This window comes from Leucopleurus acutus, assembly GCF_964270905.1.
Source record: "Leucopleurus acutus genome assembly, chromosome: 5".
Taxonomy (NCBI): domain Eukaryota; kingdom Metazoa; phylum Chordata; class Mammalia; order Artiodactyla; family Delphinidae; genus Leucopleurus; species Leucopleurus acutus.
In genome coordinates, this window is record NC_139147.1 from 36127828 (window position 1) to 36199916 (window position 72089).

Consider the following 72089-nt stretch of genomic DNA (forward strand, 5'->3'; position numbering starts at 1 on the left):
ATGAGAAGAAACAGCCATTAGAACTAAGAGATTCAAGTGGCTATTATAACTGTATTCAGTTAATTAAAGCAATATATATTTTTAATGCATGAGGTCTCAGTTAAAAAAAAAAAGAAGAAGAAACTTTCAACAAAGATAGAAACAATAAAAAGAATTGAACAGATTCTAGAGCTGGAAATTGAAATTTTTGAAAAGTATATTCCCTGGATCTACTTAGTGAAATGGACATGACAAAGGAAAATATAAACTGACCATATATCAATAGACGTAATCCAATGTCTATGTCAGGATTAATAATTAGACCTGGTAGATGACTCTCTCTCAATTACACTTACTTCTGATCCCAGTAGCTGAATTGTATGTTTGCCAAGAGTTATTTGTTTTTATTTCCAAATCTATTTATTCCTGATGCAATTGTTATTATTATATAGTTCTATTAAATATTATACAAATAAATAAAATATGTGACCATATTTATAGAAATCACACAGAATGCTTTGGAATGATAGAAATCATATAGATTTTCTAGAAATCACAGAGTGCATTAAAATGTGAAAAATAGTTTTTAAGAAGCTATTGTTAGGAATAAGATATGAAAAAAACTTTAAGTGATTTTTGAATATTAAAAGTGTAAAATATAATTGCATTCAAAAGGCTCACAAATTTCTTTTTTTATCTACATGAAGTAGACATGTCTCTATGTTGATAATGGTCTAGGCAACAACAACAAAGTCAATATATAAATAGGACATCCACATTTTTTAAAAAGTATCTTTTCACTAACATTGGAAAAGTCACTAATAAATGCAAATTTTAATGTAAAATTAGGTATTTAAAGTATGAATATGCCATTTGTCACAGTTATTTACTCTGATTCATTGCAAATCATGTCAGATTAGGACTTCTAAAATATTTAGTTTGGACAATTGATTAAAACATGAAGTATCATTAGGTACAATCACTACTAACTACAACAAAGAGCTTTAATATAATGTCAACAAACCACAAGATACTTAAAATTTAGAGTTTTGGAGGTTTACCATTTATTAATTGTGTTCCTTGAGAAGAGTATGGTAAAAGTTACTTTGCAGAGGCAGTGGGTTTAGAAAAGATTATTTGGAAATAGGGTGTTTACAAAATGTATTTTCATAATCTATTTAACTATGTGTCTTGTGAAGGTAGTTAATGGTTTTCTGGACCTAAATTAATACAATTTTATGAGTTATTTTTATATATAATTTTTTTCATAGTAAATATTTGTTTCAAGGAATAAAATTTTCATAAAGGTGTTTAAGACTGCTTTTAAATCCCTCAAAAATACATAAGTTTCTCAGGAATTAGATGCTATTTTTGTCAAAAGTCAGTAAACATATTGAGAATGCGTAGGCTTTCTGCAACATTTGTATTACACACAGTTTTCTAAATTACTGCAGCCACAGAATTACAGAGCTTCAAAGGAGAAAAAAAAATACCAAACAAAACAAAATAAAGTTCTATTAATAAAAAGTATATATTTTTTATTTCCCCCATCTATTTAAATGCAAAGAGAATTATTTTTCAAAGATATCTGAGTTATGTCAGTGGATATTGAAATAATAGTAGGATCATCTTTACTAGTTCAAATAATTTTCAGTGAGCTCTATACAAGCATGTCTCATGGCTCTATATTTTTCATGTGTTGTAAAAGAATTTTCTTTTTACTTATTCAGATGGTATTATGAGAGTGAATCTATATTTGGGTAACAGTCCTCATTTCTGAAATTATAGGGAATAAATCTTGGTTTAGTTTTGTAATTTCTAGTATAGGATAGCATATTTGGTAAAAATAAGTGACAGATAAATCAATCTTAGAACTTATTTTTCATTAACACAGAGATATATAGACCTAGACCTTTAAAATGAATTAATATATCTAATCACCATAACATATATCTAAAAGGTAAATTTACCTCTAGTTTAAAGATGGGGAAACTGAATCACAAAAAAAGGCTAAGTTACGTGTCTAAAGCCACACAAGGAAGATAAGATGAAATCAGATTCCAAATTTGGTCAGTTTGATTACAATGCCTACATTTTTTTTTTTTTTTTACGGTACCGCGGGCCTCTCATTGTTGTGGCCTCTCCCGTTGCGGATCACAGGCTCCGGACCTGCAGGCTCAGTGGCCATGGCTCACGGGCCTAGCCGCTCCATGGCACGTGGAATCTTCCCAGACGGGACACAAACCCATGTCCCCTGCATCAGCAGGCAGACTCTCAACCACTGCACCACCAGGGAAGCCCCAATGCCTATATTTTTTAAACGACATTGAAGTGGTTGTCATTAAATCTGAGTAGAAAATTAATGGCAAGCTCACTTCATTTAAAAGTTTAAAAATATATATTGTTGTTAAGCACGAGTAATGTGCTGAGAAGTAAAGTATCTAGTCATGCTGTCTAGTCACCATCAGTAATCTGTTTAGGATGTTATTTCACTGGGCATAGATTTTCCTCCTGACAGGATAGATGAGGCTTCTTTCAACAGTATCCTTAAACACCACAGAAATAAATAGGAAATCCAAACTCATTGTCTAAAATAATATTGCCAGGCAAAGTATGTGTTGAAAATAATTAGTTCAGCATTGCAAATTGCTGAAGTTAGATAAAAATAAGAGCACTACAGGTCATTTGGGGAAGACTGTAAACATCCTTAACTAAAAATCATTTGTAAAGACTATATAAGATTTTCATCAAGCTTCCCTGCATAAGCTCCACAGCCCGTGGCAAATTATACTAAAGAGATGACCATGTGGTGTAGTCCTTCACCATATTTGAAGTATTATAAATATCCCTAGAAATAAATTAGAGCTGCAGTCTAATTTTCACATAAGCAACCTTCCTCTAAGTTAAACTTGCTTGGTCAAATGGTATAATTACAAGAAGTGGCAGTGCTAGCTTCTCATAAACAGCATACTTTAGACATTTTACCAAGGTCAACAGGGTTAAGATAGATTTAATTCCTTAGGGGTAAAAAGTCTTACTAACCAAATTCAAGTTACACATAAATAAATAGCAAGCATGAGGCATATTTATCAGTAATAGCATCTTTAATTTTTATCTTCAGTGTAGAATTAAAACTACTCAGAATATAAAGATATTTATTTCAGGCAGCTGAATAAGTTCATTTGTTTGTATTCCAGAGCAGGTAAAAATAAAGTACTATCTAAGCCAAGATGCTGAACAGCATGGGATGCTAAGCATATGAAGAGTGATTGCAGAAATATTCAGAAACACAGCCTCATCACAGCTATTTCTTCTAACCGCTTACTGGGTTTGCTTAATGCATTTTTTTCCTCTGAGCAACATTTACTAAAAACACATTTTGCATTTACAAGGAATTACTATGTGCGTAACAGGAATATTGACACATGCTGTTCCACATACTAAGCAGAAAGTAACTCTTCTCTGAGAGGCATGCACCAATGGCAATAAAAATTGTATTTGAGAATGAATGTATTTAATGTTTTCCTTTTTATGATTTAGTATGTAATCATTTTAATAATACCATAATTTTAATGCGTAACATACTTAAGTAAAAGCAATAAAAAAGATGAAGGCTATTTTCTGAAAAGATTTAATCTCCAAAATATCACCATGCAGATGTAAACATTTTAAAATCATGGAAACATCATTGCGTTGAGTTGATTTCCCAGTGCTATGCAGCAGTTTCTCGCTAGCCATCCATTTTACATTTGCTATATGGCTGACAGGGTCTTGGTGCTCTGGCTGGGTGTCAGGCCTGAGCCTCTGAGGTGAGAGAGCCAAGTTCAGGACATTGGACCACCAGAGACCTCCCAGCTCAATGTAATATCAATTGGCAAAAGCTCTCCCAGAGATCTCTGTTTCAATGCTAAGACCCAGCTCCGCTCAATGACCAGCAAGCTCCAGTGCTGGCCACCCCATGCCAAACAACTAGCAAGACAGGAACACAACCCCACCCAGTAGCAAAGAGGCTGCCTATAGTAAGTTCAGAGACACACCAAAACACACCCCTGGATGAGATCCTTCCCCACAGAAAGACAAGATCCAGCCTCATCCACCAGAACACCAGTCCCCTCCAGCAGGAAGCCTACATGAGCCACTGAAGCAACCTTATCTATTGGGGGCAGACACCAAAAACAATGGGAACTACAAACATGTGGCCTGTAAAAAGGAGACCCCAAACACAGTAAATTAAGGAAAATGAGAAGACAGAGAAATACAAAGCAGATGAAGGAACAAGGTAAAAACCCACCAGCCCAAACAAATGAAGAAGAAATAGGAGTCTACTTGAAAAAGAATTCAGAGTGATGATAGCAAAGATGATCCAAAATCTTGGAAATAGAATGGAGAAAACACAAGAGAGGTTTAATAAGGACCTAGAAGAACTAAAGAGCAAATGAACAGTGACAAATAAATGAAATTAAAAATTCTCTAGAAGGAATCAATAGCAGAAAAACTGAGGCAGAAGAACGGATAAGTGACCTGGAAGATAAAATAGTAGAAATAACTACCGCAGAACAGAATAAAGAAAAAAGAATGAAAAGAATTTAGGACAATTTCAGAGACTTCTGGGACAACATTAAACATACCACCATACGAATTCTAGGGCTCCCAGAAGAAGAAGAGAAACAGAAAGGGACTGAGAAAATATTTGAAGAGATAATAGTTGAAAACTTCCCTAACATGGGAAAGCAAATGTTCAATCAAATCCAGGAAGAACAGAGAGTCCCATACAGAATAAATCCTAGGAGAAACACATATTAAACAAACTATCAAAAATTAAATACAAAGAAAAAATATTAAAAGCAGCAAGGGAAAAGCAACAAATAACATACAAGGGAATCCCCATAAGGTAAACAGCTGAACTTTCAGTAGAAACTCTGAAAGCCGGAATGGAGTACCAGGTTATATTTAAAATGATGAAAGGGAAAAACCTACAACCAAGATTAATCTACATAGCAAGGATCTCATTCAGTTTCAATGGAGAAATTAAGACCTTTACAGACAAGCAAAAGCTAAGAGAATTCAACATCACCAAAACAGCTTTACAACAAATGCTAAAGGAACTTCTCTAGGCAGGAAACACAAGAGAAGGAAAAGACCTACAATAACAAACCCAAAACAAGTAAGGAAATGGTAACAGGAACATACATATCAATAATTACCTTAAATGTAAATGGATTAAATGCTCCAATCAAAAGGTATAGACTGGCTGAATGGATACAAAAACAAGACCCATATACAGGCTCTCTACTAGAGACCCACTTCTGACTTAGGGACACATACAGACTGAAAGTGAGGGGATGGAAATAATATTCCATGAAAATGGAAATCAAAAGAAAGCTGGAGTAGCATTTCTCATATCAGACAAAATAGACTTTAAAATAAAGACTATTATAAGAAACAAAGAAGGAGACTACATAATGAACAAGGGATCAATCCAGGAAGAAGATATAACAATTCTACATATTTATGCACCCAACATAGGAGCACCCGAATACATAAGGCAACTACTAACAGCCATAAAAAGGGAAATTGACAGTAACACAATCATAATAGGGGACTTTAACACCCCACTTTCACCAATGGACAGATCAACCAAAATGGAAATAAACAAGGAAACACAAGCTTTAAATGATACATTAAACAAGATGGACTTAATTGATATTTATAGGACATTCCATCCAAAAACAACAGAATACATTTTCTTCTGAAGTACACATGGAACATTCTTCAAGATAGATCATATCTTGGCTCATAAATCAAGCCTTTGTAAATTTAAGAAAATTGAAATCCTATCAAGTACCTTTTCTGACCACAATGCCATTAGAATAGATATCAATTACAGGAAAAAAAAACTGTAAAAAATACAAACACATGGAAGCTACACAATATGCTACTAAATAACCAAGAGATCACTGAAGAAATCAAAGAGAGAATAAAAAAAAAATACCTAGAAAGAAATGACAATGAAATCACGATGACCCAAAACCTATGGGACACAGCAAAATCAGTTCTAAGAGGGAAGTTTATTGCAATACAAGCCTAATTCAAATAATAAGAAACATCACAAATAACCTAACCTTACACCTAAAGCAATTAGAGAAAGAAGGACAAAAAACTGTAAAGTTAGCAGAAGGAAAGAAATCATAAAATCAGATCAGAAATAAATGAAAAAGAAATGAAGGCAATGATAGCAAAGATCAGTAAAACTAAAAGCTGTTTCTTTGAGAAAATAAACAAAGTTGATAACCCATTAGCCAGACTCATGAAGGAAAAAAAGGGAGAAGATTCAAATCAACAGAATTGGAAATGAAAAAGAAGTAACAACTTACACTGCAGAAGTACAAAGGATAATGAGAGATTACTACCAGCAGTTATATGCTAGTAAAATGGACAACCTGGAAGAAATGGACAAATTCTTAGAAAAACACAACCTTCGGAGACTGAATCAGGAAGAAATAGAAAATATAAACAGACCAATCGCAAGCTCTGAAATTGAAACTGTGATTAAAAATCTTCCAACAAACAAAAGCCCAGGACCAGATGGCCACACAGGCAAATTCTATCAAACATTTAGAGAAGAACTAACACCTATCCTTCTCAAACTCCTCCAAAATATAGCAGAGGGAGGAATACTCCCAAACTCATTCTATGAGGCCACAATCACCCTGATACTAAAACCAGACAAAGATGTCCCAAAAAAGAAAACTACAAGCCAATATCACTGATGAACATAGATTCGAAAACCCTCAACAAAATACAGCAAACAGAATCCAACATATTAAATGGATCATACACCATGATAAAGTAGGGTTTATCCCAGAAATGCAAGGATTCTTCAATATATGCAAATCAAACAATGTGATAAACCATATTAACAAATTGAAGGATAAAAATGATATGATCATCTCAATAGGTGCAGAAAAAGATTTTGACAAAATTCAACACCCATTTATGATAAAAACTCTACAGAAAGTAGGCATAAAGAGAACTTTCCTCAACATAATAAAGGCCATATCTGACAAACCCACAGCCAACATCGTTCTCATGGTGAAAAACTGAAACCTTTTCCACTAAGATCACGAACAAGACAAGGTTGCCCACTCTCACCACTGTTATTCACATAGTTTTGGAAGTTTTAGCCACAGCAGACAGAGAAGAATAAATAAAAGGAATTCAAATCAGAAAAGAAGAAATAAAACTTTCACTCTTTGCAGATGACATGATACTATACATAGAGAATCTTAAAGATGCTACCAGAAGACTACTAGATCTAATCAATGAATTTGGTAAAGTAGCAGGATACAAAATTAATGCACAGAAATCTCTTGCATTCCTATACACTAATGATGAAAATCTGAAAGAGAAATTAAGGAATCACTCCCATTTACCATTGCAACAAAAAGAATAAAATGCCTAGGAATAAACCTACCTAAGAAGACTGTATTCAGAAAACTATAAGACATTGATGAAAGAAAGTAAAGATGATACAAACAGATGAAGAGATATACCATGTTCTTGGATTGGAAGAATCAACACTGTGAAAATGTGTTGGGTTGGAAGAATCAACACTGTGACTATACTACCCAAAGAAATCTACAGATTCAGTGCAATCCCTATCAAACTACCAATGGCATTTTTCACAGAATTAGAACAAAAATTTTCACTATTTGTATGGAAACACAAAACACAAATAGCCAAAGCAATCTTGAGAAAGAAAAATAGAGCTCGAGGAATCGGGCTCCCTGACTTCAGACTATACTACAAAGCTACAGTAATCAAGACAATATGGTACTGGCACAAAAACAGAAATCTAGATCAATGCAACTGGATAGAAAGCCCAGACATAAACCTATGCACATATGGTCACCTTATCCTTGGTAAAGGAGGGAAGAATATACAATGGAGAAAAGAAAGACTATTCCATAAGTGGTGCTGGGAAAACTGGACAACTACATATATATATATAAAAAAAAATTAGAACACTCCCTAACACCATACACAAAAATTAACTCAAAATGGATTAAAGACATAAAGGTAAGGCCAGACACTGTAAAACACTTAGAGGAAAATATAGGCAGAACACTCCATGACATAAATCACAGCAGGATCCTTTTTGACTCACCTCCTAGAGAAATGGAAATAAAAACAAAAATAAACAAATGGGACCTAATGAAACTTAAAAGCTTTTGCACAGCAAAGAAACCATAAACAAGACAAAAAGACAACTCTCAGAATGGGAGAAAATATTTGCAAATGAAACAACAGACAAGGGTTTAATGTCGACAATATACAAGCAGTTCATGCAGCTCAGTATCAATAAAACAAACAACCCAATCCAAAAATGGGCAGAACACCTAAATAGACATTTCTCTAAAGAAGATATACAGATTGCCAACAAACACATGAAAGGATGCTCAACATCACTAATCATTAGAGGAATGCAACTCAAAACTATAATGAGGTATCACCTCACACCATTCAGAATGGCCATCATCAAAAAATCTACAAACAGTAAATGCTGGAGAGATTGTGGAGAAAAGGGAACCATCTTGTACTGTTTGTGGGAATGTAAATTGATACAGCCACTATGGAGAACAGTATGGAGGTCCCTTAAAAAACTCAAAATAGAACTACCATATGACCCAGCAATCCCACTCTTGGGTATATACCCTGAGAAAACCATAATTCAAAAAAAGTCACATACCGCAATGTTCATTGCAGCAGTATTTGCAATAGACAGGATATGGAAGCAACGTAAGTGTCCATCGACAGATTAGTGCATAAAGATGTGACGCATATAACAATAGAATGTTACTCAGCCATAAAAAGAAACAAAATTGAGTTATTTGTAGTGAGGTAGATGGACTTAGAGTTTGTCATACAGAATGAAGTAAGTCACAAAGAGAAAAACAAATACCATATGCTGACACATATATATGGAACCTAAAGAAAAAAAAAGTTGTTATGAAGAACCTAGAGGCAGGACAAGAATAAAGATGCAGACATAGAGTAGGGACTTGAGGACAAGGGGAAGGGGAAGGTTAAGCTTGAGATGAAGTGGGAGAGTGGCATGGACATATATACACTACCAAATGTAAAATAGATAGCTAGTGGGAAGCAGCTGCATAGCACAGGGAGAGCAGCTCAGTGCTTTGTGACCACTTAGAGGGGTGGGATATGAAGGGCAGGAGGGAGATGCAAGAGGGAGGGGATATGGGGATACATGTATACGTATAGGTGATTCACTTTGTTATACAGCAGAAACTAACACAAATATGTAAAGCAATTATACTCCAATAAAGATGTTAATAAAATAAATAAAAATAGAAAAATAATTTTAAAAAATCATTGCAGATTCATATATATATATGTGTGTGTATATATTTATAGTTGTATGGGTATATAGCCAAAAGAATGAATACAAATGTGGATGAATGAGTGGAAGTGATAGAAAAATAAAGAGTTATACAAAGCTGGATGGATATATATAGACAGAGAGAGAAAGGGGAATATACAGGCAGACAGATGAAATGGTTTTAGATGAATACTATGCATATATACTGGGATACATATGATATATATGATTTAACTTAAATTTTAAAAAATATAATCACATGTATTAAAATATTCTATATTTAAATATTTAAAAATAATTATGAAAACATTACCTGGTAGAGTATTTTTTGCACTGCAGTCTCCAAGTGAATATGTTTTCTCTCTGTATTAAAAACAAATTGCACAAATTTTTATCACCCATGTCCTACATGTTATATTTCCAATACTGTTCATATGTATTTTTTGACTTTTTACTTTTTGTTTTTCTTTAGAGTGTATCTTTTCTTATGAGAAATCTGCTCTGTTCTTAACTTTTTATTCCCTTACCTGTTGTAAGGAATCAAACAGCTCCCCACACTGTTGTTTTTTTCTTTAAGTCACTTATCTTCAGTAATTTTATCATTATAGGCCTTGATGCCATGTTTCTTGTGGTTATCTTGCTTGGTCTTTATTGAAATTCCTGGATTTCTGGGCTTACAGTTTTTATGAAATTGGGAAAAAAATTTTGTCATTATTTATTCACATATTTTTTTTACTCCCCCTCTGCCACTCCAATTACATGTACTTCTCTAGGATCACTGAGACTTTTTTTCTGGTTATTTTTTTCATATGTGCTTCCCTTTGTATATATAAGCATTCCTCCCTTTTGCATTGCCTAATCGGGTGTTAGGCTCATTTAATTTTTTTTTTAATCGTACATATTCAATTTTCACCTCTAGAATTTTTATTTTTATATCTTCCACTTCTCTCTACATTTTGTTCATGTTTTCTCATAAATCTTTCAGCTATGTACAATAGTGGCTTTAAAAAGCTTTGTCAGAGAACATCTTTCCAGTCATTTCTAGGTCTATTTTTTCCTAATGATAGATATTTCTACTGTCTGTGGATGAGTTTTTTCAGTTTCTTTGCATGTCGAGTAATCTTTGACTTGTTATTGAATATTAGGGACGTTTCACTGTTGAGTATTTGATTTTGTTATCTTCCTTTAACCAAATATTGGAATTTGTTTTGAAGCAGGTATATAAGAAACTTGCACATCAGCTTTATTTTCAATTCCCATTTAAACGTTTTCTTAAGGTAGCACTTTATTGCCCTATAAAGCTAGTTTAGCCCAGTTATTGATGCATGAACATTTCAGAGTTTCTACTGAACACCCTGGATATTAAATCAGGACTTTTGACTCTGGCTTTTTGGAATTTAAATTTTGATTATAATGTGTGAAATCTGGAAATTGCTTAGTTTATAACTTCCTAGTACATCCCTACAAAGTCTTATGGAGTTTCACCAAGCCCATGATCAGCTTATATTCAGCAAAGGCACTAGGATATCTCATGCCTATTTCTGGAGCTCTGTTTCTGCATAATTTCCTCCTGTTGTTTCTCTGCTCCACCAATTCCAGCTAACTAAGCCTTAACACATTCTATTCCCTTCCTTCTCAACTCAGCAAGACCACTATGCTTTACTTGGGTTCCTTTCTCCTGTGCTTAATTCTGGGAGATGACTCCAGGAAAATACAGAGACAATCATTGGATGCAGCTCATTTGCTTCCCTTCTTCCATGCATCACATTCACATATTGCCTGCAGTCCAAGTAAGAAAATAACAGTCTCATGTGTCTCATCCAATTTTTTAGTGGAGAAAATAATTAGTAAAAGTAACAGCAATATTGCCAGAACTTGAACTAAGGGTTTTGTTTCTAAACTCTTCTTTTTCCTATAAGCATTTAAACCCATAAATTTACTTTTCCCTGTTTAACTCTGTCTCACAAATTTTGACATACTATGTTGTAATACCATTCAATTTAAAATATATGTCTACTGTGACTTATTTTTTGACCTTTGGTCATTTAGGAGTATGTTTTCTTAACTCCCGCAAATTTGAGAGCTTTAAAAAATACCTTAATGTTACTGGATTGAATTATCTGTGGTAGATAATATGCTTTGCATAATTTCAATCTTCTAAAATTTGTATTGGTGCAATTTTATCGTTCCGAAAATTGTCTATCTTGGTGAAAATTCCATGTGCACTTGAAAAGAATGCATATTCTGAAGTTGTTGTTTGTATTATTATTCTGTCAATTATATAAAAATCATGTGATGGCATTACTTGCATTTTATAGCATTAATTATTAATTTATTTATTTGTTTGGTCATTTACTATCAGTGTTATCAAAATCTACAATTATAATTTTGTCTATTTCTCTTTTCAGTTTGCTCAGTTTGGGTTTGTGTATTTTCAAGACTCTAGCACCTCTATTTCCTCTCAGACCCATGACATCTGTATCTGATTTGGCTCATGATGTCTTGCCATTTGCATTCATAACCAAACCCTTAGCCAGAGACCCATAAGGTGCTGCCACACAGACTTGTAAAGCCTACATTTATGAGTTTTCCTCTTCTCTGATGTCCTGCTCACAAATTCCAGTTGATTTAGAACTCCCACACTCTGATATCTGACTCTTCAGTTAAAAAAATAACAAACCAGCAATGCTTTACTTGTACCCAACTTCCCTCTATTGCAGTTGGAAAATTGTCCCAGACAGTGCTGAACTGTCTTAAGGCACTTACTTTAGAAATGTCAGTCTCATATTAACAGCCAATGTCTATGAAATGTTATCTCATATAATTATTTTAATTGTTTATACAAAAAAGCTATCATTTACTCTTGTATTACTCATTCTGTCATGACCTGAATCAAAGTTCCCTTGTATTATGTTTGATGCTGAATAATTTTGCCTGGTATTAATATTTCATAAATTCTTTCAACTTGAAGATAATTTCTTCTTTTGGTTAAGAAACGATTTCTCCATTTAAAAAAGAAAAATATGTTCTATTTCCAAGTTCTCTAACACAGTAAAAGTCTACTTTTCATTTATTGAATTACTTGTGTTACCATTCATATTTACAAACTTCTATATTTTTCTCTAAATTTATAAGGCAATTTGAACTATTTTCTCCATGTTATTAATTTGATTTTCAGCTATGTTTGGTTAATTTTTATTATTTATATTTTCTTTAATAATTCTATATTGTTGCCCTTTGGATGCCTTTTGTATTTTTGACCTTAAAATCTCCATTGAATCTCTATTCAGTTGTCTTAACATTTATATTTTACTTTATTTATTTATTTTGTCATTTAAAAATTTCTATGGTGAAAAAGAGTTTTGGAAAATTTCTCTTTTATTGTGTGAGTGTGTGTGTGTGTGTGTGTGTGTGTGTGTGTGTGTATGTGTATTCACATCATTTGCTGATCTCTCTTACCCTTAGTAGTTCACGTTTACCATATTTGTTTTTACTTTTACTCATATTTAACAGGAAGCCCTCTCTCTTGACTTACACTGATCTAAAGTTGGAGAATTCCTTTAGAACACATGTCCATCATATCTAAAATTTGCTATTTTCCCCTTCAGCTCTTTACTTGAGAGCAGAGTACTGATTTCTGATTTGCTTTTCTATTGTCCAACAGCACAGAAAAAAAAGCTAATTCACTGGATTCTTGATAGATAAATATTTTTGATGCGATAGGAAATATCTGGATATCATTTTTGTTAGATAGGAATGTTATTCTCTTTTATGCAATTTTGCATAAAATATCCCTGAATACATGGAGGTTTAACTCCATGTATTCAGGGATATTTTATATCTATATTCAGTTAGATTATTTTCCTACTTCACTGGGAATTCCTCGTATCTCTAATTTAGAAATACTGTCAATTTCAATGAATTATTTTTCCTTTATCACTAAGTTTCTCCCTAGGAACTATACCCCACTTAAAAGTACAGCAGGTAAATGATGACTAACATTTTGGTTTGGGGCCACTGTCTATTAAGCCATAACGGAACAAGGAAATGACAGCTTTCTTTTTTCTCAGGCTATCACCTTTCCTATTAGATCTGTCATATTTATTTTTCCTTTAGGTTTTAGTTCTTATAAATCTGTTTATTATTGAAAGTAATAGAATTTTGATTCATAAGGATAAATTAGAACACTGACCTTTAAAAAGTACCTTTTTTCTAGAAGAATAGAAAATTGTATTAAATAGAATAATCCAATCATTGCATTATTATAATAGTATCCAATATATTGTAGTCATATGCAATAATAACAATTATCTTTTAGTTCTTATGTTCATGGTGGCAAGGTGAAAATTTGGGGGTACTATTTATCTGTTTCCATGTTTTTTCCTTTGTCCATATTAGTGATAATGGTGAGATAGGATTTTGTACAACTGTATTTTTCGATATAACCATATTTGGTGGGTATTAAGTGCTGTATTTTTTCCCTAGAATATTCTATATTTTCCTATCAACCATGTTAAGAACATAAGGCATCAAAGTATTTTTCCACTTCCTTTCTTTCATTTGTTTATATGTGTGTGATTTTTTTGCTTTATTTATTTATTTTTTCTTTTATCAAGAGGTCTACTATCTAACTTTGCTTTGATATTTTATAAACTCAGTGTCATCTTTATAAATATACTCCTAGAGCCAGTTTATAAATTTTAAAAACTCATAACTTAATTCAGAGCATTTATTTAATTACTTTTGAAATTTTCATTCAAGTAACAAAAATATTTAAAATGATATGAATTCACCTATTTCTAATTTAGTTGACTGAGTTTCCTCTTTGAAAGCATAAGCCATATTTCACAGAAAGTTTTCCAATTATCAGTTCAAGGTCTTTTTAAACCATATTTTTAATATATTGGAAATGTCAAAAACCAAAGACTTATTTAATACTGATAATTTATTGAAAATTCTATTATGTCTTTGCAAATAAAATGTATTCTAATACCATACTATAGATAGATCATCAAACAAAATTAAAACTACTTATTTGTGATTTTATAATTGTCTCATTATATAGGCCTCATATAAGATACAGAAGACTTCTCTTATTTACTGAAATAATTTGATTACTTTGTTCATGATTTATTATCTTGTCTTTTCAGAGAAATCAGAAAAGAAAAGATGAAAGAATAATATATTTCTCCTGTGATAGACAGACTGCTAAGATAAATCCTGATCCCTGATTTCCTTGTGTATTTCTTTTCCCTTAGATGAATGTGGAACCCATGAATATGATGGGATATCACTCTCATGATTATGTTACATTATATGGTAAAACAGTATTTTTCAGAGGTAGTTAAATTCCCTAATCAGTGGGCTTTGTGTTAATCAAAAGGGAGATAATCCTAGATAGGCTTGACTTAATCAGATAAACCCTTAAAGTGGAAAGGAGCATCAGCAGAGCTCTGCTGTTGTCCTTGAAGAAAGAAATTCCCATGTTGTAGAGAGGGTCTTATGGCAGGGCAACCTCTAGTTTTGAGATTCCCAGTTCTATAGATTTAAGGAATGAAATTCAACAGACAACCACTAAGCATGGAATAGGACTCCAACCTCAGTTCAGACTGCAGCCCTGGCCAATAACTTTAGTTCAGCGTGGTGATACCCTGATCATAAGACTCAATTAAACTCATACTCAGAATCCTGATCCAGGAAACTTTGAGATAATAAATGAGCATTTTTTAATACCATAAAGTGTGTGGAAATTTATTCCACAGCAATAGAAAACAAATAAAGGTTTTGACAAATATATTCTAGTTATACACTGATACCTTCAAATCCATCTCCAGTCTTAACCTCTCCAAGAAGCTCCAGTCATATTTTGCAAGCATCTCAAATTAAAGTTCCTTTAAACTACATATGTGTGCCCCTATATTTTATTTTATTATTTATTTATTTTTATTTTTATAAGTATAGTTGATTTACAATGCTGTGCTAGTTTCTGGTGTACAGCAAAGTGATTCAGTTATACATATATATATAAATATTCTTTTTTGTATTCTTATCCATTATAGTTTATTACAGGATATTAAATATAGACCTTGTTGTTTATCTATTTTATATATAGTACTTTGTATCTGCTAATCCCAAACTCCTAATTTATCCCGCCCCCACCCATTTTCCCCTTTGGTAGCCATAAGTTTATTTTCTATGCCTGTGACTCTGCTTCTGTTTCGTAAATAAGTTCATTTGTGTCATATTTTAGATTCTGCAAATAAGTGATATCTTATGGTATTTGACTTTCTCTTTCTGACTTACCTCATCTATTAGGGTAATCTCCAGGTCCATCGATGTTGTGTAAATGGCATTTCATTCTTTTTTAAGGCTGAGTCATATTCCATTGTGTATATAGACCACATATTTATCCATTCATCTGTTGATAGACATTTAGGTTGCTTCCATGTCTTGGCTGTTGTAAATAGCTCCACTATGAAAAATAGGGGGCATGTGTCTTTTCTAATTAGAATTTTCTTCAGATATACACCCAGGAGTGGGTTTGCTGGATAATATGGCAACTCTAATTTCAGTGTTTTGAAGAACCTCCATACTGTTTTCCATAGTGGCTGCACCACATTGGCCTGTAATTTCCATTTTTGGTATTGTCTTTATCTGCTTCTGGTATCTGGGTGATGGTGGCTCACAGTATGACTTTGGGAGTGTTGCCTCCTCTTCAGTCTTTTGGGAAAGTTTGAGAAGGATTGGTATAATTTCTTCTTTTGCCCTGTATTTTAAATTGTCCAATATAGTAGCTCTTCATGACTTTTTTCTCTTTTAGTTTTCTCTTTTTGTTAGTGGCACAAAATTTTTTTCCTGTCTACTGCACTAAAACTGTATGTTTCCTCTGCTTCAACACAATCTTCATAATTAATTCATTATTTATTAAGATTATATATTTTAAACACTGTAGCAAAAGTAGGATGATACCAAAAAAACATGACTCTTTATTAAACTTTGCTTTTTATGAAACACTTTACACTTTTATCATCACATTTTGATTCTCAAGAGACCAAGCCTTGTTTCTAGTGTACAGATTAAGAAAATTGAAGCAGAGAGATTAAGTGATCTGTTAAAGATCAAGAGACAGTAATTAGCAGAATTAAGAACAGAAATTAAGTGTTCTAACTCTAGGCTCAGTGATCTTTCTGTCACACCATGTTCTATATCAAGGAGGGGATATAGCCTAAGGGTTTTAAAAGATAGACTTGGGAGACAGGGGATCTAATTTTGAACTCAGACTGAACAATTTACTACCTCTGGTTAGCTGATCAACCTATCGAACTTCCTTGTGCCTCAATGTCTTGTGCTGAAGGTGACTAATAATAAAAATTGATTTATAGATTTTTTGTGAAAATTAACTTTATATGCAAAACTCTCATATGTAACTTATTACATAGTATCAAGTGGTTCAATATTAGCTCCTATTATCATTGCAGTGTCTCCAGGAGTCATTTTTGAACCCTCATGAACCCCTTTGGAGATCTGAGACTTGTTGAAATCACCCACACATGCAGAATTGTACTTCATGCTAAGAAGCAACATTTGTTGCTACTTATTTTTATCCAAACAATACTCAGAAAAACACAAGTAAGAGATTTGGAGCAAACCCTGCTTTAAGATCAAATGTCAGATACATTTCTTGTATGTTTGATAGAACAATTCACTTGTTCTGTTTATTAATCACTGTTCTCAGCTTCACTGGAAAATATGTTCACTGTCTATACTTTCAAATTATAATTCTATTGTATTCTCCTGGCTAATTGGATGGACTTAGGAATATTAAATTTATCATTCTACATTCTGTATTTAGGATAAATTCATTTTTATCCTCAAATTAAGATAACAAAGACATATTTTTCTGTACTAATTGAAAGTTTGAATAAAGACTCTTTTGGTTGCAAGTATGATAAGCCCACTGCAAATAGCCCCAAGCAGAGATGAACATTTACCAAAGGGTACCTTTCTTAAGGATCCAAATTAAGAAAAAGGGGGAAATTTAGCTAGACCTTGAAAAGACTGAAACCCGGGACAGGGAGATTGTCAGGAATCAGGCAGCCTCTTTTCTTCAGTTTCTCTCCACACAGGAGAATTTCAGCTTCCGAATTCTGTGTTCATTGGCTGTTTGTTGTTATTCCTGTTATTATGTGTTTGTATGCACATGGTTACAATAGAGTTTATGACTTGGACTTCTGTCCAAGCATGCTGAATACATGGGTTCCTATCACTCTTTTAATCATAGGTTGGTGAAGGTAATGGCCTTTTGGAGGGTACACTTCAAAGATATCACTGTAGTTTTGTACCAGTCAAGTTTGCTAATTCTTCACATTTTTGTAACTGGTACAGTTTGGTGTGTATGTATGTGTGTTTGTGTATTAATGCTAAATTTGTGGCTATAAAGAGCCAACTTCTCTTTAGCACTGCCAAAACTCTATTCCTTTATCTCCATCTACAGAAAGCCAATACCTTTAAAACTGTTGCTTGCTACTCTGGTTTTCAGATCCATCACACCTTACAGCAACTCCCAATCATTCCTCTTATACAAATATATACATTTTAATTGACACTTTCCTAAATAGTGTAATATGACTTTCTCTTTCTTTCATTGATATTGCTAATTTGGTATTACTTGCTAAACTTATTATCCCCTATTATTTCTTAGCATAGGAGTCCCTATTAAGAATATTTCCTTATGAAAAACTAATTGTCTTTTTACCAAATGGAAGTTCTTTTTAATAAATTTTTTTCCAATCCATTTTGTCTGCTTCAAATTCTAGTTCAAAGATGTTTTCATTCATAAAATATAAACATTTATAATATTTTAATTTATCTTAAAAAAGTTCTAGATACTCATGAAAAATTGGTAATAAACTAAATGATTAACAATATATTTAAATACATGGTAAAATACTCACTGCAGTTATTAAGTTTAAAAGACCAGAAATAAACCTGCACTCAACTTATCATTTATTTTTTTCAAAGTCTTTCAGTCTTCCCTATCTAATTTTCTATATAAAAATAAGACACAAAACCACACTAAAAAATCTGCATATTAATATGTTGGCAATGTGTACACGTACAAATGATATGTTTTCATAATTTTATAGTAAGAAACAAAGAAATGTTATTACATTGTCAATTCCCTTTCCTGTGAAATCGAGTGTTGTACCAGTTACTTGATGAGAAACACAGGTATACATTATGTAAAATATTTGAAACTAACAAGCAGGAATCATTGATGAGTCATAAATCATGCATAAATGGTGTCTTATTAAAACAATGTATTATAATCAAAGTTTGTATTCAAACTTTCTTTCAAAATATTGTTTTGTATTTGTTTCCAAAGTCAAAAGATAGGCATTATTTTAGATTTACTAATGCCCCATATAAAATAACTTAAATTTATTTTATTATTAATTTTTATTTCCCTCATCTCCCATTCACCTCCCCTCTGGAAACAACTTTTAAATTCTCTATATCTATGACTCTGTTTCTGTTTTGTTCAGTTTTTTTTTTTAATTGAGGGATAATTGGTTAACAGTATTATATTAGTTTCAGGTGTACAACATAGTCATTCAATATTTTTATAGATTATAATCCATTTAAAGTTATTATAAAGTACTGGCTATATTCCCTGTGCTGTACAATATATACTTATATCTTATTTATTTTATACATAGTAGTTTGTACCTCTTAATCACCTACTGCTGGTAACAAACCACTAGTTTGTTCTCTATATTTGTGAGTCTGTTTCTGACAAAGGATTAACCTCCAAAATACAAACAGCTCATGCATCTCAATATCAAAAACAACAACAACAAACAACCCAATCATAAAATGGGTGGAAAATCTAAATAGACATTTCTCCAAAGAAGACATACATATGGCCAAAAAACACATGAAAAGATGTTCAACATCACTAATTATTAGAGAAATGCAAATCAAAACTTTGATGAGGTATCACCTCACACCAGTCAGAATGGCCACCATCAAAAAAAATCTATAAACAATAAATGCTGGAGAGGGTGTGGAGAAAAGGGAACCCTCCTACACTGTTGGTGGGAATGTAAATTGATAGAGCTACTATGGAGAACAGTATAGAGGTACCTTAAAAAACTAAAAATAGAGATACCATATGATGCAGCAATCCCACTCCTGGGCATATATCTGGAGAAAACCATAATTTTTTGTTACATTCATTTGTTTGTTTTACTTTTTGGATTCCACATAAAAATGATAACATACTGTTATCTTCCTCTGTATGACTTATTTCACTAAGAATTATACCATGTTCCATCCATGCTGTTGTAAATGACAGAATTTCATTCTTTTTTTAAAGATGAACTGCTATTCCATTGTGTGTGTGTGTGTGTGTGTGTGTGTGTGTGTGTGTGTGTATATATATATATATATATATATATATATATATATATATATATACCACATCTTCTTTATCCATTCATCTGTTGATAAACAGTTGCTTTCCTACCTTGGCAGTTGTAAATAATGCTGCTATGAATACTGGGGTACATGTATTTGTTCAAATTAATATTTTTGTATTCTTTAGATCTATACTCAGGAATTGAACTGTTGGATTATATTTCTATTTTTAGTTTCTTAAGGAACCTCCATATTGTTTTCCTTAAGTGAACCAATTTACATTCACACCAACAATGTACAGGGATTCCCTTTTTTCCACATCCTTGCCAATATTTTTTATTTGTAATCTTTTTGATGATAGCCATTGTGACAGATGTGAGATGTTATTTCACTGTGGTTTCAATATGCATTTCCCTACTAATTAGTGGTGTTGAGAATTTATCATGTGTTTGTTGGCCATCTGTATATCTTCTTAAGAAAAATGTCTCTTTATGTCTTCTGCCCAGTTTTTAACTGTTTGTTTTTTTGGTATTGAGTTTCATGAACTGTATATATATTTTGAATATTAATCTCTTATTGGTCATGTCATTTGCAAATATTTTCTACCATTCAGTATGTTATCTTTTCATTTGTTGATGGATTTCTTAGCTGTGTCATTTAAGTTTAATTACGTGCCACATTTGTTCATTTTTCTCTTTTGTTTCCTTTGCCTTAGGAGACAGATACAAAAAAAAATATTGCTACCATTTCTGTCAAAGTGTTCTGCCTATGTTTTCCTCTAGGAGCTCTATGATTTTTTAGTCTTATAATTAGGTCTTTAGTCCATTTTGAGTTTATTTTTGTATATGGTGTGAGAAAATGTTCTAATTTCATTGTTTTATGTGTAGCTCTCCAGTTTTCCCACCACCATTTATTGAAGAGATTGTCTTTTTCCTATTGTATATTCTTGTCCCCTTTGTCATAATTAATTTACCAGCAGTGTATGGGTTTATTTCTGGGATCCCTATTCTATTCTATTGATATGTGCCTGTTTTGGTGCCAGTACCATACAGCTTTGATTACTTTAGCTTTGTAGCATAGTGTAAAGTCAGGGAGTGTGAAACCTCCAGCTCTGTGTTTCTTTCTCAAGATTGCTTTGGTTATTCATGGTATTTTGTGTTTCCAAACAAATTTTAGAACTATTTTTTCTAATTTTGAGAAAAATGCATTCAGTATTTTGAGAGGAATTACATTTAATCCCTAGATAGCCTTGAGTAGTATGGTCATTTTAACAATATTAATTCTTCCAATCCAGGAACATGATATATCTTTCTATGTGTTTGTGTCATCTTCAGTTTCTTTCAGCATTGTCTTATATTTTTCCAAGTACACATCTTTTACCTCATTAGTTAGATTTATTCCCAGGTATTTTATTCTTTTTGATGAGATGATAAGTGTGATTGCTTTCTTAATTCCTTTTTCTCATAGTTTGTTATTAGCGTATAGAAATGAAACACACTTCTGTATATTAATTTTGTATCCTACAGCTTTACCAAATTCACTGATGAACTCTAGTAGTTTTTTTTTTGTGGCATCTTTAGGGTTTTCTAAGTATAATATCATGTCGTCTGCAAATAGTGACAGTTTTACTTCTTCCTTTCCAATTTGGATTCCTTTTCTTTTTGTTGTCTCATTGCTGTGCGTAGGACTACCAATATTGTGTCAGTAAAAGTAATGAGAGTGTCTTCTTCCTGATCTTACAGTAAATGCTTTCAGATTTTCACCACTGAGTATGTTGTTAGTTTTGGGCTTGTCATATATGGCCTTTATTATGTTGAGGTATGCTACTCTATGCCTACCTTCTGAAGAGTTTTTAATGATAAATGAATGTTGAATTTTGTCAAAAGTTTTTTTTTCATCTATTGAGTTGATCATATGGTTTTTCTCATTTTGTTAATGTAGGGTATCATATTGATTGATTTTCAAATATTGAACAATCCTTGCATCTCTAGGATAAATTCCACTTCTTCATGGTATATGATCCTTTATATGTATTGTTGAATTCAGTTTGCTCATATGTTGTTGAGGAATTTTGCCTCTATGTTCATCAGTGATAATGGCCTGTAATTTTCTCTTTTTTTGTAGTATCTTTGTCTGGTTTAGGTATTAGGGTGATGTTGACCTTGTAGAATGAGTTCTGAAGTGTTTCTTCCTCTGCAATTTTTTGGAATTGTTAGAGAAGAATAGGTGTTACCTATTCTCTAAATGTTTGATAGAATTCACCTGTGAAGCCATCTATTCCAAACTTTTTGTTTGTTGGGAACTTTTAAAGTTATTATTTAAATTTTATTACTGGTAATTGGTCTATTTATATTTTCTATTTCTTCCTGGTTCAGTCCTAGAAGATTGTACATTTCTATATTGTTATGAATTTGTCCATTTCTCCTAGGTTGTCCATTTCATTGATATATAACTGTTCATAGTAGTCTCTTATGATACTTTGTATTTCTGTAGTGTCAATTGTAACTTCTCCTTCTTCATTACTGATATTATTGATTTAGGCCCTCTCTTTCCTTCTTGAGTCTTCTTGAGTCTAAAGAATTATCAGTTTTGCTTATATTTTCAAAGAAACAACCCTGTTTCATTAATGTTTTATATTGTTTTTTAATCTCTCATTTATTTCTGCTCTGATCTTTATGATTTCTTTCCTTCTACAAACTTTGGGTTTTGCTTGTTTTTTCTAATTCCTTTAGGTGTTAGCTTAGGTTGTTTGAGATTTATATGGCTATAAACTCTCTTAGAACTGCTTTTGCTGTTTACCCATAGAGTTTTGATCATTATGTTTTCATTTTCATTAATCTCCAGAGTATTTTTTAATTTTTTATTTGATTTCTTAAGTGATCCATTAGTTGTTTAGTAGCATACTGTTTAGCTTCCACGTTTGTGTTTTTTGCAGCTTTTTTTCCTGTAGTTGATTTCTGATCTCATAGCATTATGGTTGGAAAAAATAATTGATATGATTTCAGTTTTTTTAAAATTTCCTGAGACTTGTTTTGTGGCCTAGCATTTGATCTATCCTAGAGAATGTTCCATGTGCACGTGAACAGAATGTATATTCTGCTGCTTTTGGATGGAATCTTCTATATATTTGTATTGTCTATTTGTTCTGATGTGTTACTTTGACCAGTAATTCCTTATTGATTTACTATCTGGATGTTCTGTTTATTAATGTAAGTGATGTGTTAAAGTCCACTATTATTGTTGTGTTACTCAGTTTCTCCCTTTATGTCCTTTAATATTAACTTTATGTTCTTAGGGGCTCCTCTGTTATGTACATATATATTTACAGTTGTTACATCTTCTTTGATTGATCACTTGAACATTATGTAACATCATTTGTCTCTTGTTACAGTCTTTGTTTTAAAGTCTACTTTCTGATATGAGTATTGGTATTGCTACCCCAGCTTTCTTTGATTTCCTTTTGCATGGAATACATTTTCCATCCCTCACTTTCAGTATGTGTGTGTCTTTAGATCTGATGTGAGTCTCTTGTAAGCCACATAGATATGGGTCTTATTTTTTTATCTATTCAGCCACTCAGTCTTTTGACTGATCATTTAGTCCATTTACATTTAAAGTAATTATTGATAGGTATGTACTTACTGCCATTTTGTTAAATTGTTTTTGTAATTCTTTTTTGTTCCTTTCTTCTTTTGTTCTCCTTTCATGTGATTTGATGACTCTCTTCAGTGTTATGTTTGGATTCCTTTCTCTTTTTGTGTGTCTGTACCTAGAATAGATTTTCCTTTGTGGTTACCATGAGGTTTGTATGTAGCAATATATATCTATGAGTATGTATATATGAGTATATATATGTATGTGTGTGTGTATATATATATATATATATATATATCACATATATATGTGTGTGTGTATGTATATATATCACACACACGATTATTTTAAGTTGTTGATTTCTTTATTTCAAGTACATTTTAATAACCCTGATTTTTACTCCCCTCCCCGATGATAACTGTTTTTGATATCATATTTTACATCCTTTTGTTTTATGTGTCCCTTAACTACTTATTTCTGATATAGATAATTTTAGTACTTTTGTCTATTAGTCTTTCTTCAAGCTTTGTACATGGTTATCTACTACCTTTACTGTATGTTTGCCTTTACCAATTAGTGTGCTTTTTTTCACAATTTTTATGTTTCTAGTTGTGGACTTTTCTTTTTTGCTTAGATAATTCCCTTTAACATTTCTTGTAAAGCTAGTGTGGTGGTGCAAAACTTATTTATTATTTGCTTGTCTTAAATCTTTTGATCTTTCCACAAAATCTGAATGAAAGCTTTGCTAAGAAGAATATTCTTTGTTGTAGGTTTTTCCCTTCCATCACTTCAAGTTTATTGTGCTACTCCCATCTCACCTCTAGAATTTCTACTGAAAAGTCAGCTTATGGCCTTATGGGAGTTCCCTTTTGTGTAACTTGTTTATATCTTGCTGATTTTAATATTCTTTTTTTATCTTTAATTTGTTCCATTTTAATTACAGTGTGTCTTTGCATGGTCCTCTTTGGGTTGATCCTGTTTGGGACTCTCTGCACTTTCTGTACCTGTATATCTGTTTCCTTTCCCAGGTTAGGGAAGTTTTCAGCTATTATGTTTTCAAATATATTTTCTGCCACTTTATCTGTTTCTCTTCTCCTTTTGGTAGCTCCATAATACAAATATAGTATGCTTAATGTTGTCATAGAGATCTGTTGAACTGTCTTAATTTCTTTTTTTTTTTTTCTTTTATCTGTTCGGCTTCAGTGATTTCCATGACTCCTTTTTCCAGCTCATTGAACTATTCCTCTGTATCTTTTAACTACTGTTGTTTCCTACTAGTATATTTTCATTTGTTATTTTATTCTTCAATTCTATTTGGTTTTTCTTCATATTTTCCAGCTCTTTGTTAAAAATGTTATCTTCTCACTGTCTTCATCCTTTCTTCTCCTGAGTTCTCAGTCATCTTTGTGATCATTACCTTGAATTCTTTATTGGGTAGATTGCCTATTTCCACTTCATTAGTTCTTCTGGGATTTTATCTTCTTCCTTCATTTGGAGTATATCCCTCTCTTTCCTCATTTTACCTAATTTGCTGTTTTTATTTTTATGTATCATGTAGGTTCATTAAGTTTCTCAGTCTTGGAGAACTGACCTTTTGTAAGAAATGTCCTATGTGTCCAAGTGCATGATCCCCTCTAGTCCCCAAAGCTAGGGGTGTACCGTATATGGACTGCATGTGCCATTTTATTGTGGCTGGCTGATTACTGTAGGCAGTCTGGCAGGTCTGACTGGCCCCTGGTTTGTTTGGTTGCCAGGCCCTGAGTTTTGTGGAGGTTGCTGGCTGCTGGTTGGTGGGGCCAGGTCATAATACAAATAGCTGTGGAACCCCAGTGGGTCCCAGGGCCAGTGACAGCTCAGTGGTGGGCAGAGCCTCATCCTGGGGTCTCTGGCTACAGGGCCTTGGGGACCCTGAATCTCTTCTTAGCATTTTGGTGTGTGGGGCTGGAACCCACAGCCACTGGATTTGGGGCCCAAGGTGTCCCTGGACTGTCATGGCTTGCTGATGGGCAGGGCCTGGGCCCAGGTAGTCCCAGGGCTGATGCCAGCTTGCTAGTGTGTTGGATGGGGTCTGACAAGGCAGGCTTTACGGCTGCAGTGTCTTGGTTATGGAGTCCACCTGCTGGAGGGTGGAGCCAAGGTCCAAGGTGTCCTGGGGCTAGTGCCAGCTCACCAGTGGGAAGAGCCATGTCCCAGGCTCTCTGGTTGCACTGCCCTGGGTAATCTGTAGTTGGTGTGTCTGCTCACTGATAGAAGGGCTGGGACCTCAGTTTTCTTGGGAATTGTGCCTATCCACTGCTGAGCAGAGCTGGGCCTCAGGGTCTCTTGTTACAGGGCCCTGGGGGTCCTAAGACTAGTGTCTGCTTATTGGTGTGTGGTGCTTCATTCTGGGACCACTTGTGGACAGTGCCATGTCCTAGGGCAGCTGTGGGCTCAGGGGCAGCATGCCTGCTTGTGGGTGGAGATGTGTCACCATCCAGATTGTTGCTTGGCCTGAAGTGTCCAAGTACTAGTGCAGACAAGCTAGAGGGTGGGGATGAGTCAGTTGCTAATAAGCTAGAGGGAACATTCCAAAATGGCACTTTCTATCTTCAGTGTTCTTGTGGTAGAATGAGTTCCCCAAAATGGATGCCACAAGTCTATGGGGTGAGCTCCAGTTGTTTCCTGCCCCTCCAGTGAGTCTCCAAGATCAGCAGGTGGGTCTGACTCAGGCTCCTTTTAAGTTACTGCTTCTGCTCTGGGTCCTAGAACATATGAATTTTGTGTGTGCCCTTTAAGAAAGGAATCTCTATCTCCCACAGACCCTGGAGCTCCTGAAAGTTAGCCCTGCTGGCCTTTAACTCCAAATGTTCTGGGGGCTCGACTTCCCAGTGAAGGACTTCCAGGCTAAGTAGCCTGATATGGGACTCAGACACGTTGTTCCTTGGGGAGAATATTTTGTTCTTTAGATCCCACATATAAGTGAAATCATTTTTTCTATTTGCCTTTTTATGAGTAATTTCATTTAGCATAATACATAACATAGGTCCATCCATGTTATCGCAAATGGCAAAATTTCATTCTTATCTATGTCTGATTAATATTCCATTGTGTGTATGTGTGTGATATATGTATGTCACATCTTCTTTATTCATTCTTCCATCGATTGGCAGTTAGGTTGCTTCCATATCTTGGGTATTGTGAATAATTCTGTAATGAACATATGGGTAGGTATATCTTTGAAAATTAGCATTTTGGGGTTTTTTTTTTTGAAGAATACCCAGAAGTAGAATTGCTCAATTATATGGTAGTGTTCTTTTTAATTTTTGAGGAAACTCTATAGAGGCTACACCAATTTACATTCTCACCAACAGTGCATAAGGATTCCCTTTTCTCCACATCCTTGCCAACACTTGTTATTTCTTGTCTTTTTGATAATAACCATTCTGAGAGGTGTGAGGTGGTATCTCATTGAGGTTTTGATTTTATTTCCCTGATGATTAGTGACGTTGAGAATCTTTTCATGTGTTTGTTGGCTATCTGTATCTCTTCTTTGGAAAAATGTCTATTCAGGTCCTCTGCTCATTTTTTAATCAAGTTGTTTATTTTTTTGATATTGAGTTGCATGAATTCTTTGTATATTTTATATATTATCCCCTTATCAGATATATTGTTTGTAAAAAAATTTCCCATCTACTAGGCCGCCTTTTTGTTTTGTTGGTAGTTTTCTTTGATGTGCAAACACATTTTAGTTTGGTATCCTCTTTATTTACTTTTTCTTTTGCATCTGTTTTTCTTGTTTGCCTGTGGAAACATATCCAAAAAATATTGCTAAGACCTATATCAAAGAGCTTACTGCCTATGTTTTCTTCTAGGAGTTGTATGGTTTCACATCCTACATTTAATCCATTTTGAGTTTATTTCTGTATCTGGTATTAGAAATTAGTCCAGTTTGATTCTTTGCATGTAGCTATCCAGTTTTCCCAACACCATTTATTGAAGAAGTTGTCTTTTACCCACTGAATATTCTTGCCTCCTTTGTTGTAGATTAATTGACTATTATACTCCCAAACTCATTCTATGAGGCCACCATCACCCTGATACCAAAACCAGACAAAGATGTCACAAAGAAAGAAAGCTACAGGCCAATATCACTGATGAACACAGATGCAAAAATCCTCATGAAAATACTAGCAAACAGAATCCAACAGCACATTAAACACATCATACACCATGACCAACTGGGGTTTATCCCAGGGTTTATCCCAGGAATGCAAGGATTCTTCAATATATGAAAATCAATCAATGTGATACAATTTATTAACAAACTGAAGGGTAAAAAACATATGATAATCTCAATAGATGCAGAAAAATGTTTTGACAAAATTCAACACTGATTTATGATAAAAACTCTCCAGAAAGTAGGCATAGAGGGAACTTACCTTAACATAATAAAGCCCATATATGACAAACCCACAGCAAACATCATTCTCAATGGTGAAAAACTGAAACCATTTCCACTAAGATCAGGAACAAGACAAGGTTACCCACTCTCACTGTTATTCAACATAGTTTAGGAAGTTTGAACCAAAGAAATCAGAGAAGAAAAAGAAATAAAAGGAATCCAAATAAGAAAGAAGTAGGGCTTCCCCAGTGTCGCAGTGGTTGAGAGTCCACCTGCCGATGCAGGGGACATGGGTTTATGCCCCAGTCCGGGAAGATCCCACATGCCACGGAGCAGCTGGGCCTGTGAGCCATGGCTGCTGAGCCTGCGCATCCGGAGCCTGTGCTCTGCAACAGGAGAGGCCACAACAGTGAGAGGCCTGCGTACTGCAAAAAAAAAAAAAAGAATGTGTTAAGAAAGAAGAAGTAAAGCTGTCACTATTTGCAGATGACATGATACTATACATAGAGAATCCTAGAGATGCTACCAGAAAACTACTAGAGCTAATCAATGAATTTGGTAAAGTAGCAGGATACAAAATTTATGCACATAAATCTCTTGCATGCCTATGCACTAATGATGAAAAATCTGAAAGAGAAATTAAGGAAACAGTCCCCTTTGACCTTGCAACAAACAGAGTAAAATACCTAGGAATAAACCTACCTAAGGAGACAAAAGACCTATATGCAGAAAACTCTAAGACACTGATGAAAGTAATTAAATATTATACAACCAGATGGAGAGACATACCATGTTATTGGATATAAAGAATCAACATTGTGAAAATGACCATACTACCCAAAGCAATCTACAGATTCAATGCAATCCTATCAAACAACCAATGGCATTTTTCACAGAAGTAGAAAAGAAAATTTTACAATTTGTATGGAAACAAAAAAGAACCCGAATAGCCAAAGCAGTCTTGAGAAAGCAAAACAGAGGTGGAGGAATCAGGCTCCCGGACTTCAGTCTATACTATAAAGCTACAGTAATCAAGACAGTATGGTAGTGGCATAAAAACAGAAATATAGATCAATGGAACAAGATAGATAGCCCAAAGATAAACCCATGCACATATGGTCACCTTGTCTTTGATAAAGGAGGCAAGAGTATTCAATAGAGAAAAGACAGCCTCTTCAATAAGTGGTGCTGGGAAAACTGGCCAGCTACATGTTAAAGGATGAAATTAGAACACTCCCTAACACCATACACAAAAATAAGCTCAAAATGGATTAAAGACACATATATAACACATATAACACATATATATGGAATCTAAAAAAGAAAAAAATGGTTTTGAATAACCTAGGAGCAGGACAGGAATAAATATGCAAAAGTAGAGAATGGACTTGAGGACACGGGGAGGGGGAAGGGTAAGCTGGGACAACGTGAGAGCATTGCATTGACATATATACACTACTAAATGTAAAATAGCTAGCTAGTGGGAAGCAATCTCATAGCACGGGGAGACCAGCTCAGTGCTTTGTGTCCACCGAGAGGCATGGGATAAGGAGGGTAGGAGGGAGACGCAAGAGGGAGCAGATATGGGGATATATGTATACTTATAGCTGATTCACTTTGTTATACAGCAGAAACTAACACAACAATGTAAAGAAATTATACTGCAATCAAGATGTTAAAAAATACAAAAACAAAAAACAAATATTTTATTCCAGATGCTATTGACATCGTCTTAGAGTCTAAGTTATTTTCTTTTCACACTTTCTTGAAACAGCTTCTAAGGTCTTAATTTAGGAGTTGTCATTTTCTAGTTCTTTTTGTGCTTAAACTCTCTTCCATTTATGTATAAAGTTCAATGAAGTTGATTTTTTTCCTGCAGAAATTTTGAACTAGGTAATCCCAGAATTGTCTCATTATCTAATTTAAGTAACTTATTCTCATTATTATCTACCCTTTAAAGAGTTGGAAATATGTCATGTAACTGCCAGGGGAAAAAATGACTATTCAAGGTTAAAATTAGGCAATGATATGTTGGTTTCCTTGTTTCTTTGCATTTTATTTTGATAGCCAGTAAATTTAGTGTCTCTCAGAAGTATGGTTGAATACCTCAAAACTGATTATACCTAAAAATCTTACCAACTCATTTTGAAATATAAGCTTTAAAAATCTGTGATTACAATTTAATATTATACCTATAAGATTATATAATGTTGCTTTACAGAGAGGGTAGTTATATATTTGTAATGTTTTCAACTTTATTTTGTTTGCATGATTTAACTTAAAGTCTTTTTTATCCAGCTATTCAAAAAAATTATCATAGCATTACTTGTATTTTGTGGGATTTCAGTTTTAGCAGTTAGACTGTATTTTTCTTCAAGGAACAGCTCAGTTATCCTCAAAAATAAAATTTTCTAATACAATTTCTATTGCTCTAAGTATGTGATGTATAATGTGTGTATATATAATTTTTAAAAGGCAACTTTCTTAAGACTATTGGTGTAGAAATAATAGCAGGTTCTATTACAGTAGTTGTGACAGTGAGCAGAGTTACTGCTTTGAGGTTCTGATGAGTCCTCAGAGGTATATATGAAAAACAATGCCAGATGGCTCTAGAAGAGATCATTGCAGTGATACTCATATAGTCAACCCTTCATTGTTCATCAACATGGCAATGCCCATCTGCATTCTATAAACTCTGTGACCTGGACTGGCCCCATACCCTCATTTTTATTTGTAAGAATCAATTTTGTTTTGCCAAGGCAAGTCTAGAAAAAGACCTATTCATGTGCAAATAAGCAAAACATCATTGGTACAAATAATTATCTAAAATCCATTTTGATTGTCCTGGTAATTCCTCCATAACTATACATAATCTTGAGAATGGCCATTTTTGTCAACCTTAGGTACTTTGTTTAAACCACACAATTCTTACTTGGCTAATTTTCTCCAATTGTATTATTCGAGACATCTTACTCTTCCTCATAATCATTTACATTCATGAGATCAGTTAATAAATTTCAATCCACATTTCAATTCATCTCAAGTAACATTCATGTTAGCCAAAATTACAGTGTAGAAATTACACATAAATGAATGTTCCCTTTCATTTATGCTGCCATTACAACTCTGCCCATTATAATGTATTAAACCAAAATATGAACATTTTCTAAATATTGAAATATTGTCCTGAAAATGCAGTATAAATTCATTTCATTATTGCACTAAAATTCTTTTCTTATTGCATATGCCACATAGAGAGTGGTCAATTAATGACATCACCAGTGACATTTGATTTGTTTGTATAACAATATATATTAAATAATTTTATGCAAGTATATTTTCTGAGTGATATTCTTACTTAATCTTGTTATTTGAAACACTACTTAAAATTATGCAAAGGATATCTCTTATATCCCTAAGAATATCTGGGGAACATAAAGAGTTAAGGAAAAAGAAAATCAATTTCTTATTTTCCATACATTTGAGATGTGCTATTTTTTTTTTTCATACAACCTGTTCTTCCATGCCAACTGAAAATTCCATATTACCTATAACATTTTCTTGATTTTACCCATTAGGGAAATCTCTCACTATATTGAACTCCTAGAGTATTTAAAATAAATATTTGCCTTGTTTTTGTAGCATATTGATTTTTATTTTTAACTACAGTTATTTTTGTATCTAGTTCTTTACTTTGAAAATCTAAGATACTTTAAGCTTAGAGTCTGGGACTTCTTTGTATCTTTCATAATAGTTCTCATGGATGTTTGGCATTTATTATATGTCCCATAAATGACTCCTGAATAATAAAGCAACAAATATATTTGTAAAACAGTGTTTAAGAGATGAAGATTTTTAGGATGTGAGGTATGAGGATGAAAGAGGCAAGATATAGAAGGTCTTTCAGTTATGGTAAGGGATTTAGATTTTAACTCCTTGGGAAACAGAAGCCATTGGAAAATGAAAGGAAAAGAGTGGCATGTGATTTATGTTTTAGAAGAGCATTGGATGTAGCTTGAGGAATACATAATAGTGGAGCAAGAGAACAGAAGGAAGTTCATTTAGTGGGATATTGTCATAGACAACATGGAGATGATAATAGTTTGATCCAGGTAGTAATTGTGAAGTTGCTGAGTCATAGTTAATAGTAGTTAGAATATGGGTATTTAGGGGGAAAAACACATGATCATCTCAATAAATGCAAAAATATTTGATAAAACACAGCACTATTTCTTGATTAAAAACACCCAACATACTAGAAATAAAATGAAAATTCTTCAACCTGAAAAAGTGCATCCAAGAAAAACTCACAAACTAAGGTATACGTAATGGAGCAAGACTGAAGCTTTTCCTCTAAGTCAGGAACAAGACAAGCAAGTCCTCTCTGGTACTGAGTTTTTTCATTTTGTTTTTGTTTATTTTGCTGTTGGAAATGTTCTATAATTAGATAGTGATGATGGTTGTACAACTTTTGAATCTACTAAAAACCACTAAATTTTATAACTTGAAAAATAATGAACTTTATGGTATGTGGATTATATCTCAATTTTTTTAAATGGATATTTTCAAAAGTTAAAATTTCTGGAACTTACTATTAGGATATGATAGGGATAGAAGCAAGTAATAGTTCAAGATTTAAACTTGAACAACTGGCAAATAGACTTATTTATTAAAACTGGAAGGAGTATTAACATTGTTAACATTGTTATTAGTTTTGTTATTTATATATTTATTTTTGCAGACAAAAAACAGTTTCAAATTTGATTTGCCTATTAATCCAGTGGATGACAAGTAGATGAATTTGATAGTTATTTTATTTAATTTTTAATTGGGATATTATTTGTATACTATAAAAATCACCTTGATAATAAATCAATGATTCAATGATTTTTATTATTTTCACAAAGTTGCACCACCATCACTGTTATGTAATTCCAGAACATTTTTCTCAGCCAATTAAAGAGACCCAATACCCACTAACAATCACTGTCCATTTCAACCTCCCTTCCCCAGCCTTTTTTCACTATTAATGTAATATCTGCCCCTATGGACTTACCTGTTCTGAACAATTCATATTAATGTAATCATATAATATATAGTATTTTGTGTTTGGATTCTTTCATTTAGTACAGTGTTTTCAAGATTTGTCCATGTTCCAGTAGGTATTTTTTCCTTTTTATAGCTGAAATATATATTCTGTTGTAATAATATATTATATATAAATATGTATTTATCAATCTTTACATTTTGGCCATTATGAATAATGCCATTATAAATATTTGTGTACAAGTTTTTGCATCGACTTATATTTTCAGTTCTCCTGGGTATGTACCTAGAAATAGAATTGCTGGGCCATATGGTACTTCATGTTTATCTTTTTGAGGAACTGCTCAACTGTTTTCCAAAGCAATTGAATCATTTTACATTCCTACCAGCAATATCTGAGGGTTCCAATTCCCACATGTTTTCTAACAGTTTCTATATTCTGTCTTTTTGAATAAAGCCATTCTAGTGGGTGTGAAGTGGTATCTCATTCTGGTTTTAACTTGCATTTGTCTAATGACACATATGTTAAGCAACTTTTTGTCCTATTTGTCCATGTACATATATATTAACATAATTATATTAACATGTATAATATATATATTTATTAAAGACCATATGCATGGGGCTTCCCTGGTGGTGCAGTGGTTGAGGGTCCGCCTGCCGATGCAGGGGGCGTGGGTTTGTGCCCCGGTCCGGGAGGATCCCGCATGCCGCAGAGCAGCTGGGCCCGTAAACCATGGCCCCTGAGCCTGCGCGTCCGGAGCCTGTGCTCCGTGGTGGGAGAGGCCGCAACGGTGAGAGGCCCGCATACCGCAAAAAAAAAAAAAAAAAGAAAAAGACCATATACATGTATTTACATATATATAAATATGTTTTCAATTTATTTGACCTTTTTTGTGTGTGTGTGTGGTACGTGGGCCACTCACTGTTGTGGCCTCTCCCTTCGTGGAGCACAGGCTCTGGATGCACAGGTTCAGTGGCCATGGCCCATGGGCCCAGCCGCTCCGCGGCACGTGGGATCTTCCCGGACCGGGGCATGAACCCGTGTCCCCTGCATCAGCAGGCAGACTCAACCACTGCGCCACCAGGGAAGCCCTATTTGACCACTTTTAATAAAATAAACAATATTTGACATTATGTAAGTTTAAAATATACAACATGTTCGATACATTTATATATATATATATATATAGTAATATTATTGCCAAAGTAGTGATTTATCACATTACATAATTATAGTACAGTATCATTATCTACATTCATTGCATTGTGCCTTAGATCTCTATGGCTTATTTACTGCTAGTTACAAGTTCATATCCTAAACACCATCACCCTTATCCACTCCCTTCCATCTCCTGGTGACCACAATTTTACTCTCTGTTTTTCCCAAGTTTAACTTTTTTAGATTCCACATATGACTGATATAATACAGTATTTGTCTTTCTCTGTCTGACTTACCTTGCTTAACATAAGGTGCTCAAAGTCAATCCATGCTGTCACAAATGGAAGGACAGTCTCCTTTCTCATAACTGAATAATATTTATTGTGAATATGTGCCACATCTTTTTTATACATTCATATGTTGATGAATATGTGGGTTGTTTCCATATCTTGGAATTGTGAGTAATCATGCAATAAACGTGGATGTGCATATATCTCACCCAAATCCTGTTTTAATTTCCTTTGTGTATATACCCAGAAATGAAAACTCGAGATCATATGGTAGAATGATTTGTAATTTTTTGTGAAAGCTCCATATTGTTTACTAGAATGATTGACCAATTTACATTCTCACCTACAATGTATAAGTGTTCCCTTTATACTACATTTTTCCAGTGCCTGTTGTCTTCTTGAAATAGCCATTCTAACTGTTGTGAAATAACATCTTACTGTGGTTTTGATTTGCATTTCCCTGATGGTTAATGATGTTAAGCATCTTTTCATGTGTCTATTGGCCATTTTGATATCCTCTTTGGAAAAATACCTATTTACTTCTTCTTCTTTTTTTTTTTTTTTTTTTGGTACATGGGCCTCTCACTGTTGTGGTCTCTCCTGTTGCAGAGCACAGGCTCCAGACACACAGGCTCAGCGGCCATGGCTCACAGGCCCAGCCGCTCCACGGTATGTGGGATCTTCCCAGACCAGGGCATGAACCCATGTCCCCTGCATTGGCAGGCAGACTCTCAACCACTGCACCACCAGGGAAGCCCCACTTCTTCTATTTTTTTAACTGGATTATTTCTTTTGTTGTTGTTACTAAGTTGACTGAGTTCTTTATATATTTTGAATATTAACTTCTTATCCTATACATGGTTTGCAAAAATGTTCTCCCATTCTGTAGGTTGTCTTTTTATTTTGTTAATTATTTATTTTGCTGTGCAGAAAATTTGAGTTTAACATAGTTTTATTTGTTGATTTTTGCTTTCATTGTGCTTTTGGCACCATGTTCAAAAATCATTACCACAACCAATGTCAAAGAACTTCTTCCTTAAGTTTTTCTCTAGAGATTTTATGGTATCAGGTTTTATATTTAAGTATTTGATTCATTTTGAGTTAATTTTTGTGAGTGATTTGGGATAGGGATCCAATTTCATTCTTCTGCTTGTATTTCACCAATTTTCCCAGCACCATTTGTTGAAGAGACTGTCCTCTCACTGCATGGGTATTCTTGGCTCTCTTGTCAAGTATTGTTGACTGTATATGCTGGGATTTAATCCTGGGATATCTATTCTGTTCTATTAGTCAATATGTCTATTTTTTCCAGTACCATACTATTTTGATTACTGTGGCTTTTTAATATAGTTTGAAATCGTGAAGCATAATACTTCTGAATTTACTCTTTCTTCTCAGGATTGCTTTGGCTATTCAGGGTCTTTTGTGGTTCCACACAAATTTTAAGATTATTTCTTCTATTTCTGTGAAGAATGCTTTTGGTATTTTGATGGGTGTTACATTGAACCTGTAGATGGCTTTAGGTAGTATGGCCATTTTAACAACAATAATTATTATAATCTAAGAACATAGGATGCCTTTCCATTTGTTTATGTATTCAATTTCTTTCAGCAAAGGCTTGTAATTTTCATTGCACAAATCTTCACTTCCTTGGTTAAATTTATTCCTAAGTATTATATATTTTCTTGATGCTATTGTGAATGGGATAGTTCTCTTATTTCTTTCTCAATTGCTTCATCATTAGTGTAAATGAATGCAATTGATTTATGTATCTTGATTTTATATCCTGCCACTTTATTGAAAATGTTGATTATTTTTGACTGACTCTGGGATTTTCTATGTATAAGATCATATTATCAGGAAATAGTGATAATTTTACATCATCGTTTCTGATTTGGATGCCTTTTATTTCTTTATCTTACCTAATTGCCCTAGCTACCACTAGTCAGTACTCTATTGAATGAGTCATGAGAGTGGCCATGGTTTTCTTGTTTCTGATCTTACATGAAACCCTTTCTATTTTTATCCATTTAGTATAATATTAGCTGTAGATTTGTTATATATGGCCATTATGTTGAGGTATGTTCCTTCTATACCCAGTCTGTTAAAGTGTTTTTATTATGAAAGGATGTTGTATTTTGTCAAATGTTTTTTTTCTGCATTTACTAAAATGATCATGTAATTTTTGTTTTTAATTTTATTGATGTGATATATTACACTTATTTTTTCCCAATGTTGTGAGGTTTTATTTTTATTTATTTATTTACTTTAACATCATTATTGGAGTATAATTTCTTTACAATGGTGTTAGTTTCTGCTTTATAACAAAGTGAATCAGCTATACATGTACATAAACCATCCTTGTATCTCAGGGATAAATCCACCTTTGTTGTGGTCTGTAATATTTTAATGTGTTCTTGGATTTGGTGCACAAATATTTTGTTGAGAATTTTCACATCTATACTTATCAGGGATATTTGTCTATAGTTTCTTTAAGTGTGGCATCTTTATCTGGTTTTTGTATCAAAGTAATCTTAGCTTTGAGAAATGAGTTTGAAAGTGTTCCCTTATCAATACTTTGTAAGAGTTTGGGGAGGATTGGTCTTAATTCTTCTTTAAATGTTTGGTAGAATTTTCCAGTGAAGCCATTCAGTTCTGGAGTTTTCTGTGTTGGAAGATTTTTGATTACGGGTTCAATCTTTTTACTCATTATTGGTCTGTTCAAATTTTCTATTTATTCCTGATTCAGTCTTGGTAGGTTGTGTGTTTCTAAAAATGTATACATTCATCCTAGGTTATGTAATTTATTGACATATAATTGTCCATAGTCTATATGATCCTATGTCTTTCTGTGGTATTGGTTGTACTATCTCCTCCTTCATTTCCAGTTTTATTTGAATCATCTCTCTCTTTTTCTTAAGTAGTCTAGTTAAAGATTGGCAAATTTTGTTTATCTTTTCAAAGAAACCGTTTTAAATTTTGTTGATTTTTTCTATTGTTTTTCTGTTATTTTACTGTTTCTCTGAACTTTATCATTTCCATCCTTTGTTAATTTGCACTTAATATTTTCTCCTTTATCTAGATACTTGAGGTGTAAAGTTAGATTGTTTATTTGATATCCTTCTAATTTCTTAATATATCAGATTATTGCTATAAACTCTCCTCTCAGAACTGCATTTGCTGCATCCCATGATGTTTGATATGCTGTATTTCTATTTTCATTTCATTTCATTGTCTTGATATTTTAAAACTTTTTTTGGATTTTTTTGACTGAATGGTTGTATAGAAGTGTGTTGTTCATTTTCCAAATATTTGCAGATCTCACTTTATTCTTGTTGTTGATTTCTAGTTTCACACCACTGTGGTCAGAGAAGATAGTTGGTATGATTACAGTCTTCTTAAATTTGCTAAGCTTTGTTTTGTTGCCTGTCGTATGGTGTATCCTGGAGAATTTTCCATGTACACTTGAGAAGGATGTCTATTATGCTGCTATTGGGTGGAATGCTCTGTGTATGTCTATTAAGTCTATTTCTTCTAAAGTGCGGTTCAGTCCAACTTTGCCTCGTTGATTTTCTGTCTGGTCAAACTATCTGTTGCTGACAGTGGGATACTGAAGTCTCCTATAATTATTGTATTGGTGTCTATTTCTCTTTTATGATGTTTTATTGTTTGAGTAATATATTTCAATGCTCAAGTTTTGGGAGCATATATATTTACAATTGCTATATCTTCTTGATGTAGTGACCCCTTTATCAGTATATAATGTCCTTCTTTGTCTCTTGTTATATTTTTGGCTTGAAGGCTATTTGGTCTGATATAAGGCTACACCTGACTTCTTTTGGTTTCTGTTTGCTTGGAATTTTATCTTCTATGCTTTCACTTTGTGCCTGTGTGTGTCCTTAGAGCTTAAATGAGTCTCTTGTAGGCAGCATATACTTGGGTCTTGTTTTTATCCATCTAGTTACTCTGTGCCTTTTGATTGGTGAGTTCAAACCATTTACTTTTAGGGTGATTATTGTTATGTAAGAATTTACTACTGCCATTTTATCTTTTGCCTTATGATTATTTTGTCTCTCCATTGTTTCTTTTTCCTTCTGTTTGTGTCTACCTTTGTAAGTTGGTGGTTTTCCATGATAATTTGGTCAGTCTTCCTTTTGTTTTGTTTTTTGTTGTTGTTTTGTTTTGTGGTTTTGTCTCCCCTCTAGAATTTTTCTTTGAGGTTATCATGAGGTTTATATAAAGCAACTCATGGGTAAAATAGCTCTTTTCCTTCTGATAGCAATTTATCTTTACTTGTCTATAAAGGTTCCATCCTTTTATTCTTCCCCTTTTATGTTTTTGATGTCACCAGTTTTCTCTTCATGCTGTGGTTTTATTGTCAATTTGTAGTAACTATACTTATTTTTAATGTTTTTTTCCTTTAAAATTTATGCTATAATTGAGTTTAATATGCTATTCTAAAAAAGAGTTACATTTTAAAAATTCTGACTATCACTTTAACCAGAGTTTTGTGTAATTTCATCGTTTTGTTTCAGCTTGAAAAACTCCTTTCAACATTTCTTGTAAGGCAGGTCCAGTGTTGGTGAACTCCCTCAGTTTTTGTTAGTCTGAGAAAGCCTTTATTTCTCCTTTATATCTGAAGGATAACTTTGACTGATAGAGTATTCTTGGCTGGCAGTTTTTCTCCTGGCCTGTAGAGTTTCTGTTGAGAAATCTGCTGATAGCTTAAGGGGAGGGGGGGGGGGTTCCTTTGTAAATTACTGTCCTTTCCTCCATGGTTGTCCTTAAAATATTTTATTTATTATTGATTTTTGAAAGTGTTTTTAAAAATATAATATGTCTTGGAGAAGGTCTTTTACATTGAGATAATGTGTTCTATTGCTTTGTGCACTTATATGTCAAGTTCCTTCTTCATGTTTGGAGAGTTCTCACCTATTATTTCTTTAAATATGTTCTCTCTTTTCTTAGTCTCCTCTTCTTTTTCTACTAAATCCATTATTTTATGTTGGCTTTCCTAATGGAGTCAGATAGATCTTGTAGGGTTTCTTAGCTTTTTAAAATCTTAGCTGTCTATCCTCTTAAAACTGAATCATTTTTATAATCCTATCCTTGAGCTTGGTTATTCTCTCTTCCATCTGATCTGCTCTACTTCTAATGCATTTGAATACAGTCTTCTTCTCATTTATTTATATGAGTTATTCGGCTCCACAATTTCTGCTTGGTTCTTTTTTTTTTTTATAATTTTGGCATTGGAAGCATTCCGTTTGCTGGTTTTATTCATGAAATAATTATTTTGCATTTCTGAGCTGCTTGCTGACTTTCTTTATAACAGCTATTTTTTTTTTTTTTTTTTTTTTTTGCCGCATGCAAGGCTCTCACTGTTGTGGCCTCTCCCGTTGTGGAGCACAGACTCCGGACGTGCAGGCTCAGTGGCTATGGCTCACGGGCCTAGCCACTCCGCGGCATGTGGGATCTTCCCAGACTGGGACGTGAACCCGTGTCCCCTGCATCGGGAGGCAGACTCTCAATCACTGCACCACCAGGGAAGCCCCATATAACAGCTATTTTTAATTCGTTGTCATATCACAGTATTCAGAGTCTTTGGGTTTGGTTGCTGGAAAATTGTTATTTTCTTTTTTTGATATTCTATTACCATGATTTTTTCATGGTGTTTGATAAAAAGTGTCTCTGCTGCCACATTTGAAATAACAAAATCTTTTCTTATTTAGGCAAGACTTTCTTTACTTTGGTTCCAACAGTTCAACAGTTTAGTAATTAGAGCCTTTACAGAAAGTGGTAATATGCCCAAGTTTTTAGTTTCTCTTGCTGGAGCTGACTTGATGTTAACGTTGAAGTATGTGCATAAAAAAGAAAAAGCTGGGGTTTCCCTGGTGGCGCAGTGGTTGGGGGGTCAGCCTGCCGATGCGGGGGGCGCAGGTTTGTGACCCGGTCTGGGGGGATCCCAAATACCGTGGAGCGGCTGGGCCCAGAGGCCGTGGCCGCTGAGCCTGCACGTCCGGAGCCTGTGCTCAGCGGCAGTAGAGGCTGCGGCAGTGGGAGGCCCGCATACTGCAAAAAAAAAAAAAAAATGCTGGTGGAGGGGAAATAAAGGGGGTGTAGTGGTATAGAGGGGCTAAGTGTGTACTTAACACTTGGAGCTTTGGGAGTGCCAATGACCTAGTAAGCATATCCTCAAGTTGGGGGGATTCCAGAGTTCTATGGGTGGTCCTCTTGCCAGAATCTAAGGCCAAACAGCAGAACATACTTTCCTTTACTTTTCTTGGTCTGCCTAACTCTCTTTCCTTTTCTTCCTCCCAGTCACTGTGTTTTTTTTCCTCAGGGAGAGCAATGGGTCCCTCCAGCTGCAGCACATGTGGCCAGGCAGACCCCCACTTCCTCTTTCACTCACCACCTCCTCTGTCAGAAAGGTCGTTTTGGACAGGTGCCAGACCTGCCACCACCTTCTCTGCTGAGGCTGCTTCTGCTACCACTTCTCTCACTCAACTGCCTCCTCTGGGTTCTAATCTAGCCACTTTCAGGTACACAGATGGATGGATATCTCTAGTGTCCTGGTATGCTATGCAGAGATGCTTTTCTTCAGTTATGGATGTCCAATTAGTGTAAATTCAAGGGGAGATAAAAAGAAACTCATGCCTCCTGTTGCTGACATCTCACTGCCTATTTTTAATTGGCTTGTTTTTCTTTTTCTTGTTTTTCTTTTGAAGGTTCTTTATATATTCTGGACATTAGTTCTTTATCAGATATATGATTTTCAAAGATTTTCTCCTATTTTGTCAGCTACTTTTCCTTTGAGGTATGGTTTTAATTTTGATGAAATTCAATTTGTCTATTTTTCTGATTTTTTTAAAATTTCATTAAATCTTGCTTATTTTAATTTATTAAATTAGTTTTGCAATCCACTCATGTAAGGAGATCTGCATTTTAACAAAAACAGTTTTATAGAACACATTTAGAACCCCAGTATTCATTAAGATCATCACAGAAGTGAATGTGCATAAAGGGTACACTGGAATAAGCCCTTACACTTATCCAAAATTCAGTGGTCGTGAGATGTGGAAGAACAATTAAAGTAGACCTAGGAGTGTCCTAAGCACTCAAGTTGGTGATAACCAAGAGAAACTATTGTTCTGAGAACCAAGAATTAAGAGTTTCAATAAAAATGCATTATCAACTCTGCTAAAATTTTGTCAAATAGGATGAGAACTTAGAAATAATCATCTTCCCTCATGATCTCCAGAATTAGCATTATTCCTTCATTTGACTGGAAGCAAAAGGAAAACAAAATATTAGTCATAGAGTCACATTTGTTATTTTATAACTTCACATAATATACTGCTAACTCTTTCACCATGAATCCTCATTGTAATTTATTTCTATATTTAATTTGCTAAGCCAATATTTTTTTCTTTTCCTTTTTTTGCTGCGTGGCAGAAGGAAATATTTTCAAGTTTGATAGGCATCTTTCTTTATTTGATATTTTTTAGCTTGCTTTATGGCTTCTTTATTGTGATTAGAAATGGTGACAAAAATATAAACCTAACAGTATCATTTGTCAAATTCCAAATCTCTTCAACTATCTTTCACAGGTTCCATTTCCATCATGCATAAAAGTTATGAATTTCACCTAGTAATAAGCAAGAATTTATTTGTCTTTTAAATAAATCAAATAATATCTTATAGGTAGAAGGGGGGCTTTACCCAGGTAAAAATTATAAAAAACAAAACAGAGCATTTCAGGTTGGTATTCTTGGGTCATATTCCTGTCTATGGCACTGATCTATATTTCTCTACAGTGCCTCTCACTATGGAAGTTAGGCACTTGACAGAAATATTGGACTGTAAAAATAATAAGTGGGTAGTGAAACTTCTTCCCTATCTTTAGTATAGAGTGCCCGTGTCATGTTGAACACCAAAGGAATCAAGTTCCACGAAGCTTGTGAATAAAATTAAAGGTTGGTTCAAACTGATGAAGTTTAATTCATGTATCATTTCTTAATTATTTCCATACCTCTTTTTCAACTATTTTTAAGAGTAGAACTAATGGACCAATCACAAATTAATTTTGTTATATCTTATTTTTAGGGTTATTTTAGAGAAGAAGATATAGCTTTTGCTGTTTATCTCAATGGAATAAAATAATTCTACTACTTTGTGATAAATTTAAGCCTGTTAGTATTTAGATTTAAAGACTACTGGCATTGAGAGTTTTCTGTGTTAATGTTACTTGCCAAAATCAATGAGGCTGTTTGCTTAAATGCTTAAGAAAATTACAAAATAGGTTAAAAGTGGTGAAGCCTATTGGAGAAGTGGGAGGTGCACGTTTTGTTTTTTCATTGTGAACATGAGCTAATGTGATATGGGAAGCAGCAGCTGGAGGCAAGGTCAGCAAGATTGGAGTATCATAAGCCAACTCTACCTAGCAATGAGATACAGCATAGTTGTAATTTTCATATAAAATTTTGTGCCAAACACAAAAGAGGTCAGCTAGATGTGAGAAATACACTAATAACTACTATAAGCTCTTCACTGACAGCATTTTTCTTCATGAAGAGCATGGCATAGTGAGATGGGATGTTATAAGACATAAGATCAATAACAAATATGGGCAAAAATACTCATGTTCTATCATCGGTCATTTTACACAGTGGTAATCTGGTCTAGATCCTTCCAAACTAAAGACTTGTGTTAGTTTAATATTGGTGATAGATATATTTATGATTGATTGGATTAACTGCCTGATGTATTTTAATAATAAATTTTTGAGACTGTAATATCACAAAAATGGAAATTCTGAAGAAGCTCTTAAAAATTCAAGTTGGACCATCATAGAACATACAATCATGCAAGCAATTTTGGTTTAAAAGAGCAGTAACTATACATATTACCATGTGTATATGTGTGATTCTCTATTTGCAACATTTGTTTTAACCAGAGTTATAACTTATCTATAGTTCATTATTTAAATACCTTGTGGTTCTAATTTAATACCATATACCAGGCTAGCTGTTGAAGATATTTCATTCTCTCATTTTTACCAAACCTTATAATGTATTTGAAGAATTTGATGTGTGATTTTTATAGTCCAGACCCTGTATTAGGGGTAGTAATACAACAGGGAACAAAACCTGACTTGGTCTCTGCTCCATTAGAGTCATCATTTTAATGAACTAGACAGAAATTAATGAAATAATGATTTAAAAAAGTAGCTAAGCCTTACGGATTGTAAATAATTCTCCCCAAAGTACACATTTAGGAAGTTGCTGAGTGAATAGAGAAAGCCAGTCTGTCTCATTCCAGACACCATGCTCTTAAACACTGCATTAGGAGTTTCTACTTCCATTGAACAGTTATCCTGTTCATTGCAAGGATAAATACAAATATAATTGCTCAACTTTACAAATGTGATTTTTCATTTTACAAGAAAATATTTGAAATTTAGTTACTCCAATTCTAAAAACATATTTTTACTACTAGTAAATAATTTTAATTATAACTTTAAATGCAAATTCTTAGGTAAAGTTTGTCATACATAATTGAGTTAAAATTTGATATTTATAGCTAAGTTTTATTTTTCCCTGCCTCACACAAACAAATTTCAATTTAGGCATTTAACAATAAGGGCTAATCAACTGCAAATTTATATTAGAATAACCTAGGTGATTCTGTTATTGTGGTAATAAATAAATAATATATTATTTCCATAGATGAACATAAAGTTCATTTCTCCGTCACATCAAAATCAGACATAGGGCTTCCCTGGTGGCGCAGTGGTTGAGAGTCCGCCTGCCGATGCAGGGGACGTGGGTTCGTGCCCCGGTCTGGGAGGATCCCACATGCCACGGAGCGGCTGGGCCCGTGAGCCATGGCCACTGAGCCTGTGTGTCCGGAGCCTGTGCTCCACAACGGGAGAGGCCACAACAGTGAGAGGCCTATGTACCCCCCCCCAAAAAAAAATCAGATATGGGTTAAGATGCTGTTTAAGTGTTGACTCAGTTATCCAGGTTTTATCTTGTGACACTTGCATTAAAAACAATAAAGACAGTTTTGCATAGGGTTTTGTTATGAAGCCTGAGAATAATATGTTTCACTTCCTCCAGTCACATTGGCCAGAACCCAGACACATGACTTTAATCTTAGTGTAAGTGAGGCTGGAAATTATCTTCTTGTGTGTCCAGAAAGAAAAATATAACACAGATTTGAAACACAGTGTTTCCATTGCAACTTAATATTTTGGTAACATTCATAAGTACCTTCAATTTAAAAAAAATCTTTTATACACACTGTTATCATAGTAACAAAAGAATAATTATTTAACATACCTCCAATTATTTGGTACTTTTATCCTCAACCAATTTGAAATACTGATCACTCTACAAATATTAGTAATTCAACTATGCAATGAAAATACAGCTGAAATATGGGGAGAAAAACTGGTCATAGCATAGATATAAGGAACCTTCTGAAAGTCCACTGAGTAGGCAATGCACTAATCTGGCCACATGTATCAAAAATTTTCCAAGGTATATATTATGGTCTTATTTGGGAAGAATGAATGAACTAGAACAATACAATTCAAAAAGAAGTGCCAGCTACTCTTTGCAATGTGATCTTCATTGGATCTGGAGCATATATATTGAGTACAGTCATTGTTTGCTTTTTGTTGTTATTGCTTTCAACATAATTGTATTGTCATTTTGATTCATTATATATGAACTTTAATGGAATTTTGCCAGATGTTGAAGTACTTCTTTCCTCTTTAATTTATGTATGTCTCAAGAAATATCTAGTAAAATAACTGAGTGTAAAAATATTTTCAGATTTTTTTTTTTTTTTTTTTTTTTTGCGGTACGTGGGTCTCTCACCACTGTGGCCTCTCCCGTTGCGGAGCACAGGCTCCGGACGCCCAGGCCCAGCAGCCATGGCTCACGGGCCCAGCCGCTCCGTGGCATGTGGGATCCTCCCGGACCGGGGCACGAACCCACATCCCCTGCATCGGCAGGCGGACCCTCAACCACTGCGCCACCAGGGAAGCCCATTTTCAGATATTTTATATATAAGTAGATCTCAGTAAAATATTCCAGATTCAAGTACATGAGAGGACTTAGATATTGGCTATTGATATTTATAGTACTTGCTTAACAGCCAAGAAACCCCAAATTTTACTAAGTTAAAAATTAAACAGAAATTACTGACTATTTGCATTAGTAATTTCCTTAAATACATTTTAGGAAATTAGTGGCCATCCCTCAGAGAATGGTTAACTGAAATGTTGTTTTCATATTTGTTTCATTCATATTTATATTTGTTCATATGATGCAATACCACATTGAGGATAAAACATGGCTTAAAATTATATATGTCAACACGTAAATATCTTACAAAGTTTACTGAAAAGCAGTTGCTGAATGATTCATGAAGAAACATATTATTTATGTACATTTTAAAAATAGTTAATTACAATATTTATATATGTAAAATAAATATTACCCTGACTTATGTAGATGAATTTGGGAATGGTGCTGGGATGAGTGCCAAAGCAAACTTTATTTTTTTAAATTAATTAATTAATTTATTTATTTTTTGTCTGTGCCACATGGCATGCGGGATCTTAGTTCCCCAACCAGGGATTGAACCCTTGCCCCCTGCAGTGGAAGCACAGAGTCCTAACCACTGCACCAACAGGAAATTCCCCCAAAGTAAACTTTAAATTCAACTGAATAGTTTATTTTACAGGGATAAAGAAAATAGTAGATAACAAGTATAAATAGTAGATAACAAGTAAAAATTTTAAATAATGAATAAATATCTTTTTGGTTACTTTTTATATTTTTCTGTATTTAAAACAATTATAATTTTACGGAAGAACATTGAAAAAATTCCCCCAAAATATTTACTTGTGAATTTATGGAAATATTTTTATGTAATACATGTTGGTACCAAGGGAACTTTCGTTAAAATTCTGTATGTAATTATAGGCTGAAAAAATGAGCTTTGTTAAAGTGAAAAGTATTAACATATTAGATAATCCATTTCTAAGATTCTGGCCAATAAGTAGAAGTTTCAAGGCATCTCTGTCTAATGCACAGGAGATGGTAATCAGGAGGAGAAGTGTGTATTGAGTTTTGTATATTTCAAGAGATTAAGTCTATTGAAATTGTAGCAATAAAGCTGGGATGAGCAAATAAGCTGATTTATTCTTACCATTAGATGAAAGAATCTAATTTAGTGTGAATAGACTCTGTGGATTGAAGAGTAATAGAAGGGAAATATTTGGGAAGCTTTTTATCTTTTAAAGTAGGTTGGAATGAGAGTATATTAACTGAGGTCAAAGAAAAGAGAAATTGTCAGCCTTGCTAATTTTGTAGACAGGTCTTTGCTCCCTGAGAGAACAGCCATCTGGTGAGGAGATTCTTTTCATCAGATTACAATCCTTTAATTTAGTACCTTTCTCAGGAGTGTGAAGTTATTACTTACATTATGATTAATAATATTTCTAAACACCTATGAAGATATGGGCATTGATATATTAAGCAAAGTACACTTAGGTAAGATTGAGCAAAGGAAACTGTTATCATTTACCTTGAAGACCTTAGGTATATGTATGTGTGAAAAACACTTATTTTAATTTCTATTTTTCAGATACATGAACTGAGGTTCTAAGATGTTAAGGAACTTGATCATGTCACATATAGAAACCTGAAGAGCTGAATAGAATTGTAGACTTTACTGACTGACCAAGAAACCCATCCTCAAATTCAAAGGTAATCATATTTTGCTTAAAGATATTTTAAGCATAACTGAGGTAAGAAATGATACTATAAGTAAATGGATTAGTATCAATGAAGAGGTGTTTTTCTTTTCTTTTTAAGGGGCACTTTATGTATAGCAGGATGTAATGAAAAGAATATGGTCTCTGATATAAAAGAGGTTCACATTAGAATTCCTAAAAATTAACTTTCAGTCTAAATCTCAGATCTTAGTTTTCTATTCAGTAAAATGGAGGATGTAAAAATTACCTCATAGAATTATAGTGACGCTAAAATGAATAAACAGACATCACTCAACCTACACACAAAAGACATTTAGCAAAACAGCAGAAATAGAATATAGGCTCAGACACTTATATTGATACTTCAGTTAACTTTTCCTCAAGATATTCTTGACCACTGACCTGCCTTAATATTCTTCTTTTTAAGGATATTAGCCCTGCTGTGGGGTCTGAGCTTTTACACTTCTCTAAATTTATCTGAAAACGTAAGCTATTTTTAATCTAGCTATGGTCCCTAAATCAATGATATGACAAAGTCTGGGAACCAGAAAAGATATGATTAGAAGAATTATGTTGTTAAATTAATATGTACATTGATAGTCTCACCTATACTGTTAAATAAGAACTTTATAATCCTGTTCACAGATATTGTAGGAATCAGAAAACCATGGTCTATTTCCTGATTTACCACTAATTCACTGTATGGGTGCAAGCTATTAAATTATCTTTTCTCTATTTTTGACTTTGCTACATATTAAAAAAAAAATTTGACATACCTTAATTCTGTTGGGTTGATCTTCTTCCTTTTCCATGGAAATTACATTGATTTTCATACACATGAATTCAGCATTAATTTAAAGCATTTAAAAAATCATTTGTCAACTCTTAATGTTTATCATTTCCTTTTACTCATTGACCTATATGATTGATTAATTATTCAAACTTGTATATTGTTCCAATAACAGAAAGATAATCTGATAGTTTAATTTTTTCAAAGCTATTTCCAGAATTTTTCTTCTTAATGGTCTCTTTTAAAATCTTTTTAGAGGAAGTGGGTGTCTTCATCCTGAGACAGGATGAAAAAATATGACACTAGAGTCCTAAAGGCAAGGGCATAGTAGTGCTAGGGACATTGACAAAGCAACATGATTTAGAATGAAACAGAACAGCTGGGCCACCCAGGCAGTGTCTGAGCTGGTAGAGCAGACTTCTTACATATTCGGCATGTATCCAGGTGGATGGGACAGATTATAAAGAACTCGGATAGCAGATATTATTACAGATGATTTGACCAAACAGGCATTTTTCAGGGGATGTCTTGCAGTCTGTAGAAGAAGAACTAATAAGAGAGTGGAAGACTATCAATAATCAAACATATACAATGAGATCAAAGTGGGAAAAAAAAACACTTTAGATTGTTAAATTAGAATAAGTTGTATGTGTTACATCAAAACTTAAATATGATAGAAATTACTGAATGGGTGTTTAAGGTAAGCTTTTGAAGCTCTATAGCCAGGATTAAGTTGTCAACTAAAGTGAGAGGGTATTGGATAAGTCCAGGAATCCTGAGTGAGACTTTAAATCCTTGGTATGGGAGGACAACTTGCTTATAGGTATAACTGAATATGGGGCTAGAAGCAAAGACATTCTCTTATATTCTCAAACATCTTCAAAGCCTACTCTTTTGTATTCTTATCTCTAACAAAGACATTGCTTTACTTGAAATACCCTGAAGTGGAGGTTTCTCATTCTTCCCCACTCTGCACAAGGCATAACATTTTATAAATAGTTTATTCCCTGTTACTGTTTCCAGATAGTTACTTGTACTATTTCATGCAGATTTTTCTTTAGTCAAAATTCATGAAATTTCACTATACCATTCCCTTCTCTCTTTGTGGCAGTCATATGGTGCCCTCTTCATTTCTCAATCACATATTCATTGAGAATTTTGGCAACATACTCCTCTGTGTTACTAAAAGTCCCATCATCATTTTACATAACTGTAATGCTCATAACAATGGCCTAATAAAAATATTAGCTTCAAAGCCTCTTGGTGTCAACAGTTCTTCAGTTAATACATTCATTTCCAAAATCAGATCCAGAAAATTATCATCATTCTCAGAAATATTGTATAAAGATTGACTAATATCCATGAGAACCCTCTTATAATAACTAAAATAACAATTTAACAACTTAGTACATGTATTGATGTTGTATAACTAACATACAATAAACTGTATATATTTAATGTACAATATGTGATCAATTTTGATATATGTATACATCATAAAAATATCAACACAATCAAAATGATAAACATATCCATCACCCTCAAAACTTTCCTCATGCTTCTTTGTAATCTCTCTCTGTTGACCTTCCCCATACCTTCATCTCCAGGCAATCATTTATCTGCTTTCTGTCCTTGCATATTAGATTGCATATTATATAGTTTTATAAATATATAGTATTTGTTCTTTATTTTTATCTGGCTTCTTTCATTCAAGAGTAATTATTTTGAATTCAACATGTTATTGTGTGTACAGATAATATATTCCTTTTTATTGTTAAGCAATATTCCATTGTAAAATATACAGAAATTCCTTTATTCTTCACATTTTGATGGACTTTGCTTTCTTTATAGTTCTGGCTGTTAGACATAAAGTTGTTCTGTCAGTTATGTGAGATTATTGAGAATGTTGTTCAAGTCTTCTGTATCCTCACTGCATTTTTGTCTGTCATATCAATTATTCAGAGAATAGTATTGAAATCTTCAACTATATTTGTGGATTTTTCTATTTGAAGTTTTTGCTAGTTTTTGATATGTGTATTTTGAAACTCTATTAATAGATGCATACATATTTTGGATTATTGTGTTCTCATCATGAAATTACCTTTTTATCATCATAAAGTGACCTACCTTATCACTGTCATTATTCTTTGTTCTGAAATCTACTTTTTCTAATATAACTATTCCAGCTTTCTTTTGATTAGTGTTAATATATCTTTCTTCATTATTTTACTTTTAACCTATATTATTCTTTATATGTAAACAGATAGTTGGATTTTGCTTTTTTATTCATCTGATAATCTCTGATGTTTAAAGTAGTGTTATATCATGTATATTTAATGTGATTATTGATATAATTATGTTTAAATATTAAATACTTCTATCTGGTTTCTATTAATTCCATTCTTTGTCCCTTTTTCCATATTTTTCTGACTTCTTTTCGGTTAATTTACTACATTTTAAAATTCAACTTAACTTTTTTGTTGGCTCATTAGCTAAAGCTAACACTGTTGATCAAGAAGATATGTTTTGTTATTTTAGTAGTTGCTTTTGGGTGATAGTATAGGCCTTTCGCTTATCACAGTCTATTTCAAGCACTGTGTAAGAATCTTGAAGTAGTATTCATTTAATTATCACCTCTAGGCTTTCTTGCTTTTGTTGTCATACATTTCACTTCTACCTATGGTATAAATACCAAATTTCTTATTCTGCAGACATTTTATTTACATGAGAAAGCATTTAAAAATGTTACTTGCTCTTCTTGTAATTTGGAATATGAAAATCATAGTGTCTGAGTACGCACAGAAAGAAAAAAGAAGAGGTAGTACAACTGTGGCTCTGACTGGCTCTGGAATATTCAGAGTTGAGTGATGATATATGGTATATTATTCTTTTTTAAGAGCTAGAAACAGATAAGGACATGATTCAACGTTCCCCTTCTGAGGTTTGACATTCTTTTAGGGCTTACAGGCAAAAACTTGACAATTTATCTGCAATGTTAATGTTATTGGCAGAAATTTTTATTCACTTTTCCCACGTTTTAAGTTTATCTTTATTTTCTGGTTTTAGTTCTGTTGCAGTCATCATCCCTATTTGGTATTCTGTTATATTTTACAAGGTAGTACAATTATTTATTACTGATGCTTAATGAATCTATGAGACTGCATTTTAAGAGTAAAGTCTTGTCTTGTTTTTCATTTAGAATTTTTAGTTTTATTGTTATTGAAGGATAACTTTTACACATTTTTTATATTGTTTTAATCATGTATGCATGTATATATAGGAATATATACATAGGAATGATAGTACAAGTGAAATAAATAGGGTTGAACAAAGCTCAAACTTTCAAAAGTCTGAGGTCTCAGTTTGTCAAATCTCTTTTCTGCTCAGAGTTATCAATGTTTATCATTAAAAGAGCTCTATACCTTCAAGGATATTAATGATGATTGATTTCAAGTTATTAAAATATGAAAGAAAACACACAGTTCATTACTGAGTAAATGCAGTCTTAGTTGTGTAATTCAAAATGTTTTATTGAATATCTCATTTGTACCAGGCCAATACTAAGAACAGGAGACATGGCAGTGATCAAGAAAAATTCAGTCACTCCTTTCATGGACTGTGGGCAGGTGATATTTGCCTATTTTATTCATCTTTTTATTTTTAAAACTTGGTATACTGTATTACACTGGCTCATCATAATGATTAAAATGCTAGAATTTACACAAAACTTTGAATAGCACTGAAATTTGAGATCATCCTTGAAATTATTTGTTTAGTTCTAGGGAAGTTATAAACAAAGGCTGATAATTAGCACCATCTCAGTTAATATCATCTAATATTTTTCTAACAATTTATAATTTTATTATTTACATGAACAGTGATATTATGTTGCTTGATAGAGAAGATAACACTGTTGATCAAGAAGATATGGTAAATCAAAGAAATATCATATCTGTAAACTCGAAATAATCACATACTTTCCCAATATCTATACAAATAAGGAAGTTATCAATGAAATATCAGTAATGTTCCTTCTCTTTTTTGTATTTGAAAATAAGTTAGTATGTGGAATCTAAAAAAATAATACAATTGAATCTATATATAAAACAGAAACGGACTCACAGACATAGAAAACAAACTTATGGTTACCAAAGGGAAAGGGAGAGGAGGAAGGAACAATTAGGAGGTTGGGATTAACAGATACAAGCTACTATACATAAAATAGATAAATAACAAGGATTTACTGTATAACCAAGGGAACTATATTCATTATCTTATAATAAGCTATAATGGAAAATAATCTAATATATATATATTTATATATTTTTTAATATATATAACTGAATCACTTTGTTGTACACCTGAAATTAACACAATATTGTAAACCAACTATACTTCAATTTAAAAAATAAAAGAAAAGAGAAAGTCAATGAAGCAGTTTATCTGTTATTGTTGTTGAGACTGTTCAAAAAGTTCTATTTGTCACACAGTTAAAAAAGCAAAAACTTAAAGAGATATTCAAAACTATCTTTTCTTTCATTTTCAATATTAAATTACTGTGGAGGATCTTCAACTGATAAATTTTGCCATGTATATCCTGCTCCATTTGTAGTTCACGGAGATTGGATAATATAATATGATTATGTACTTGGAAGAAAAAATTTACTTTCTTCCATAGAATTTATAAACTATTTTATAAACACAACTCTATTTTTCCATTGATTTTCCTAAACTCTCCCTAGAATCACTTTTGTTTTCATTCTGAGAAGGCAGTTTAATCTCTGGTTTTCCAGAGTTGCCAAGAAGAGTAATATTTACTCTTCATATTATATAGTTTCCTTCTCAGTGAAGGCTTTGATTAAATAATTTAATGTGTGATAGGAGATAAACTTTGAAATGCATGGAGACCAATGCATACCTAACGAGGGAAAGAAGGATTTCCAGCCTTCTTTGAGGACTAGGTCATTCTCTTAACTGGCCCACTAGTATTGCTTCTTTATACTTCTTGTGTAAATTAACCATTAACAAGAGATAAAAAATAGAAAACTTATTTAACATAAGCAAAATTATCAAAAATACAACGGGAATAAACTATAGTATACAATTTCAAATCACGTATTCAGATGTGAAATAAATGTTTTCTATAATTTATCTTGGTTTCTGAATCTATTCTGAATTCTCCTTTGCCTGTTGGCAGTAAATATTCTTATGAGCAGCTCTCTTGTTTCCTCAGCCACTTCAGATTTAAACTGACAATTCAGAATTTACCCCTAGGCATGAATGTAAGACCTGTTTGGGTCTTTTGTCTATCTCTGTCATGTCTCACAGGATATTCCAGGGCCTCTGGAAGCAAGGCTGCTCTGCCCCTGACGTACCCCTCAGTTATGCCTATTCTCCTGCTCGTATGCCATACCATTGAGGGAAATTCTGAGTGCACACACTTCTCAGAGTACCAGATGGGAAGTTCATTACAGGTTATATCACTGTTAAATTACTAGTTGTATCCAGATGTTCAATATCACCACACTTTTGGATATCACTTGGTATAAGTATATGGAAAAGGTAGAGAAATGCTTTTAGATACCCTTCTCAATATCTAACTTTGTCTCTTCCTCCAACAAAAAATGTCAGTATCTAGGATGGAGAAAAATAGAAGTGTCTACTTAAGTAAAATGGACTGGGGGAGGGAGAAATGTTTTTTTTTAATAAGACGTTCTACCCAAATCTCTTTGTCTTATACCTGGATTATGGGTTTTATCTTAAAGCTAAGAATGCCATTACTGTTTTGTTTGGTGGAAAACTCATTTTAGAGGAAATTACAGCCTTATATATTACTGTTCAGAGAAGTGCCAGAGGTTTCAAAGGACACGTGGAAAGGTGGTATGGGAAACTACCCACTAATATTTCTCAATTTTATCCTGATGTTAACTTTTTTAGTTGAACTAATTCACAGTATTTGGGTTTATTGAAGTTTGAGGTTCAGCAGACTATAAAAACTCCTAATATTTGAGTTAAATTTCTAGATACTCAATACTTTGTGTAATATTTTAAGTAGGAAAATATAGCACAGTTGATATATAGATCCTAAGATCTAAAAAGCAATGCTAATTAATCAATCTGTGGTTTGACATGGCAGATTGCGTACATGGTGCTTCCCATTGGATGCAATGGGATTAGAATCAATGTTTTTCCCTGACTTTCAGCTCTTTTGAAACTTGACATATTCTTCTGCTCTTATTTCTTCTTTTACCAGGGGTCAGTATGCTTTAATTTATTTTAGACTATGCCTGGGAATTTTCTGGAATTTTGGTATCTTTAAAAAATATGGTGATTTTTCATCTTGTTTGAATGCTCTCAGTGTCTGCATTTTCTAGTAGAGTTACAATAAATCATAACATTTTATCCAAATCTGTTTCACTCTAACTCCAATAGAATTACCTAATAAATGTTGAGACCAAGTAGAAATAATGGTTATGTTTTCAGTGTTTCAGGTTTAAGAATTATGAGGATCAATTTTATTTAATATGAGGAACATATGGAGTCTTTAAATTTCTCTAAATCTTCTTTTATCAAACTCCTCTGTCTCTAGAAACAAAAGTAATTGAAGACTTCCCAAACTCCTTTATGTTTCACTCATTAGCATGAATTTCAATTTGTCCAATTTTGCTGGATTTGAGGAATGCCCTTTAAGACTTCCTTATTCATGAAACTTGAGGACTACAGCAGGAGAGGATGGCAGGAATGAGTAACAGTAGAGAAATGCAGAACTTTAAGTGATTGCTTATCTAAAACTGAACATCTCCATGCTCAGCTACAATCCTTTAAATCTGAGATTACTACCCTAATAATGTATAGCTAGAGATTAAGCCAATCATGAACTTGACAGCAGGCTTCCTTAAAGCGCCAGGATTGACATGTTGACATGTAGTTAACGTTCTTGTCTACTTCTGCGTCTCCTTTATTCCATTGTGTGTGTGTGTGTGTGTGTGTGTGTGTGTGTGTGTGGATTTTTTTTATGATTCTAAGCCATCTGTTCCTCTATCAGAAGGCAAGAGGCTAAAGAAGATTTTCTTGCTGAATGAAAGACCCCAAATTGTGTGATATTGCAGAATTGCACGTATGAGTACTGCGTATATCAGAAAGTTTTGTGGTCTAGGAAAATAATAAAATAATTAGAAAACATAAAGAAACTTGAGAAACATTATCCAAAGAAAAAATCTTAAATTACTAAGAAACAAGGTGTAGATCAGTGCTGTCATAACATAAATTACCTGGTTATTCAATAAGAGTGACAGTGGGATGCTTCCTATGCAGTGAAGTATGACCTTCGCTTCCTAGTCAATAAGTATGACCTTTGCTTCCTAGTCTGACTGTGTGTGTGTGTGTGTGTGTTTATTGATTGATTAATAGACTGATTGGGCAAAGGCATCATGTAGCCATCGGTGTGACTCTGAGATGTTCTACTTGTACACCAATGACAGCAAACTCTTACATAGAATTAGCTCTGGTCATCCCAGATTTATTTTTTCCTAATGTCAGATAAATCACATTATACGACTTGAACTTCTTGTCCAAAGCTCGTTAGTTATTGTGTTTCATATACCTAACCTATGTACATTTCCTTACTAACAAACATTTATTTACTGGAGCACATGAAAATATTCATTTTAATGTAAAAGTTTTAGCTGTCAAAAGCCACTAAATCTTTTGAAGGATCACCATGGTTTCTACATCAACTCAGTACATGTGCCATTTTCTGGTGGATTTATCAAACTCATTAAATTTTATAAAACTAATACAATAAAAACAAAATCGTTTTTCAACTCATATGGTTTGATAAAGATGGATTGTAAGTGTAGGCATGTAGTAATTGATGGGTTTTTCCTGAAAGAAAGATGTCTTTCTGGTCATTAACCTGCAAAAATAAATCAAGTATACAAATATTTTACTTCTAAAACCCCTTTATTGCATCTTTCTATGGTAACCATCAGATTTTATAAGATGAATGTCATATTGTATTTAATAATTTTTAGTTTCTAAATAGATATTATATTTTAGTTTTTGTATGATAGTGCCCTTAGTTAATATCAATATAATGAATAGTATTAAGATAATTTAATCTTTAGGCAATTAACTCTAATTTATTAATGAAATTTGAATTTTAATTGGTTTATATTAGTCAACTATTTTGGATTTATTATTATATTTAATTATATAATTAAATATAATAATATTTAATTATATAATTAAATATAATAATATTTGATTATAGAGGGAGATAAATGCACATTGTGAAAATTGGGTAAAACATTTTTTTCTGTTATAACTCTAATTTTTTTAAGTATAGTAATCCTCAAAAGCATAAAAAAGTTCATTTTTAGCTTGAGAGACTTCTGTATAGCTCATTTTTTAGTTTCTTACATATAACGTTGGTCACTTTGTTGTTGAAATAGCATTTTGTCAGGTCTAGCACTCTGTCTAATAAATGATTTACTTGAACACAAAAAGACATAGTCTCTTTTCCTCAAAGATACATCTAAATCAAATTTATTTTCTAAAACAACCAATTAACATTATACTATTATTGCTGTAGGTAATTTGTTCTTGTCACTGTCTTACAGCTACAGATTGATCACCTTTTTCTGCCTTCATTTTCTTGACTAATCTGCAGTTACCATATATATTTAAAGCTAGGAAAATAATTCTTAGTTATCATCATTATAAAATCAGATTTTAAAAGGAATAGTTATTATCCACCATCTGCAAGTATACTCAAGCTGTCAAAAAATCTGTGGATGATTCCACTATACAGTGTTTCAATTACTATGCGAAAGAAGATTTGGTCAATGGAATCTATGTATTTAGACTTAGACATTTAAAAATTTATTTAGGATGTAAATAATCTCTCTAAATGATAGAAAAAACAAAATTCAATGTGAATGAAAGTTTTATTTTAAGACATTTTAGTAGGGTGAAGATTAACTGACTACAGTGTGTGAATTAATATAGGACAATAGAAATGATAGAATAGATTAGAAAACGCCCAGCAGAGCAGTAAAATGCATCATGTAACTATGAAAATAAAGAGAAAACAAGCAAAGGCTGCATAGATGGGAATAGATAAACATGTAATATAGACTTCTTGGAGCAATTAAAGATGTGGAGAGTTCCATTGAAAGCAACCGTGCCCATTCTGTGCCTGTTGTGCTACACTTGGCTCTGTGTTTCCTGGCAACAAAGTCTTTTGAGTCCCCTGTTGGGGACAAAGCTGGTATTAAGCAATATTCCATGTCTAACAACCTGGCTCTGTTTCTAGTGGTTGAACTAAAAAAAACACAATTAAACACATTCACTTGCTGACAAAGCTAGATGTAGTTATTTTTCTTCCTGTTGCCTTTTGTTACATACAAGAACTACATACTTCTGAAGGATGAAAGACATATTTTTTGTGTATATGTGGGAGGAAAGTAAATATTAGATAGAAAGGTATGCATTACAAATGTGAATGTTTTTGATAAATGGTCAGTGTACTTAAGATGTATATAAAGTACACTTTAATAGTATAGTAAATGAACATGCATATTCGTGACACAGGGTCAATACATTCTAAGACGAGTATTTGTTTTAAAGACGTTAATACAATATTTAACAAATACTTGTTGAATGAACAGATCAGCAATATGTATTTCCTTCACCTAAGGTTTGCACAAAGAACTTAACTTTTTTTTGCTAATAAATTTTCATTAAATTGTAAACATGAAAAATAATATCAATGATAGTTACCTGAATCTGTGCATTCTATCCATTCTGAATTTTATTAATTTGATGTATCCAGAAATAAAGATATTTCTATATTTAAAACCAAATTAATTTCTAACAGAATCAAATGTATTGACTGTTGCTTTGTATTGCATTATGGCTTATAATAGCATTAAGCCATAAGAATCACTATTGCGTTTGTAACAAGGATAATTTCAAGATCACTGCTCACATTAGTGTAGAATGACCTATTTAAAAGGGCTCACAGGAGACCCTTCTCACTCCTCATTACCAGAAAAGCTGTGTTTTTCCTAATAAAATTGATGGATATTATAAATCCTTCTGTCAATCATATAACATTCCATAATTTATCTTCATTCTGGCTACTAAGAAGTTCAAAACAAATCCATGGCTATCTCAATGATACAGTACTTAACATATGCATTTTTAATAAACATACCATATAGCTTAAATTAATTTTTCTCTATTTACTGGCCTTCTATCTCCTTTACCTCATTTTTTTAATATATTTTTGCATGTGCACAGCTGGAAGCTGCCTCAAATCCTTTACCAGAATAATACGTGATATAAATAGTAAATAAATGCATACATAAATATAAATTATACATAATATATTAAACATGGTAAGATCTTAATAAAGATTGAATCGAATAACTTAGCAGGTATCTAAAATTATCTATAGTATCTTAAAGGGTAAACTTTACTCATTAGACTTTAACAATGGATACGGACTTTGGAATAAGACATACTGAAAAAAAGTTCACTTAAGAAAATGTTTTTCTCACCCAGCCACACAATATTTTATATATATATATATATATATATATATATATATAAAATTGTGTTTTTCTAAATCCTGTTATATTAAAAAAATTATCAGCCATTAAAGTATACAACCATGGATAAAATACACAAGCAACATATTTTGGGAAAAAAATAAATGTAGTTTACAAAACAACTAGCAATTTAAAGTTTGCTCAATCAATGTATTGATTTTTTAGAGAATATTTTTTCATTTATACCATATTGTTATAATTAGGTAACTTTGCTTAATCAATTAATATAATAAAATGAAAGAAGAATTTATTGGTCTCCTACCATGTTCCAAATTATTCTACATATTTTTGTATCAGTTAATTATCATACCAATAATGCTGCTTAACTAACCATCTGAAAAGTTAGTGACCAAAATAAAAGGGCAAAGATTATTCTCATTCATGAATGTGCGGTCTGTGTGGGTTGGTAAATTTTCGGTAGGATTGGCTAGGATGTCTCCAAGCTACAGGTTCAACCTAGGTCTTCACATGTCTCATGCTCTTTGGACCAGCAGGCCGGGCAGAGCAACATTCTTGTTCTTTTTCAATGTGGTGATAAAAGTACAAGATGATGAGCCCCATCATGCATGCATATTTCAAGCCTCTGCTTAAAATACATGTTTACATATTTTATATCTATGTAGATATATAAAATATATTTTAAATCTATAATATTTAACAAGTATATTATATCTTTTATATTTGTAGCTGTCTGGGTGAGAAAAAATTTTCTTGAGTACATTTTGTCCCGTTTTGTAATCAGCGCTCTCAAGTTCATCTTATTCCAAAGTCCCTATTCATTAGCAAAGTCCACTTATCACCCATCTGCTAAAGAAAATCATATGGCCAACACGAAATTCAGTCATGGGGAAATACCCTCTGCCTTTAATGAGAGAAATTGTAAACTCACATGGCAAAGAATGTAGATTAATGATAAATGAATATTTGAGAACAATAATTTTATTTTCCACAATCTGCCCTCTTTGTTACACTTAGTCACATCTCTCATATTACAAAATGCATCACCCCCTTCTCAATAACCCTCAGAGTTGTCATCCAATCAAAATATTAGTTTTTTGTTCATTGAGATATAATTGACATGACATTAGTTTCAGATGTACAACATAGTGATTTGATATTTGTATATATTGTGAAATGTAAGTCTAGTTAGTCTAGTTAACAACCATCACCATGTACAGTTACAAAGTTTTTTTCTTGTGATGAAAACTTTTAAGACCTACTCTCTTAGCAACTTTCAAATATACACATACAGTATTATTAACTATAGTCACCATGCTATCTATTACATCCCTATGACATCTATTTTATAGCTGAAAATTTTTATTTTTTAACTGTCTTTACAATTTTGCCCATTTCCCCAATCCCCTGCCTCTTTTCTTTCTCTCTTCCTTTCTGATTTTATGATTTTCCATAGTCATGTGCTTTGATTTCTTTCTCTCCATATTTTGTGTATCTACTATAGGCTTTTGCTTTGTGGTTACCGTGAGGCTTACATAAAGCAACTTGTATTTAAAACAATCTGTTTTAGTTGATAATTGCTTAAGTTTGATCACATTCTAAAGCTCTACAATTTTACTCTCCCCTCCAATATATTGTGTTTCTGATGTCACAACTTAGATCTTTTCATCTTATATATGAAAAAAACTGGTATAGTTGAGTTATATATTTGCTACTTTTGTCTTTCAATCTTCACACTAGCTTTAAATGAGTAAGCCACCTCCTTTATCACATTAGATTATTCTGAATTTTACTATACATTTACCTGTACCAGTAAGATTTATATTTTCATGTTTTTCTGTTACTAAGTAGTGTCCTATCATTTCAGCTTAAACGAGCCCATTTAACATTTCTTGTAAGGCCAGTCTAGTGGTGACAAACTCCTTTGGCTTTTACTTGTTGGAAAATTCTCTCTTTCAATTCTGAATGACAACTTTGCAGGGTAGAATATTCTTTGTTGGAAGTTTTTTTGTTTTGTTTTGTTTTTTGTTTTCCAGCACTTTGACTGTATCATGCCACTTCCTTCTGGCCTGCTGAGTTTCTGCTGAAAAGTCTGCTGATAATCTTATGGGGGTTCCCTTGTACATAACAAGTTGCTTTTGTTCTTGCTGCTTTTAAGATTCTGTCTTTGTTTTTATATTTTTACATTTTAATTATAATATGTCTTGATGTGAGTCTCTTCGGGTTCCTCTTATTTGGAGCATTCTGGGTTTCTTAGATCTGATATCTGTTTCCTTTCTTGGGTTAGGGAATATTTAGCCATTAATATATTCAAATAATTTGCTGTCCCTTTCTTTTTTCTTCTTCTGAGGCCTCTATAATGCTAATGTTGGTCCACTTGATGTTGTCCCATAAGTCCCTTAAGCTATATTCATTTTTTTTCATTCTTTTTCTTTCTTTTCTTTTCTATTCTTTTTTTTTCTTTTTTTTTGCTCTGATAAGGTGAATTCCACTGTTGTGTCTTCAAGTTCATTGATCCTTTCTTCTGATTAATCTCATTTATTTTTGAATGCTCCAGTGTATTTTTCAGGTCAGATATTGTATCCTTCAGCTCTGCAACTTCTATTCAGTACTTTTGTATATTTTATCTCTCTTTATTAATGTTCTTACTGTGTTCATCCATTCATCTTCCAAGCTAGGTGAGCTCTTCATGACTTTTTTTTTGTCTCTTTATCAATTAAATTACTTATCTCCATTTCATTAAGGACTGTTTCTGAGGTTTTATCCTGTTATTTGTTTTGGGTATGTTTCAGCTTGCTGTCTGTGCTTTGTCTTGGGTTGGTAACCAGCTAAGAACTGTCTCTCCATTTGTTACAGTCCCATGGGACCCAGGACCACAAGCCCAGCTGGACACCAGAGCCAGGTGGTCATGGAGTCTCCCCTGCGAAGTAGCCATGAAAAAAACGGAGTGCCAGATATAAAATCCAGGGCACCAGACGCATGTAAATGCTTCCCTCTGAAAGATATTGGCACTCTTGAGTGCAGCATAGGGAGACTGAAAAGGTAGCAACTGTCTTCTGAGGTGTCTGAAACAGATTACAGTCAACCCTTAGATATGTGTTTTATTAGAAGATTACCCTTAAGACTGCAGCTATGTAGATACGCTAATAGGTCTCTTACACAGAAAGACTGGTTTCCTTGTACTGTGGCCTCTTGTTGGTCCCCTGGGGGGTGATAGTCATTTAAGAACAATTTATTTGTTGGTTATAGTCCTCTGGGACCCATGAGCATATGCCCCACTGGCAACTATAACCAGGCAATCTAGAGGTGTCCCTTGGCAGCAACTATGATAATCAAGGTGACTGACAAGGGTATAAACTTTATTCTGGTAGATAATAGCAAGCTGGTGCAAGGCAAATACAAAGCACAGAGTTGATGTCCACTGGCCTCTGTTCCCTGAGAGCCCTGATGTAGGCTCCTTGGTCTGTGTCAAACCCAAAGACTGTGCCTTAGGCAGAAAGTCCAGGACAAGCTGATAGACCTTTTTTCACAGAGGGACTGGAGGTGTGTTTCAGTCTGTTGTCTGTGTCCTGGTTTTGGTAGCCAGCCAAGAATTATCTCTCCAATTGTTATAATCCCATGGGACCCAGGATTGCAGGCCAGGCTGGCCACTAGAGCCAGGTGATCAAGGGGTCTCCCCTAGGTGGCAACCACAAAAAATGGGGAACCAGACACATGTAAAAGCACCCCTAGGGAGATACTGGTGCTCTGGAGCACGTCAGAGGGAGAGTGTAAAGATGGGACTCCTGAAGGTGTGAAAGACTATGATTTAAAAAAAAAAGGGACCCACTTCTGAAGTGATGTAGACAGTGCAAAAATGGTTCCTGCCAGCCCCTGTCCCTGGATGTTATCTCAGCAGTCCTCTAGATGTGTGTTAAGTTAGATGCCTGCCCCTTGGGCCAACACTTTACGGTAAGCAAATAAATCTCTTTCACAGAGTATCTGAGTGCTTTTCAAATAACTGCTTCTGTACTGGGACCTGGGGTGGGTTGAGAACCACATCTCAGTTCACTATAGCCTTGTGAGTCTCATGTATGTGAGCCTCACTGGTTTTCAATGGTAGATGTTCTGAGTGCTCATCTCTCAGGGGCAGGTCTTAAAAGTTGGAGTGCCTGGTCTTAGAAGTTGGAGTACAGGTCTTAAAAGTTTGCTGCTTGGGGAGGAGCTCCAGGTTTTGAGTCCCTTTAATACTGTGGGTCTCCAAGCTGGGGGCAGTGTTGATCATGATATTATGTGTCAGCCTCTCCTAATCATTTCAGTATAGGTTTCTCTTGTTCTCTTAATGTGTAGCAGTTGCTCAGCTAATTTCTGGGTTTTTTCAGAGGAAATTGCTCCATATGTAGCAGTAGATTCAGTGTGTCTCTGGGAGGAAGGTAGTTTGAGATATTTTTATGCTGCCATCTTGAACTTGCGCCAAAATATGACTTTCTCACAATTCTTGTCTTGAAGTCTAGGATCCCATGATCAACACTGTTTGTTTGTAATTTCTTTTAACATAGAAAAACAGACATTATCTTGGATTTTGATGATCTATACATTTTTCTTTCAATCCCAGAATCAGGCAGGCAGAAAATTTTATTTGACTTCCAATATTCAGAGACAGGTAGAATGATGTCTCTCAGTGGAGCATTTCTGTATAATACATGCTTTAGAGTATGCGCCCACCAAAGTGCCTTGAATATTTGTTAATTACATGTTAATTCACATGTGTTAGTTTCCAGATAATTTATTGAATGGATTGAAACATAATCTGAAGATAAAGAAAATTAATTCTGCTAGGCTGAATGTAACTCTAACATTAAAAGGTAGGGGACAGGAAAAATGTATATGTCACTCAGCAAGCTGGAAATTTTTGTATAGCATATTTTCATATTTTTTTCTTTAGAAGAGGAAAAGGAATGGAGAGCTATAGGAATTGAATGCATTTAAATTTAAGATATACATTAAATCTGAGATAGCACTGTTTTGAGTAACAGGACTTGACTCAGGAGAATGAGTTTGATTTAACAAACTTGTCTTACTATATAAAATAAAGAAATTGGGCCACTAATAGTTAGACTCTTGAAGTGGGCATAAAGATAAAATAATTCAAGAAAAATACAGCATTTTAAAGAATATGTGTAAGAACTTTGTCCTGCATTGACAGAATTAGAAGTGCATTCCAATGCACTGAGGAATGGGGGTAACAGTTGCCATAAAGGGTCTGAGAAACTAGTTCGAGACTAATGCAGCTTTAGTGTTCACATCCATCCTCTTTGCAAAATTATCTGAGAACATACCCAAGTTCTCTGACTTTCCTCCGACAAGACTTAGTGTATACTCAGTGGAGGCTAATCTTTGCCAAGAAAGTTCATTTCTGTTGCAACATACCTTCAAGTATATACCTCTGTAAAAATCATCTTCGTGTACTCATCATGTATTACCACAAATACTCCTAGTTTTATTTATACCCTGGAAATACTTTTCCAGAAAGCAAAACATAAAGATGGAAAATTAACTGTATTACCTGTCCATAAACTTTTAAAAATATTGTCTTCTTCCTGGAAAGCTCTTGGCCCACATACCTGTGCATCTCACTCCTTTCTGACCTCTGCTTACATCTCACTTTCTAAAACAGACCTTCTGGGCTTCCCTGGTGCGCAGTGGTTGGGAGTCCGCCTGCCGATGCAGCGGACACGGGTTCGTGCTCCGGTCCGCGAACATCCCACATGCCGCGGAGCGGCTGGGCCCGTGAGCCATGGCCGCTGGGCCTGCGCGTCCGGAGCCTGTGCTCCACGGCGGGAGAGGCTACGGCAGTGAGAGGCCCACGTACCGCAAAAAAAAAAAAAAAAAAAAAAAAGTTAAAACAGACCTTCTCTTTTTCATAGGAAAGGACATTCTACTGTTACTGTCACTTTCAATTTCTTTACCTTCTTTTGTTCTTCCTCACGGCACTTATCCCCACTTGACATAGGCGTATTTCTTGTTTATGGTGTCTGTTTATGGTGTCCCACTTGGACATAAGCTCCATGAAAACAAAGCATTTGTCTGTTTTGATTCATGGTTGTTCTGCTGTACTAGCACAGTGTCTGGCCTTTGTTGAACAAATGAATGGAATTCCTCCTTTCCTCTGTGTTCAGAGGACATGTTTGCCTAAGGGTTCCCTGTATTAAGCTTGAGGTATTACTTATTCCATTAAATTGGTCCAGTACTATGTGTATTTTATTAGAATTACTAAATGAATATCAATACCAACAAAATTTTTAATACCTAAGGCAGAGGCTTAAATGATAGAATTTCAAAAAGTAGAGAAAAATATATTTTGAATATTTTTCGTACTAACCAAAATTCAACACTTTTTTTTTTCTTTGTTGGTTAATCACAAAACAACAGCCTGAGTATTATGCACTAAAAATTGGAAAATTTGACATTTGATTATTAGCATATCATCTTATTCTCTTTAATACAAAAGCAAAATTACAGGAAAATGAAATTAAAAGATACATAAAAAGTGAAGTGTTTCAAATATATGAATTATTAGTGCATTATTAATAAACAAGATTTTCTGAATTGCTTGTGTACATGTAACAATCTTCCTAAAAGAAAGGCCAGATTATGTTTACTGGAAAAGATATAACTTACTACTCCTCCCCTGTAAGATTAAGTAACTACTAATACAAAGAAAGAAGTGTAATCTCTACAACAATGATACTGACACTTTATACTATGCCTTTTAAATTACTGTGTGGCTAATAATTTTTAACATTACCACAAAAGTTAAGATTTATTGGTTAGCCTAGGTAAAAACCATTTTTACATAAATGGTTTAAAATTAGAAGTAAATTAATCCTCTGAATAGGCTGAAGCTATCTGAAAAGACATTAAATCATCAGTTACCTCTTTTTTATTGTTTATAAAATGGAAATATAGAATCAATGATAAATAAATATTTAGAATCAATATGGGATGATAGTTCAAAAGAATTGTGTGTGTATCTATATTTCATATATATATATGTATACACACATACACATACCTAGGAAATATATGTAAAATATAATATTCTCATCAAATCACTGTATATCTGTGTAAAACTAATTTTATATAGTAACAAAACATGCCAGGAAATGTGCTAGGCACTGATCACACAAGTTCCAGTTATAATAAGCTAATAATTATAATCTTTTAGGTGAAAAATAAGCAATAGTTTTATTTATATATGTATATATTTTAATAGAATAATAGCTACCTAAAGATGTATATGTCCTAAGCCTTAGCTTAACATATTAAAATAATTTATTTTAAGCTAGTATGTTTGTGGTAATTTGTTATACATCAATAAAAAAATAACTAATATACATGTATATGTGTTTATATATTCTTAGAAATTCATTTATGCTTAGTTACATATATATGAACACACATGTATACAATGTTAATAAATATATCTTTAAATGAGAAAAATAAAGTTAGATAAGGGAAATAGGGATTGTAGAGGGGAAAGGAATTGCTATATTTAAAGGGTAATGATAAAAGAAAAGGTGATTTTTAAAAGCTCTTTGATGAGGTGACATTTGACTAGAGACCTAAGTGAGGTGAAAGATTAAGCCTTAAGGATATCTGAGACAAGACTTTTTCAGGCAGAGGTACCTGAGATGAGAATGCCCTTGAGGAGTTTGAAGACTATCCAGTGGCCAGTGAGACTCAAGCAGAGCAAGCAAGGAACAGGGTGGTAGGAAATCTGAGAGCTTCTCAAACTCTCTGTGGTTAAAAAATTGTTCAACTGTAGTTTTTTGTTACAAGCTGATACTTTTTTTGTAAAATATAATTAAAATGATTTGCTAGAAACATAAATTTAAAGTAAGTGTACATCTATAAAATGCAACCCAAATTTTGGAGTCAACATAAAAAATAAATTTTAATAAATAAAACATAACATAGGAAAAAAGAAAAAAGTTACAAAATCCATATTCTGTTAATGAAAATGGCATGAACAGGAAACAATAATTTGTGGACTACAGACCCCACTTTGAATTGCTCTGATGTCTATGGACCATTTAAAGAAACTTCTTTTTTTTTGAGTGATACTGGAAACCACTGTGAGGTTTTGAACAGAGACACTTTTCAATTTGTGTTTTATAAGTATTATTCTATCTGTGGACAATAGATTTTTGTAGGCACATATGATAGCAGCCAAAGCAGTTTGGAAATTACTGAAAGAATCCAAAGAAAGAATGAAGGCGGCAATAACCCAAGTGGTGGTCTAAGGGGTAAGATATGCTGGAATTACGGACATATTTAGAAGATAGAGCCAACAGATTTACAGATGAACTTCGTAAAATATGAAATATTGAGTAAAATTAAAGTTGAATAAAGATTTTGGGACCTTAGTATGTTGAAATATGGAGTTACCTGAGGAAAAGTGGGGGAGGAGCAGATTTGGCATTTAAGGGTGGAGAGTCAGGAGTTTATTTTCAACCTTTTACATATTATTAGATTTTTAGCTCTGTATAACAAATTGCTACAGACTTAGCATCTAAGAACACCAACCGTTCATTATCCTACAGTTACTGTAGGTCAGAACTTTGGGCTTGACTTGACAGGATTTTCTGCTCAGGGTCTCATAAGGTTGAAATCAAAGTGTCCGCCACTCTGGGATTCTCATCTAGAGCACAGCATACTCAAATTTATTCAGGCAGAATTCAGTTCCTTGAACTCTAGGCCTCATGTGCTGCTCTTGTTGTCTGTGAACCCAAGGCCATTCTCAGCTCCTAGAATCCACATGCCATTCCATGCCAGGTGGTTCGCTGAATGACAAGGCAATTGCTTGTTCAAGACCAGCAGGAAAATCCCCCTAAGTCAGCTACCAGGCAATCCTCTGTGAAGTAACATAATCATGGAGTGACTACCCCATCATCTTGATAATATATCATAACCTAATCAATGGAGCAACTATCACATCACATTCCTAGGACCCTCCACAGTCAAGAGGAAGGGATTATTCAGGTCAAATACACCAGAGAGCAGGAAACTTGGGGACCACCTTAGAATTCTGTGTACCACAGAGACCTATTTGGTATCTGAGTGGAAGCATCAAGTAAATAGTTAAATATAGATGTCTGAAATTCAGAGGGGAGATCTGAGTTGGAGATACACATTTGAACGTTACATTGACTCTTTTACACTTACTACCCTCTCCTCTTATTTGTATTCTCATCTTTACTGTCCTGTTCTGTACCACAGGAGACTAACTTTTATAGACAATGTTTCCTGGGCTCCTGCCTCTGACTCCAAGCTTCCTTCAGACAATGGAAAGCAGAGGCTTTCAGAATGGCAGAGATCTTGGACATTTCTCAGACATTGGCTTCCAGCCTCTACTGCCAAAGCTCCTTTTGGGGTGCTCTTCTTCTATTGTTCCAGTTATCCAAGGATCTAATGACACTATTTTTTTTCCCATTTTCCCCTTCAGCCTGGGTTAATAATAGCTCTCTACTCTTGCTAGTCATTTGCATGCTTCCCCATTCCCTTATAGTTTGTTTAAGTGTTTCATAAATAGTCCTTTTGCTAAACTACCTTTTGCTATCCCTTTGAATTTTTGGTCTTCCCCACCAATTCCAGAATAGCATGGGTATCAACAGACAAAGATAAAGAAAATAACTGTCTGAAATAATTTAATTCACTAGTGGAAGAAATAACATAGTTCTTAAGTGAGCATCTTTTCAGATATCTGAGGCTGCTGTGGTCAAGCTGAAATTAGAGAGCTCATTACCAAGTTGAAGGCTTTTCCAAAAGGCCTTATCATAGTTTAGTTAAAAGGTTGTATTATATCTGTGATGTGAAATATACTCAAAAAACAATTGAAAAACAGATAAACCACTCTATTAAAGACTTAAAAAAAGAAAAACAGATCAGTAAACCTTTTACATCTTTAGCACAGACATTGGGTTAAAGGGTGTTGAATGGGGAAAATACTTAGAGATGATCTTAAAAGGCCATGTGAAGACTCAGCCAAGGAGGAATGACGAAAGAGGAAGTGACAGTAGGAGTATGCTAAGTACATATTTCCCTGACCAGTTCTGAGAATAACATCAAGTAAAAATTCATTTGGATTTAGAGGCTGCTCTGTCTTAAGTATCAACATGACAATATCTAGGTCAAAGGCATAGTTTGTGATTAATAAACTGAATTTTTACTTCAAAAAGACAAATATTCCCCAGCTGCTGCAAGAACATCCCCATCCCCTCAAGAAGGAAGAAAGATTTCATGACATCGATTGAGCAATGACAGTGTGTGAATGGTAAAGTTTGACGTGGTAGTTATAACCGACTGGTTGTTTGAATTCCATGGCTCCCATGTAATCTCTGTATATATATATATATATATATATATATATATATATAGTTTTATATATATTTATATATTTTTTTATATATATTTATATATATATATTCTATATATATATAGAATCTATATATATATAGAATATATATATATATATAGAATCTATATATATATAGAATTCCATGGCTCCCATGTAATCTCTGTATATATATATATATATATATATATATAGTTTAATACCTGTGAGCTTCTGTTTACTAATATACAAAATAAAAAATGATATTACCCACCTCAATATTGTGTTATGAAGGTTATATAAGATAATGCATGTCAAGTGTCAGGCACAAGGTAGATGTTCAAAAAATCTCCTCTTCTTCAGTTTTTTGAATTAAACCATAATTATAATAACTCAAACTCTGATATAAAAATATTCTTAGATGTTTTGGATGGGTGCCACTGCCAATAAATTCTGTGAAAATGTAAAACATAAACAATTATATATACAATCTTTCATGCAAATATATTGAATTCAAAAGGGATATTAGAAGCATTTGCCTTAGTGCAGCACAGGGATATTAAAAAATAATAAGCACTTGATATAAATCCATATATAAAATAATTTTCTTCATCCATTAACATTTCAGACTTTAGGAACAACTTAAATGGATTCACCATTGTGACCAGCATTTATAGAAACACAGATTAGAATAGACCATAAACCTATGGGAGAATTTAGTGAGTTACAATTTACAATGCAGCATCAGAGTCTTCTGCAAATTCTCTAAACATACTAAGTGCTGGCATAAGAAAAACTGCTAATCTAGAAAGTGCTAGTGTACATGGTGTACTAGTGTAGAAAATTATCATCACTGATGACAAGTCTGACCATAGACAGTCCCATACCATAGTAAATGAGGATATTTATTTTATTAGCCCATATATCCCCTACCATAGAACAAACCAACACAATGGGAAGAAATAAAAATATATTCATGACTTCTAAGAGCCAGAAGTTAAAATGCTTTTCCAAATTCAAATTGTAACCCCATTTTTTCTATATTTTGAAATATGAGCAGAGTAAACTTCCACTAGTCTTTTGAAAGTCCCTCTGGCCTTTTCCCAGTGGTTTTGTCCCCTGTGTTGTGAACTGTTTTTTTCCCAGCAATGATAGAAATGCCTTTCCCCCTCAGAGATGGAGGAAACAGGTAGAATTCTTCAGTAAGTGGAAGAGAACTGACTGATACTGAGCCAAATTTAGAAAATAGTACTGAGAAATAGAGAGCTTAATGAAGGATAGAAAAAGCTGGCTAGCTCTTGCCTGGGGCTGGGTCCTCAGAGGCCTGAATTAATATACAGGAAGATACAGAAAAAAAGATATAGGAACCAATAAGAATTGAGTAAAGATAATATATTTATAAACAAATTCTATTGGGTGTGAAACCATTATCTTTTTGACTCATATAGCTAAATATTACTGGATAAATAATTTAGAGTAATTTGTCATTCAGATGTTATCTGACTTTAAATATAATCTGTAAAATTGTGAGAAATACCCATGTACACATACACATAATAAAAACTTGGTTTTATTGTGTAATTATTGAACACTACATGAGGGTAGGCTAAATAATATCCAAGGAAGTAATTTACTTTTTTCAACATATGGTAGTTGACTCACGCAGGGATTCAAGTATATTTGGAAGGAAGCATTATTTTGGTAATTCTGTAAGAACCAGTGGGAATTTCTCTGTAGTCATGTTACACTTTTAAAATATGTAAACTAAAATTAAACCTACACTGCAACTGCAGCTATAACATATCTGACTAAGACAAAGGTCATAAGGGAATTTGTTTATTTTCTTTTATTCATAAGCAGGTGGAATTAAATAATATTTCTATAACTGCTCTTTTATCATTTCTACTTTAAGTTATTGCCTGATTATCTCCTATAAAAAAAGGCTTGATTATCCTTTGGGACAACTTTATATTATTTTCAGATTTTACTATAAATGGTTAAGTATTCATTTAATTTAATCATATTAACATTGCCTTTATCATCAGGTTATTGTTAAGGCAAATTTTGAATGTCTGGGTTTTTTTGCAACATTATAAAAGTACTAAATGCTTAGGATACCTTCACTAACATACTTAGGAATTTCTTAATTCTCTAATCTCTCTTTGCTTATAACGTCATCCCTAACTGAGGGAGCTATTTTGCCTTAGAAATAAAAATGTTATAAATGGGATGTATGGTAAGAATTTATTTTTTTAAACTCACTGTTGTGATGTAAAACTTTTGGGTCATATAAATGTTGATGGTATTGTCATCTCTTTTCTACTACATGAGCTCCTAGACAGAAAACTGATCTATTCAAGAGATTCATTATATTGTCTCGGAATACTTTTCATTTAAGGCAAAAGATTTGGAGTCATAGGTATATATCTGCCTTCTTCTCTCTTCCTGCACACACAACTATGTATCTGCCATTCCTGCTTTCACACACTGCTTATATATAAAATATATGGAAAATATTCATTAGCAAATATATTACCCCTTGCTGTCTTTTGTAATCCTAACCTAAGGGGAGGGGTACCCTAGTTAATTTTTTTAATGCTTGACAATCTTTGTATTACATTCTCTAAAATTATTAAAACCTTAGACCACTATCTACATTGACATCTGGGAGATTATCAATTACGCACATACTTTACTGTCCTTAAAGTTTCCTTAGAAGCTCTTTGTTTTATTAAGCTAGGCACTGCATGGAATAACTTTATCTCACATTTTACAGTCTCCAAGAATATTTAAGTATCCAGATATTAGCTAGAATTTTCATATTTTGTGTTTGAGAATTTCTGCTTCAAGTAAGGCAAATACTGTTTCTTTTTTGTGATTACATTCAATTTTTATATCCTAACAAAGACCTGCTCTTACCTGTCAGTTTCTCACTTGAAGTGCCCTAAGTGAGGAATGAGAGTGCCCTAAGTGTAACATAAGTTCAATTTCTGTCATTTTATACAGGTCTTTCCTGGTTATACTCTATTTGTACTTCTTCCCATAAAAGCCTTCGAGAAAGGGGTAGCTTAGAGTCATTACTGTTTCCTAAGGGAAACTGACAGAATATCCACGGTGAACATGTTGCTTTATCTTTCTTCTGGGCTTGAGAACTTGCTTTTCTCTTGTTCCCCAAGGCTGTAACAAAACCATATCTTGATCTTTTTTTTCTGATGAATTTGTCATTTGGAATTGTTTTGGGGGCTGCTGGATTCTAAACTTGATTTATTGCTGAAGTTGGCTTCTGGCT